The sequence below is a fragment of the Chiloscyllium plagiosum genome, chromosome 4, assembly GCF_004010195.1.
Source record: "Chiloscyllium plagiosum isolate BGI_BamShark_2017 chromosome 4, ASM401019v2, whole genome shotgun sequence".
Lineage (NCBI taxonomy): Eukaryota > Metazoa > Chordata > Chondrichthyes > Orectolobiformes > Hemiscylliidae > Chiloscyllium > Chiloscyllium plagiosum.
Window position 1 is genome coordinate 122,235,049 of NC_057713.1, and position 72,089 is coordinate 122,307,137.

The 72,089-nt window shown below is 41.4% G+C and overlaps 2 protein-coding genes across 3 annotated transcripts in view; both read left to right on the forward strand.

Annotated features, from left to right (window-relative positions):
* Positions 1-4,157, forward strand: part of tpd52 (tumor protein D52) — a 150,257-nt gene extending 146,100 nt beyond the window's left edge. For both annotated transcript variants that reach the window (XM_043689103.1, XM_043689102.1), the window contains one exon: positions 1-4,157. This exon is cut by the window's left edge and continues 64 nt beyond it. In XM_043689103.1, the coding sequence (XP_043545038.1) occupies positions 1-90 (90 nt within the window). In that variant the 3' untranslated portion in view covers positions 91-4,157.
* Positions 4,158-53,341: 49,184 nt separating this feature from the next.
* Positions 53,342-57,087, forward strand: hey1 (hes-related family bHLH transcription factor with YRPW motif 1). Its single transcript, XM_043689104.1, has 5 exons — positions 53,342-53,506; positions 53,935-54,010; positions 54,133-54,216; positions 54,463-54,544; positions 55,393-57,087. The coding sequence occupies exons 1-5, from the start codon at positions 53,421-53,423 to the stop codon at positions 55,974-55,976; spliced, it is 912 nt and encodes a 303-aa protein (XP_043545039.1). The 5' UTR covers positions 53,342-53,420; the 3' UTR covers positions 55,977-57,087.
* The last annotated feature ends 15,002 nt before the right edge of the window (positions 57,088-72,089 follow it).

The window sequence follows — 72,089 nt, forward strand, 5'->3', positions numbered from 1 at the left end:
CTTGGAGCCAAAACAGACACAACACTGCTAGAGGCAGAAGCTGCACTCCTGGGTTTGTTGGACGTTAAGGATACAAATCAAAGAGATTGAAAATCATAAGCAATGATGTGATTTTGGTTCTGTAAAGAATATGTATTCTTGCTTTACTATTTTATAAGAAATAAACTTTTGTAGGGTGAGCTTGTTTGTGTTAATCAATTCAAACATTGCACATTATTTTTATTGATACTGCTTCGAAACAGCAAATGTGAAAAAACTTTCCCTTCTCTTTTTCCTACTCACTCTGGAACAATCCCCTTGTTATCTACACACTGTTGTAACTTTCATTCAAACAAACTTACCAATTCTTATTGTCCCCCTAAATCACTGGTCTCCACAGAGGTCAGCTTTTCTAAGTTCCTGCATTCAAAGGCTGTTCATCTCCACAACAGCTAATAATACAAGTGCATTTTCTAACACTGCCACTGTTTAGAAATGTTCTTGGACATGCCATTAGACTGAGGTTAGCCCATTACCTGAAATGGTTTTGCTTTAATGAAAACACAAAATTCTGTAAATACCCGACATGTTTGACAGTCTGTGGAGAGATAAATATTATTAACATTTCAGATTGATGCTTTCATTTAATATCTCTGAAAAAATCTACAATGTTTAGGTTTGAGCAAATGTATTTCCATCTCTTAAATGATGCACTTAAACAGTTTATTCTTTGTCACTGAAGGGATTGATGGTAAAGTAACATATATCCAATAATCCAATGACAATTGGCAGGAATAATAACCAAACAGTCTTTTAATGTACAGTGTATCTACCAAAACTGTATCTAGAAACTGATGTTGGTACTGTATGTGAAATTGTCATTGACCTAGTCAATATGTTGGTAACTTATTCTATTTGCATTCTGTTGAGGTAGGTTGTATTGTTTGCTGTTGGATTATTATCACATATGACGTTACTGTCTGGTTTTGTGACATGGACTGTGTTTTCGAATACGTATTGGAAAATGCTAAGGATTTGACAAACGCTTCATTCCAAGAAATAGTTACACAATGAAAATTATAGTGGAAAAAATCTGCAGTGAGACCATCACTTTTTTTTTTCTTTTTTTTCTCCTTTATGTTTTGGAACTGTGAGCTGGAGTTGAAAATCAAACTTTGAATAGCAGTTTATTTCAAAAAAAGAGAATAAACAAATTGATGTTTGCAAATGGGAGCAGACCTGGAAAGATAATTACAGGGTCATTCTAAGATGTTGTTAGGATGTTGCATTGGTCAACCAAGAGAAGGCTAATGTAGATCAGCCAACCATAGAGAATGCAGAAAAACAAGAAACCATATATTGAACTGTTTTTGACTGGATCTTTGGTAGAAGGTGGTATGCTCAAGCTACTGAACTGTAACACTGTGCTTAAGATGTACCTGTAGTATTATATTCAACTAAAGAATTGATAAATGTTCTGAAAACAAAATCCCAGTTTATAAAAAAAAAAGTAAATATTCCTTAGATCCTGCTAAAGCTGTTTTCGTTGTCTGGTGATTTCAGAATTCAAGCAAGACCCAATTCCATGTAACACAATGCATTGTTTAAGGATTCCATAAAAACTGGGTGCTCATCATTGAAACGGTTTCCAAACTGGCAAATTACAACACTTATTCTCTTTTGATTTATCCTTTAACTGTATATGCCTGAGAGTGAGTCAGGGTTACGTGCAAAGAAGATTGGTTTTAAATCACAAACATTAATTAGATTATCTTATATAGGTTTATTCTACTAAAGTTACAGTATTAATAATAGTTACTTTTTGTTTAAGTTATAAACTTGGTGTCTGATAACTGTTGTCCTGAAAGTTTGGTTAACTTCAATGATAATGAGCATGATTTAGTTTGGCTATTTCTGCGTTGAATCATCTGTTATGAAGTTACAGGAAGATGCAAAGAAATATTTAATCAACTGAAGTGCAGATTGTTAGTTTTTACCACTTTAGCTACTGTTTTTATTTCAAATCAAAATTTCCTACTGATAATTAAAATCGACTCCATTTTAAAAAAAAACTTTTGAAAGATGGCACAAGTGATAACCCTGATTTGTGTGAGATCTCATGAAGTGCATTTTAAAGTGCCTGACAGACTTGTCAAAATATTTGCTTATAATTAGTCTTTGAGGGGAAAAAAAGCAGTACTTAACATTTTGCCCCAAAGCACTTTGTTACAAATTGACGTTTGGAAACTGAATTTTCTTTTAGAAATGCTAGTTCTTTCTCACCTCCATCTCACCTAAATTAATTATTCCAAAATGTGAGCTGTGTTGCAAAGTATCTCAGTCACTCTAAAGTCCCTCACCCATGGCCATTTCTCATACAGAAGTCTGCTATGTTAGCAAGCTATTTGACTTCATGGGCATCACAGTTAAATGTTATCTTATTCTGTTCAGTCGAAGCAGTAAAGGAATTTTTTGCATTCTATGCTGGCTAGAAAGCAGTCTTGTTTTATTTAATAATTTGAGTAGTTTAAAAAAATGAAAACAATTGTGATAGGAAGTCAGCGAGAGATATCAAATGTGTTGATGATTTAATCAAGAAGTGAACTTTAATATTTTTAATGAATGCTTAAGATTTATTATCAGCAGAAAAAGGCAAAAAAGACAAAATTATATAGACATTTTCAAGACCACTGGACATCACAAAAACCTTTGCAGCCATTGAAGTACATTTTGAGTCTTAGTCATGATTGTAATGTAGGAAGTGCAGAAATGTGGGATGAGTAGGTAATTTTTTTGTGATTTTAATTAATGGATAAATATTGACCAGGGCAGTGGGGCTAGCCCCTCTGTTCTTTGACATATTGCCCTGAAATACTTTAACTCCACCAAGTCAGGCAATTGAGACTTTAACTTTCTAACTGAAGGATGGCACCTGTGACAGTACAATATTTATTCCTGTTTGGAATGTCCACCTTGACTTCTGATTAGTTTAAAGTTAGGTTCCACATGTCATTGCTGTTAATAGTGAATTCAATTGACATGTTTTCTTTCCATAATCTTTGATTATTAAATTTTTTTTGGATACTGCAACATTTTTGAGTTCTTTATTGGGTTCCTAAATTGGAAAAATATTACACTTTGTTTTGAACATTTCACAGTTTTCATGGAAATTGATTAATTTACTTTAGCTATTGCACTGTATATAGTGCTATTTCTTAACTATAGTCATTATTTACTATCTTTCTTCATTACCACATCTATTTCCCCAAATTGTTTCTTTTGCATTAAATAGACATGGTGCTGTGTCAAATGCAGGATGAAATAAGTGGTAGGAAAAAATAAAGTGAGCTGTTAAAGAGCAGCAATTGTTTGGAATATTTCTCCCTTGCCCTTTGGTCTCTGGTCTGGAGCATCCATGCACACGCTAGATCACAGGGGAGCAGCAGTTTCATTTACCGATTCAACAACTTTGAAAAAAGTCCCTGTTCCTAATTAGTGTTGCAAGTTGTACAGATCAATGGTGGGTTAAACTGAGCTGCCCACTCAAGTGGTGGGCGTACCATTTCATAAAAGGAAGAGGTTCTTCTCTTTCATGGTGCTGGGTTCTTTCAGTTCAGCTACAGTGGGCTTGATTCTTGTGTGAAAAACAACTGCCACAATGCTTAAATCCTAACCTCCTCACCCCTGACGGCATGGGAAAGTGCACTCCTCAGCTGTTAGTTATATAAAGGCTGTTGCAGTCATGAGAAATGTTGATAAAAGAATGTAGTTTAACATCTCTCCTCCTACCCTCTCTGTCAGCTGGTCTAGCGAGCTGCTTAATTGGAAAAAATGCTTTTCTGGGTGTGTTTGCTGTGATTAACCATAGTGCAAAATTATTGTGGCTATTTATTGTTTTCAAAGAAAATAAGCAATTTGCTACATGCTTATCCTATCGTTTTTAAAAAATCTCGCTAAGTCCAGAATATTTTTTGGCAATCTTGATTCTTGTGACATGTTGATCTAAGATTTGTAATATGTGGTCTAAGTTGACTGTTTTAAACTTTGTCGAAACGTCTGTTTTCTGATTTTCTGAAGAGATCTGCTGAAGTGTAATGGTTTACAGTATAAATTTTGTTTTATTCCAGTCCTGTGTGACTATAAACAAAGTATATTAATAAAACAATTCTAGAAAACAATGGCTACAAAGACAACGGTTGCTGAAAGGTATTTGTTAATTTATTATATAAGGTTTTGAAACAGCAAGTTAATACAGAACTACTTTAAAAAGAGTGTGCAGGATTCATTGTACAGCTAATTTGAGAACACAGTGCTACAATAGAACGATGAGATTTTTCATCTACAGTACCTGTAAAGGATCCATCCACCAAGAGATAAAACGAATTTTAAAAACTATTTGGAGAAGTAATGGTTATAGAACACCAAATTTCTATTTTAATAGTCTTCCATTTGTGCAAGAAAGGGAAAGTTGGGCAGGTTAAGTTGTTCCAAAATTTGGGGGTTGCCATACAATGCATCTTGATTCCAGTAAAATTTCAATCTTAATTTTTAATGCTCAAATTTTCATGCTAGTCAGTTTCATACACATGGAAAAGCTTAGCTTCCCAAATGAGCAATGATATAATTGGAAGCCTTATAATTTTTAACTGCTCTCACTAACCCATCCAGCTGTGGTCTTGGAGCAGGATTCCAGTTAACCTGCTTGACCACCAATGTTCTATGACTTTCATCTGAAAAGGCTGTAACTTGTACTGCATTTTTAAAAGACTGGAGAGTTACACTTGAGACCTGATCAGAGTTCAAAGGTAGACTGTCGACTCAGTTGCACTGTTAAAACAGTTTGCAGCCATGTATAATCAAGCTACTTCTCCAGAAGGACAGAAATCATCTGGACAAACAGAAATGTGTTCCTGAAGGCTGTTGACATTGTATTTGAATTTACCTAAGGATATTCATGAACTACTTGATAATCTAAACAAGAGCCATGAATATTAATCCTATTAATACTTTCCCGCAATCGCCTCGGAAAGAATGATATGGAAGACCTAAATATTTTCAGAATGTTTTGTTTATATTGCTGTCCTTGTTTACTTCCTTCCTGAGCCCATTGTTAACCCAGCCAAAATCACGTAACCATTATATGGAAAGCTGACAATAATACTATCATATGACCAACTGTTGATTAAATGTGTGGTGTAATCAAAGTGATTTCCCATTCTCAAATTAAAATTGATTGCGACCTGATCTGAACTGATGAAAAATCAGCAAGTGTCCACCTGCAATTAAGCATATGGTGGGTGGTAGGTCTTAGCTTCATTTAACTGGGGAGAAACAGATGAACAGTCAATTATTAATCGGCAAATGCTGGGCTGGTGTGAGTTAATAACTTAGAATTATTCCAAAAACAAAATGTCATATTTATTCATCATAATTATATGGAGTGAGATGCCAAATGTTAAAATGAAGTAGCTGTTTAACATTATAACAGTTTCTTCTTTAGTATAATGGATAGCTCCAAGGATACATTTTAACGTAACACAACAACTAATGTGTTAAATATAATTTTAAAGTTTTAAAATGCATTGTACTAGTCAGATATTCCAAGTATTGGATAATAAGGTGCAATTCTACTAATCTGTTGTCACTAACTTAAAAAACTATACCAGTGCTCTTAATATTTTACTTTGGCCTGTGAGCTTAGGTACGTTGTACAGCACAGACTAATTAACTGAGCACCAATCATTTTAGCACAGGTTGAGTAATCAAGCCTGTGGCCCAACAGCATATTTTATGACAGTTACAGAGTGCAGGGTAAATAATCGAGCTGGAGGAGTCTGCAGCGTTCTGGCAGTTTCATTGCACAGTCAGTAATGGAGCTGGCAGGGCGGAATCAATTACTGGCCAGTCAAGATTTTCCCACAGGTTGGGGCTTGGGAAAAGACATTTACTGCTGCCTAGACAGCTGGCATGGAGTGTCCACTGGGAAAGTGGTGTGCTGAATGAGAGACGGACAGTTCCATGTGAGAAATCTGGTGGTAAATTGGTGACAGTTCATAAATTAAAGAACAAACAGCAAAGTGTGTATGTATTCTGCTTCAAACAGTGCCAGCTCTATTTATAGAACAATTAGAATCTCGACTTTTACTTTTCAGTGTTTCTTCTTTACACGTGCATCAAATTTTCCATCATAGAGTACATTTTAAATTTTTAAAACTCTATTTAGGCTTTATCTAACCAAGCCAATATAATTGTTTAATAAGAAATAAAGTTCTCCCGTGTAGTAACCAATCTTATTACCAGAATAGAAAGAATGATGAGCATTTGAGGCAAGAATAAAATTAAAACCAATTTTGGTGGGCAGGGAGGAGGGATTCTATGGTTTTGTAATTGTTTCCCTGTAAATACTGTGTTTTGGTTGCTTTATCTGACATAGAAAATCTAATCAACATAAAGAATGAAAAGAAAACTTAATCAAAGAACAGACAAGATAGTGATTAAATTGTCAAAGACACATTTTCTGGGGAAGCCTTGACGTTTGAGATATACCTCTATCTTTTAAAAAGCAAAATGGTTCTGTCCACCCATTCCAAACATTCACTTGTCGATGCAGAGAGTTAAATATTTTGTGGCCCTCTTAAAGCTTGGCAATCCTTTGGGCTGTTATATTTAATGAATTAAATGGACATGAGAAAATAACTAATGAATGATAGATAAAAGCAACATCAGAAGACATTGACCTTTTCATACAATTATGAATCAAAACAAGAGAAAGCCATCCAGCTAGTCACATTGATACTTATCCGTTCTGCTGGAGAAACTAAGCTAGCCCCACTCTCGCCCTTTTGCTGTAATCTTACAAGATTTTCAGGTGTTTATCCAATTCTTAATTGAAAGCCACAATTTAATCTACCTCAACCACACTGGCAGGCAGTGCATTCCAAATCTGAAAGATTAGCTGTCTTAGATTTTTCTTTCCTTCGTTACCTTTGGGTCTTTTGCTAATCAGTTTAAATTTGTGTCCTTTACTTCTTGATCGTTCCACAAATGGGAACCATTTTTTTTCTCTATCTGCTCTGTCTAAACTGCTCCTGATTTTAAATACCTCCATCAAGTCTCCTCTCAACCTTTGCTAAGGTCAAGAAGATTCATTTTTTTCCCCTCAAGCCCAGACCATAAATCTTCGTGCACCTATTCCAACATCTGGATATCCTAATATTGGGAGCTCACAATTTGACACAATGCTCTTGTTGAAGCCAAGTCAGTCTTCTGTAAAGGTTCTTCATAGTTTCCCTCATTTTGTATTCTATGCTGAAATGTATGGTGCTGGAAAAGTACAGCAGGTCAGGCAGCATCTGAGGAGCAAGAGAATCAATGTTCCGAGCATAAACCCTTCATTAGTGTTATTTGGAAAGTAAATGGGTTATCAGGTCTTTAACTGAGGTGAATTTAGAGTGGTATTAACCACTCCAGATTTCTCACTTCTCAGTACTGCAAAATTAGGGCAATTTGGTGCAAAGTAAAACCACCACTCACCAAAACTCAGTTACGCAAATGCATCCTTAATTTACCCATTTAATTTATTTGATTTGATTTATTGTCGTCATATGTACCCTATAACTCTGTGGGAAGGTGGGAAAGTGATTGCTCGGCTCCTTGCTGAGATATTTGTATCGTCGGTAGCCACGAGTGAGGTGCCGGAAGACTGGAGGTTGGCTAATGTGGCGCCACCATTTAAGGAAGGTGGTAAGGAAAAGGCAGGGAACTATAGACTGGTGAGCCTGATATCGGTAGTGGGCCGTTTGTTGGAGGGAATCCTGAGGGACAGGATGTACATGTAATTGGAAAGGCAAGGACTGATTAAGGTTAGTTAACATGGCTTTGTGTGTGGGAAATCATGTCTCACAAACTTGATGGAGTTTTTGAAGAAGTAACAAAGAGGATTGTGGGGACATGATATATATGGATTTCAGTAAGGCATTCGACAAGGTTCCTCTTGGGAGACTCATTAGCAAGATAGATCATAAGAAATAGAGATTTGGATATAGAACTGGATTGAAGGTAGAAGACAGTGGGTGGTAGTGGAGGGTTGCTTTTCAGACTGGAGGCCTGTGACCAGTGGTGTGCCACAAGGATTGATGCTGGGTCGACTGTTTTTCATCATTTATACAAATGATTTGGATGTGAATAGAGGAGGTATGGTTAATAAGTTTGCAGATGACACCAAAATTGGAGGTGTAGTGAAAAGCGGAGATTACCTCAGAATACAATGGGATCTTGATCAGATGGGTTAATGGGCTGAGGAATGGCAGATGAAGTTTAAATACGTGAGAAGTCCTACATTTTGGAAAGGCGAATTAGGCAGGACTTATCCACCTTTTTAGTAAGGTACTGGGGAGTGTTGCTAAGCAAATAGACCTTGGAGTGCAGGTTCATATTTCCTTGAAAGTGGCATCACAGGTAGATAGGATAGTGAAGAAAGTGTTTGGAATGCTTTCCTTTATTGGCCAGAGTATTGAGTGTAGGGAGGTCATGTTGCGGCTATACAGGACATTGGTTAGGCCACTATTGGAATACTATGTGCAATTCTGGTCTCCCTGCCAAGGGAAGGATGTTGTGAAATTTATGAAAAAATTTACAAGGATATTGCTAGGGTTGGAGGGTTTGAGCTATAGGCAGAGGCTGAATAGGCTGGTGCTATTTTCCCTCGACCATTGGAGGCTGTGGGGTGACCTTATAAAGGTTTATACAGTCATGGGCATGGATAGAGTAAATAGACAAGGTCTTTTCCCTGGGGTGGGGGAGTCCAAAACTAGGTGGGGGGGACACATAAGTTTAAGGTGAGAGGAGATAGATTTAACAGGGACTGAAGAAGCAACTTTTTCACACAGGGGTGGCGCGTGTATGGAATGAGCTGCCAGAGGAAGTGATGGAGGCTCGTACCATTACAACATTTAAAAAGCATTTGTGTAGGTAGGGTTTAGAAGGATTTAGGCCAAATGCTGGCAAATGGGAAAAGATTAATATAGGATATCTGGTCGGTATGGATGAGTTGGAATGAAGGGTCTGTTTCCGTTCTGTATATCTGTATGACTCTATGTACCTAAACACAGTGAAACGTTTTGTTTTGCAAGCAGTACAGGCAAATTATAACAAACAAGGGCATACAGATCACTGAGTGCTTAGACAGAGTGAGGCATACAAGGTTACAGCTGCACAGGAGAGGCACAAAAGCAAGATCAACATTAGATTTGAAATTAGAGAGGTGCATTCAGCAGTCTAATAACAGCCAGGAAGAAGCTGTTCTTGAACCTGTGTGTATTCAGGCTTCTGTATCTTCTGCCAGATGGAAGAGAGTATTACTGGGGTGGGTTGGGTCTTTGATGATGTTAGCAGTTGTTCTGCTGTAATATGAAGTGTAAAAGGAGTCCATGGGTGGAAGGTTGACTTCTGTGATGGTCTGGGCTGTGCACACAACTTTCTGTAGTTTCTTACGGTCCTGGACATCCCCCCTTTGTTTCTGCCTACCGATCCTCCAAGCTACCAACCGGATTCATCCCTTCCATCGACTAACCAGGTTGTATCCACTACTTGTGTTCACCTACCGCTACCTCGCCATTCTGTTATTCTCCACACCCTAACCCCACCCTCCCCCATAGCCCCATCCAGTCCTGAAGAAGGGTTATACCCAAAATGTTGACTTCTCCACCTCCTGTGCTGCCTGGATTGCTGTGTACTCCTAGCCTCCTGTTTGTCTGCTTCAGTTGCCATACCAAGCCCTTAGGCACCCAGATAGAATGTTTCGTATGGTGTATCTATAGAAGTTGGTGAGGGTCCTTGTGGACATCCCAAATTTCCTGAGCTGCCTGAGGAAGAAGAGGCATTGTTGTGCCTTCTTGACCATCGCATCAATGGAATCTATGGGAGATCTAGGACAGATTGTTGGTTATCGTCACTATTTTATTACAGAGTTGCAACCATATATTTGCAAAGCAGTGTGTAACTTTTTTTTTAGATTACTTAGTGTGGAAACAGGCCCTTCGGCCCAACAAGTCCACACCGACCCGCCGAAGCACAACCCACGCAGACCCATTCCCTTACATTTACCCCCTCACCTAACACTATGGGCAATTTAGCATGGCCAATTCACCTAACCTGCACACCACTGTGCCACCGATCTGAAGAGATTTACAATTGAAAATGTTAACGTCTTCTCAGTATTTTAATTAGTTTTGCAACCATTAGTACTCCAGCGCTCTTTTGATAAAACCTCTCCAGGGGATTCCAGAAACTTGATGCTGGTTGTTGAATTATTAAAAGAGTAACCATGTTCAGGATGTACTTCCTCTCACATGGTACTGGCGCAGCCATCTTTATCAGCACAGTTCCTGTATACTTTGTTTTTCCTGAACAATGGACAAATATAATTCCATTAACTTCAAAGGAAGTTAAACAACAAGAGATCAGTTTCACATCAGTGATACTAGGTATCGGAGACTTACAAACACAAGACTTGTGTGGGATATCTGTTACTCTTTGCTGTGTGAAGAAGTGAAATAAACATGATGATCAAAGATTTGTAAGGTAATTGTTCATTAGAAGCACATATAAAATCTTTGAATACCCTATACCTTGAATAGAAAGAAATAGAGCAATATAAAGCAAGATTTCAGACATAAGAGGTAAAATGCCTTTATTCCTGATGAAGGGCTTTTGCCCGAAACGTCGATTTCGCTGCTCCTTGGATGCTGCCTGAACTGCTGTGCTCTTTCAGCACCACTAATCCAGAAAGATTTCAGATATAGTTTATCAATGACTAAGTGCTTCACCAGAAGCGAGATGTTGGATAATAACCTGTAAAATGGATTCTTAGAAATTTGACTGATTAGCCAATTTGTTAAAACTCCCTTCTTGGTGTTTCAAGACACTACAATTATATTATTGGAAGATCTTGATTGTATTACATAGTTTTTCTGCTTATTAACTGGATGGAAATATATAGTATTGATTGTGTATGTTACAGACAAAAGTTGAACAAAATAATCTGTTCCTTTTTTGATTTATGTAAATCTTTCACTTTTCACCAAAATTAATTAACTTACAAGAAAGTTCAAATTCCTTTAGTACAATCATTTTTGTATTATTTATCACTTAATTCAAATTATTGTAGCATTCAGGTTTTTTAAACAAGGAATGTACTTTGAAGACTAAGTTGTACATATTTGCAAATTTTCTGAGATCAAATGTCTAGAATTTATTTCACACCAAGTCTTGCTCACCCATTACTTTCTGACCTGTGAACCTTGAGAACTTACATTTCTCCTGATACCCCAATCTACTGTAAAATTCCCATCCCTACTTATCTGTATAAAAAAAGCAAAAGAACAGTGGTTGCTGTAAATCATAAACAAAAGCAGATATTACTGGAAAAGCTCAGCAGGTCTGTGAAGGTTTCGGGTCAAGTGAAGGTCACTCATTCTGAAATGTTCGCTCTGATTTCTCTCCACAGATGCTGCCAGACCTGTTGATCTTTTCTAGTTATTTCTGTTTTTGTTCCTATTTATCAGTGTTAAATTGCTTCAAGCCAACAAACTCCGACTCACCCTTCCATTAGACTTATCAGGTAGCTGTTTCTTCTGCTATCCCCATCACCATGCCTGATAGCAATAAATACAACTACATTTGGTTTGGCTTAATTACAGGGCCATTCGGGAGCTAGTAGAGGTACATATGCTCACTCCAAAGGCCAGAGTAGTACTCCTTGCCTCCACCCACACACTGTCATTATTAGAATGTGTGGACCCAATGTATTATGAACATTAACTCCTTCAGAACCATTACCTTTTACAACAATTTATGCTTCTGTAAAACACTTTGAGCTATTTCTCTATGCTGGAAGTGCTGTAAAAATGCAAGCTATCGCTGCAATCAGTAATACAGTGGTAAATGTGTAATTTATTTTGGATAAGGTAGTTGTAACTGTGTTATATTTTATTAGATTTTCTATTTTCTTTATGCAAAAATGTGCATGTAATTAACTAGCAGTGTAAATGCAGCTAAAACTGACCGATTTACAGCATATATTTGAAAAGTCGTCTAAGGTTCCACCGATTGAAAGTCCTTATCATATTTAAATAAATTAGCAAGGTCGCGTCAACTCACATTGCCTTTGAGCTCTTTCTAACTTAAATCACATATTTGCAACCTTATCCAGTCACAAGGGGAAATGCCTGCAGATGACATGTAAAGTGCTGTGAGTATGCTTAAATCATGCTGGAACAATTATCTCCTTTCTTCCTAGCTACCTACTCCTCCTCCTCCTGTGTCCCAGACCCAGTACAGTACTGAGCAGTCCAGGTGATAAGAGATTTGGCACCTTGACACATCAAATGGCAGCAAGTTCCTATGGGAAGGGCAGAGGCAAAACACATCAACACAGGTCATCTGCTTGGCTCATTACAAAAAAAATAATATTGAGTACTGGAAATACACAAATCCTGTCGCATTCACATGTTCATTTGAAGGTTGAACAGGTAAGTGGCGGCCTTCCTGCAGGGATTGAGTCAGACATTTTCCAAACACGGTGACACTGGATCACGAATGAACAGAGCTTTCTAACCATGTGGGAGTGGAGGGGATAACAGAAATGTTACGACCAGCATCTTTTAAAATTTCAATTTGTGTTTGCCATATTATCCCAGAACCTTCTATTCTCCTTTAACTGTACTGTGCAATGAACAAATGGTAAGGCCCATCTTTTGAAAGCTGCATTTATTCCCATTTGCGCACTGGTTTCTAAAAAGAGACATTTTCAACCAGGAACTGGATCTTAAATTAGCACATGTGAATGATGTTGTTTACACCCAGAATCGCAAACAGGAAGGCACATGATCTTTCAATCAGAAAGTTAGTTCACCCTGTCATGGCTTGATCAAGATTGTCTGCCATTTTGCTCAGTGCTGATTGGTGGGATACTAATGGACAGTGTCTAGTTACATCTTCAAACTAGGAGTGTGATTGGTGAAAGCAACTGTCAATCATCTGTCGGCATCCAAAGGCAGATTCCCAGCTAACCCGCAGGTACTCGTGGGATTATTTTTACTGGAGGCAATTTGGGTAAATTCCTAGAAGTCAACCTCAGTGCCTCCTCCACTGGCCCTCTACGCTCTCTCTAATCTTTCCCATGCTGCCCTTGTCTCCTCCTATTCTCATATGTTTCAGGTTCTCCCTTTGCTGGCCTTTTCCATTCAATTCCTGATTGACCAATTAGAATGTTCTGACCGAATGCCCCTATGTTGAAGGGATTTTAATAATACAAATTGTTGTTTTTGTTGTGGGGTTGAAAGATGAAAACTCAATTGTAATTCCCTTATTGGGAAATACTTTTGTGAACATTGAGGGCCAGAACCTGCCCTTCTTTATGTCAAATGTTATATCGATCACAGCTTGCTGGTTTTCACTATCAAAGCTAGAATAGAATGGTTACTATCATCATACTCAGTATAAATCTTTGACTAAAGAATGGAAGCTATTGTCAGAAACATTATAAAGTGCAATCTTTCTGCATTTAGTATAAATATATGGCCTAGGAAATACAGGTTTGCATTTATTTAGTATCCAATCACTCAAAAAAAGTAGCAACATTCTCCATGTGGCTGATTTCCAATGACTATGTTGATAGTCGAAGATGCATGATCATGTACACATATTGTATACTGCACAATTTTCTTCATAAATATGTTTTTATAACTCATGTCTTTTCAGAAGGAATTAAATGATTTTCTTATTAGAAGAGATGTATAGGAATAGTAGGGAGTGACAGGGCACTCACAGACACTGCCATCAGCCACGATCAGCCAAATCTGGAATCATTCTGTCATTTATTTGTCTTCAATAGAAGAAGGAGGCCTTGATGGAAGCCTTTAATGGCTCAAGCAAGTTACAGTTGCACATTTACTTTGTACCTCCGGTGCGAGGCCTAGATGACAATTATTTATGTGTAAGCTTTAATGGCGAGACTGCTTAGCCAAAAGGCATTTCCTCACACAGCATCATGGTGGCTCAGTGGTCAGCACTGCTGCCTCACAGTGCCAGGGACCTGGGTTTTATTCCTCCTTTAAGTGACTGTCAATGTGGAGTTTGCACATTCTCCCCGTGTCTGTGTGGGTTTCCTCTGGGTGCTCATGGAGTCTTGGTGTTTGGGACTGGAAACATCTGCCTCGTTTTCATCCTCCAATTCAGGGACACTAACTGTTATTCCTTTGTTAGCCATCAGTTCCAAGCAGTTAACTGAGCATAGCTCAGCATCTATCTGGACCTAACTTGGTCTGTGCTATTCAGCTACTCACTGGATAGACACACGTGGGGATCAGTTAACTCAATTGGTGGTTAGTTATCAAATTAGATTAGATTAGATTACTTACAGTGTGGAAACAGGCCCTTCGGCCAAACAAGTCCACACTGACCCGCCGAAGCACAACCCACCCAGACCCATTCCCCGACATTTACTCCTGCACCTAACACTACGGGCAATTTAGTATGGCCAATTCACCTGACCTGCACATTTTTGGACTGTGGGAGGAAACTGGAGCACCCGGAGGAAACCCACGCAGACATGGGGAGAATGTGCAAACTCCACACAGTCAGGCGCCTGAGGCAGGAATTGAACCCGGGTCTCTGGCACTGTGAGACAGCAGTGCTAACCACTGTGCCACCGTGCTGCCCACAAATGATGCAGAGTGTTGCCAACCAGGTAGTTTCACTCCTCACTGGCTCTGATGATTTAGGGAGGCCCCATCTCCTTGCTGTGCCAATGCTTATGGAGTAAACTGCCAGTTTCTGATTAGTTGGCAACTCTCTTGCATGATGTCCCTCAAATTATGAGTAGCTGAGTTGTTTCTGTCTAAGGGAGAGAGTCATTTGTGGCTATGGTTAGGTGATGGTGATGGATAAACTCATTGTAGAGCGCCAATGCTGATGATATTGTGAATACTTTCAGTTTCTTAAATGGAACACGGCAACACCATGAAATAAATCAGTGGGACTTGGTACATGAAAACAGTCTTGTGAAAAGCAGATCATATCTGATTGACCTAATAACTAACAAACTTTGATAGAGATTCAATGATCATCATAGATGCAGATTTTCACTTAAACCCCCGGGATGTTGATTGCAATGCCATTAAATGTTAATAAGAGATGGTTGAATTAATTCTTGTTGGAGATGGTCATTGTGGGAGGTGAATACTACTTGCCTTTTGACAGCCCGATATTGTCCAGGTCTTACTGCATTCAGTCATTTATCAGTAACAGAGCAATTTCAAACACAAAAACAAATTAATTGCATAGATATAAAGCTGTCTCAAAGGTGACGTGCTGAGAGTTGTGATAGAAGAGATATTCTTGGATAGCAAGTTAGTTACCCATCTTCTGCTAAGGTCACCATTTTCAGTGCATCTTTGTAGTTGATGGCAGTTTATTCTTGGCACATGACAGGAAATGGGATTTTATATAATATTGCTGTCAGACATGCTCTGCATCAGAGACATGACAGGAAGTGAGTATTTATTGCATTAAAAAGGAACTACAGCTGTATAATCCAAGCCACCTGCAGTCTGACTGTGTTTCCCAGGCAGCAGACAGGACAGACCTCACTGTCACATCTGTTACATTAACGATACAGAGACAGGATAGACTAAAGTGGGACAATGCTATTTTAAGGCAGCACCGCCTAATCCTTTGGTAAATTATGTAATTGAGAAGCCTTTTTTGGTTTAAAATAGCCTCTAGAAAAATGAATGCAATTTTTTTTAAGGAACATGCTTCTAACAAAATAAAATATACTTTCATCAAGACAATTTTTCAATTTTGAGTCTTTTAAAAGTGTGTGACTTTTTCGCAATGGCTCTTGTTCTGTAGCCAGCAGATGGAACAGCACTCATCAGTGACCATCATGAAGGAAGCGGCCCACAACGATCCTGCAATCATTGCAACTGGTTTTGATCAATATCTGGACCTATTGCAGCAATAATATTAGCAAATGGATAAGCAGCTAATCACATTGAAGTATTTGCACACAGCAAACTAATAGGTTAGAGATCTTCACTTTTACTTTAAATTTAACTTGGAATATGCATATATTTCTGAACAAACATTGAATTTTTATTATCATTATGGATGAAATAACTTCGCGGAGGCTGGTATCCTGTCACCAAGTCATCCTTCATTTATGTGTGCACAGTACATGGACTCTGACTAGCCAGCTCAGAGCCTGTCCCTAGAGTGAAGAGAATCCCGAAGCCTACTGTTTACATCTGTCAGCCAGGTTCACTGATTCGCCCAGATTAGCAGCTCCAATCAGGGAATTCATACCACCTGGCCAACCTCGTTCCAATCACTACAAGAAAGAAACTTGATGTTCTGCAAATATCAAAGTTGGTTCTCGGGGTCAATGAGGGTTTTTTACATTAATTATGAAGTTAGAACTCTATTAGATCACACTTACACCTCATTCAACAATTTCTGCAAGGGTTTTTACACTGTGAGATGGACAGCCGATGAATGGAGATCTCTGACAATTAATATCAGACATTGATTTCTCTTTATGGGTGCCTCAACAGTCCATCCTCTGGACAGATATAGAATCACTGACAGCAACTTATAGATTTCTGCATCAGATGGACCTTAGAATGCTTACAAAGTAATCATTTGGCTTGCTACATGTTTTCATTAAGTGATATTTTGAGTGAATGGGCCATCCCCATCATTAGCAATGAAGAAGAACGATGGGTCAGTATCTCTAGTGATTTCAAAGTCCCTATTAATCAGGTACTGTGGGCTGAGCAGTTTCCTTTGCCTTTAATCAGTGGCGTATTTGCTGGATTAGTTAGAGTTAAAAAATGTGTTGCTGGAAAAGCGCAGCAGGTCAGGCAGCATCAAAAGAGCAGGAGAATCGACGTTTCGGGCATAAGCCCTTCTTCAGGAAGATTCCTGAAGAAGGGCTTTTGCCCGAAACGTTGATTCTCCTGCTCCTTTGATGCTGCCTGACCTGCTGCGCTTTTTCAGCAACACATTTTTAAGCTCTGATCTCCAGCATCTGCAGTCTTCACTTTCTCCTAGTGGATTAGTTAGAGGTCAGCTTTTCAGTAAAATTGACCTTTGTCAAGCATAATTTCAGAGGATTGTAAGTACTGAGTTACAGAAATACTTGAAGATTGTAACACAAAAGCACAATTCAAATCCAAGAAAATTTCATTAGGAATCAAGTTTGCACCTGTTATTCCGACAACTGACATAGAATAGGAAGGATTTAGACGGGCGAATGAGTTGGACTGAAAGATCAGTTTTCCATGCTGTATGACTCTATGACTCTATTTTCCATTACCTGAATCATGCACACATACAATTTCATTGGCAATGTGTTCTGCGATTAGTACATTTTACTGAACTGTAACTCAATTACATGTTCACAATATTATTTAGATGGAACTTTGTGGCGTGCAAAGATTCAAGGATTGGGATGAAGTTTTTAGTTCTCCAAAATTCCTTAGACTGAAGAATGGTTCTACCAAAATGGAAAAGAGCAAATGTGACTCTTTTCTTCAGGAAAGTGGGTGGTGGGGAGACAGGAAGCATGAAGCTACAGGCTACTTAGCTTAACATCTATCAAAGGGAAAATACTGGAATCTTCTATTGAGGATTGGGAAGCACATTTAGAAACTCTCAGTGACATTAGGCAGAGTCAACGTGGCTTTGTGAAATGAAAATTGTATATGACAAATTTATTAAAGTTTTTAGAAGCATTGATAAAATGATTAATAGAAGGAAGCATTTATTACTTTTGGGAGATGCAATAGCTTGGAGGTATCATCACTGGATTTTTAAACGAGGGACTCAGGTAATGTTCTAGGAACCCAGGTTCAAATTCCACTAAGGCAGATTGTGAAATTTGACTAACATAAAACTCTGGATTTAAGAGTCTAATGATGCCCATTGTTAATTGTCAAAAATCCCATCTGGTTCACTCATGTTGATTGAGTTTTTTTGAAGAAGTAATAAAGAGGATTGATGAGGGCAGAGCGGTAGATGTGATCTATATGGACTTCAGTAAGGCGTTCAACAAGGTTTCCCATGGGAGACTGGTTAGCCAAGGTTAGATCTCATGGAATACAGGGAGAACTAGCCATTTGAACTGGCTCAAAGGTAGAAGACAGAGAAGGTGGTGGAGAGTTGTTTTTCAGATTGGAGGCCTGTGACCAGTGGAGTCCCACAAGGATCGGTGCTAGGTCCACTACTTTTCGTCATTTATATAAATGATTTGGATGTGAGCATAAGAGGTACAGTTAGTAAGTTTGCAGATGACACCAAAATTGGAGGTATAGTGAACAGCGAAGAAGGTTACCTCAGATTACAACAGAATCTTGATCAGATAGGCCAATGGGCTGAGACATGGCAGATGGAGTTTAATTCAGATAAATGCGAGGTGCTGCATTTTGGGAAAGCAAATCTTAGCAGGACTTATAAACTTAATGGTAAGGTCCTAGGAAGTGTTACTGAACAAAGAGGCCTTGGAGTGCAGGTTCATAGCTCCTTGAAAGTAGAGTTGCAGGTAGATAGGATAGTGAAGAAGGTGTTTGGTATGTTTTCCTTTACTTGTCAGAGTATCCAGTACTGGAGTTGGGAGGTCATGTTACGGCTGTACAGGACATTGGTTAAGCCACTGTTGGAATATTGCATGTGATTCTGATCTTCTTCCTATTCGAACAATGTTGTGAAACTTGAAAGGGTTCAGAAAAGATTTACAAGGATGTTGCCAGTGTTGGAGGATTTGAGCTATAGGGAGAAGCTGAACAGGCTGGGGCTTTTTCCTTGGAGCGTCAGAGGTTGAGGGATGACCTTACAGAGGTTTACAAAATTATGAGGGGCATGGAGAGGATAAATAGACAAAATATTTTCCCTGGGGTCGGGGAGTGCAGAACTAGAGGGCATAGGTTTAGGGTGAGAGGGGAATTATATAAAAGAGACCTAAGGGACAACTTTTTCACACAGAGGGTGGTACGTGTATGGAATGAGCTGCCAGAGGAAGTGATGGAGGCTGGTACAATTGCAACATTTAAAAGACATTTGGATGGGTATATGAATAGGAAGAGTTTGGAGGGATATGGGCCGGGTGCTGGCAGGTGGGACTAGATTGGGTTGGGATATCTGGTCGGCATGGATGGGTTGGATCGAAGGGTCTGTTCCCATGCTGTACATCTCTATGATTCTATGACTATGTCCTTTAGGGAGGGAAACTGCCAACCTTACCAGGTCTGGCCTACATGTGACCCATAGCATTGACTATTAATTGCCCCAGCAAGACCATCATCCTGAACAAAAAAATTATAACCACTTAATCAAGATGAATCAACACATACCTCCCTCTATCAAAACAGATCTCCATTACATAATTCTTTTATGAGTCTGAGCATTTGTCTGAGAGTGAAATCAGTCATGAGTGTACAGCGTGACTCACTACTGCACCCTTGTCCCCTGCTAACAAGAAATGGAGATGCCAGGAACAGGTCCTGGAATCCAAGACATGAGTCTACCCTCACTTTTTCTGGGTCTTAGTCTTCAAAGTCCTAGGAAGACTTTAGGACTGTCTTTTGCTTTTTGTTTTTGTTTCCGAATATCTGGTTTTGTAAACGATAGATTGAAATTGGAAGTTTAAAGTAGAGCTAATTGGCTGGATACAAGGTGTATGTGATTCACACTGTCATGGAGTTTGGAAAGGTGACATTGACAGTTACCATTTCAAGATGAGTTCACAGGGTGTTTCCTTAAAATCTCACTGGATCTCACAGACAGTGTACAGACAGTGTACAAGGATTCAAACTAGAGCAGATGCATATAAAAACAAAAAAACTACAAATGAAAAAGTGAAATATTTTGGATGTTGGAAATCTTAATTATATCCACCAGGTCAGACAGCATTTGTGGATAGAAACAAATATAACATTTCAAATCAATGTCCTTTCATTAAAACAGGATGATTTTTATTTATTTTTATTTCTTTTGTAATAGAATATAACTACACTTCTTTGAGAAAGTATGATATGGAGGTGCTGGTGTTGGACTGGGGTGAGAATGAACCTGAAAGAACAACCACCTGATGAACGAGCAGCACTCCAAAAGCTAGTGTTTCCAAATAAACCTGTTGGACTATAACCTGGTGTTGTGTGATTTTTAGCATTGAGAAAGTAGGTTGAGTGGAACAGATACCCAGAGGCGCTATGTAATTTACTATAAGTTAACAGGTTTCACATAGAGTCTGGCTAATACCCATTGGGTATAATTCTTTAGTCACCCTCTGAACATTTCCAGTGTTCTTTTTATTGGAGAAGGTAATAGATACAAAATGATTAATCTCAGTGAAACTGAAACTTCGCTCACTTTGTTCAAGTCCCACCTGCTCCAGAGGTGTGTCAGAAGATGTTGATTAAAAATATTTATAACACAGCCACTGGGTGAAGTATGAGACAGTTAGGAAGTACTTGGAGTCTTCTCATAAAAACACACGTGTCATATCCACCTCTCATTAGTAATAATTAATATATTTAAGAGTTGCTGTAGCCTGTATATAGTTACTGAGATGCAATTAGCCTTTTCCAGTTACCTATGATAAGTACAACTCTTCTGTTTGTGCTTTGTGCTTCATTAAAGACGGCCAGCGAGCTGGAAGGAAAGATTGGTGACAACTCTGCCACAACCTCAAACGTTTGGGACACAGTCCTTCTCATCACTTTTATCGCCTTCCCTCCCAAAAGAGCCTTGAAACTTTTTGAAGTTTACTACATTCTAGGGTATTGAAGTGTGAAAGGTCAGGAGCAGGCATGTAGCCTTTGTACTGGTTTTAAGATAAAGGACTGAAATTTTCATTAATAATGTTTACTGTATTTTGAGTAAAATTAGTTTTAATTTGCTTCATTTATTTTCTCAATCCCAAAGAGATTTGGATTTGTGTTAGATTCAGGTTGCGTGTACTGAAGTGTGGGGTACAACAGTACAGTGAAAGTGTACAATGTCACCACACACAGAGCCATCCTAGGTACAATGTACCCCAGTACAAAATCTTAGTTGCAGAAGTAGAAAAATAAATAAATAAGTTTAAAAGTTCAGCACTACAATCTTCTTAATATAAATGTCAAAATATAAAGAAATAAAGTTAAAAAGTCAAACATTACAGTCTTTTCTTAAACCTGCAAATGCTCCAAGCTGGGCTTTCCCCAGGAGGCCTCACTCTCCCCTGCACTCGGCATGCTTTCACCCGCACTGGGATCATTGTTTTAAAGTTGTTTATTTGGTACTTTAACCATGGACTATGAGGGAGGAAATTAGTAGGTTGTTGAAGAGTGTAATTAACAGTTTACTGCCTCATTGTTTTTGTCCTGTTGTGGTTGAGCTATTTGAGTACATTAAAAGCTCAGTCGTGTCTGCAAATCACAAGCTGCCAGCAAAGACGCGAACTATGCTGCCTTTGCTCTGGCTATTTAGCCATGAGGTACTGTTTCACAGGATATTTCCCACAAACATTAATACTTGTGTGAGGTAAAGTAAGAAGAGTTTGATTCTTGTATGAGTTTAGTACGAATGTGAATTCGGACTAACATACAAGTAAATCCTAGTGCTGTTTGTGTGATATGTGAATCATCACTGAGAGTATCTATGGCAAGACGTTTACATTGTTTTGAAAAACTTACTCCCTCGAATAGCCACTTTCGGCAGTATCAGAGAAAATGAATAGTTTCTAGATGATTCTCCAAAGACATTTGTCATCAGAGAGGCAGCGCAGGAGTCCTGATGAAGGGTCCTGGCCAGAACATTGACTCTCCTGCTCCTCTGATGCTGCTTGACCTGCTGTGCTTTTTCCAGTTCCACATTTATCGACCAATACCATTCTGGGCATATGGATAATGTTGAAAGAAGAAGAAGATTCCTGAAGAAGGGCTCATGCCCAAAACGTCGATTCTCCTGCTCATTGGATGCTTCCTAACTTGCTGCGCTTTTCCAGCAACACATTTTCAGCAATGTTGAAAGAAGGAAAGGCAGCCGAGAAGGGCAGGACTTAAGATACTTCAATTGTCTGTTAGAAATTTAGGCTTGGACATGTATCCTTTTCATCCTTCAAGGCACAGAGTAACCATATTCATCAGCTAGAGGTTTTGTAAGGTTGCTGAGAGCAAGTAATTAACTGCTAAAGCCAACCTGTGGCCAGAATGTTTTGTTGAATTTTGGATAGCTTGCTGGCTTGGTTTTCCTCTCCTTGCATTTTCATTTTGCCTCGGATCTGTATTTGCTTTTGAAGGAGACAGCACCAATGTTTATTTGTGCCAGGTGCAGCAGTCCTGGGCAACCTTCAGTAACAACTGCGCCATGTGACGCCTTCAGCATTCCTCGTCTTCCTTTGAGAGTGCACCCCAGAATTCCATGCTTCATAGATTTACATTGGTGAGTGAGTGTCAGGCATTCTGACTACAACCAATGTATCTCAGTGGTGACAGATCTCAATATGGGAGCGGATGAATGAATTACCGGCTCTAAAGAGTACTTTCCTGTTTGATATCTTGTCTTGCCAGCTGATCTTCAGAAGCTTCTGAAGGGAGCTCAAGTGAAGATTGTTGAGCTTGGTGTAATGCACACATGGAGCAGTGGGAAGGACTACTGTTCTATAATCTTTTTGTTTTGCAGACAGTTTTGCTCTTCCTCATTCCTAATGTTTGAAGTCTGCCAAAGGCTACGGTTGCTTTGGCAACTTTTGCAAATGTCTCCTCATTAATCAAGACAGCTTGAGAGAGTGTGTTGCTGGAGTATGTAGTTGGAGACTTTGATCTTTGCGTGGAGTAGCCTGAAATGGAGCAGATACCCGTTTATGAAATATCTGATTTCGTGCCATGATCAGCATAATGAAAGATATTGGAAAGCATGATGGAGAAGAAACATGCTTAACAGGATTGTCATGAGTGTGCAGCCTTGTTTAACTCTGTTAATGACTGAAAATGGTCTGAAGATTCAACATGATCCAGCATGTGTGAGCATATCATCATGCAATTATTGAAACATTGTAATGGTTTCTCAGGGTGGCCAAGTTTCTCCATTACTTTCCAAAGGCCCTGACAATTGATTGATGGTTTCAAATGTCTGATCAGATCAGCTAATGTGGCCTGGAGGTAAGTATCATTTTCTATGCGTTAGTCCTGAAGCTAAATATCCAACTACAAACACATGATCAGTGGTTCCTCAACCTTAGCTGAAACTGTACTGACCCTTTGACATCCAAATCTGTTCATTACATAGCATTAAGTATTTCAGAAAGATTCTGGCAAAGATTTTACCAATAATTGAGAAAACTAAAATTCTTGTCCGATTGTCACACGTTTGGCAAGCTCTTGTCCACTTTGACAATAGAAAAACTTTGTATTCTTGCAGAATGGTTTCTTGCTCCCACACGTACTGAAAGAGTTCAGTTTGCCTCTTGAATAGGCATTAAGTTCCAGCTTTGAAGATATCAGCTGGGATTGTGTCAGATTCTGAAACCTTGCCACAAGATGGAATTTGGATTTCATTTATTGCTTCTGACAATGTAGGAAGGTAATGAAGAGACCAGTTGATGGTAATCTGTTGGTTGCTTCTCCTTGAATGAACGAAAGCTGGTTGAAAATATGGTGAAGGTATGCTGCCCACTTGTGAGCAGTCTTGACCTTGGCATTGATGACAATTGGTGATAAACTAATAGACTTCAGACAGATTTCAGAGCATCATAGGATCTCTTCCTTATTTAACATGATAAAGTCTATTCACTCTCTGATTCAACCAAGTGTTTTGCATCTCCCTGAGCTTGCACAGGATGACCTGTCATCATCTTGATGGGGTAACTGGTCTTTGAAATAAAATCTATACAAGCAATGGTTCTCCTCCTGTGGTTTCTGGGTTACGTCATTGTTTTCTCTAATTTTGTTGTTTAAATGATGTAGGGCTAAGGGCTTGTAGAGCCGTGCTGTACATCATATCCCGGGGTATTATGAAATTATCCTCAATCCAGTGCGTTCATTTTTGCTGCATACAGGTGACTCTTGACACCATCTCTTGAAGGAGAGATTGCTTTATGACTGCCTGTTTCATCCTTGAGACTTTGAGACTGTTTTTGAAGTTCCATGTCTGGAGAACATCACATCTGTCTATCATGAGGGTGGCATCATTTTAAGATGATTGGAGGAAGGTTTGAAGGGATGTCAGAGGTAGGTTCTCTACACAGAGAGAGGGGGATGCATGGAATTAACTGCCAGCAGTGATGGCCAGAGTCAGATACATGAGGGACATTTAAATGACTTTTGAATAAGCACATGGAAGATAGTACAATGAAGGGTTATATATGTTAGCCTGATCTTAGAGTCAGATAAAAGGCACAACATTGAGAGCTGTGCTATGTTTTACGTTCTAAGTGTAATGGGATAGATCTTTACAGTCATAAAGTCATAGAGAGGTACAGCATGGAAACAGACCCTTCGGTCCAACCCGTCCATGCCGACCAGATATCCCAACCCAATCTACTCCCACCTGCCAGCACCCAGCCCACATCCCTCCAAACACTTCCTATTCATATACCCATCCAGATGCCTTTTAAATGTTGCAATTGTATTAGCCGCTACCATTTCCTCTGGCAGCTCTTCCATACATGTACCATCCTCTGCGTGAAAAAATTGCCTCATAGGTCTCTTTTATATCTTTCCCCTCTCATTCTAAACCTATGTCCTCCAGTTCTGGACTTCCCCGCCCAGGGAAGAGACTTTGTCTATTTATCCTAACGATGCCCCTCATAATTTTATAAACCTCTATAAGGTCACCCCTCAGCCTCCGACGCTCCAGGGAAAACAGCCCTAGCCTTTTCAACCTCTTTCTATAGCGCAAATCCTCCAACCCTGGCAACATGCTTATAAATCTTTTCTGAACCCTTTCAAGTTTCACAACATCTTTCTGATAGGAAGGAGATCAGAATTGCAGGCAATATTCCAACAGTGGCCAAACCAATGTCCTGTACAGGCACAACATGACCTCCCAACTCCACTCAATACTCTGACCAATAAAGGAAATCGTTCCAAATGCCCTCTTCACTATTACGATGCTGGATAGTCAAACCTTCAGCAGCTCAGAGGCTTTCATTATATGTGCACCTTGCCTTCACTCTGCTGAGTGATGACATAAACGATTAGGTACCAGGACAGGCATTGGATGAATTCAGGATGTTTTGCCGTGATTAGGAAGGAAGAAAATTCTGATGAAGTAAACGCATGCATCTTCAGCAAGCAAAGACCAACAGCATTCCTGATGAAGGGCTCATGCTCAAAATGTCGATTCTCCTGCTCCTCGGATGCTGCCTGACCTGCTGTGCTTTCCCAACAGTGCAATCTTTGATTTTGATCTCCAGCATCTGCAGTTGTCACATTCTCCCAATGTTAAAACGGACAACCACTCTTCTTCGAATGATCCCTTCACCGCCTGCAATCTGCTCCAGTTCTGGTGTTGAAGTAATCAAGAATGATTAGCTTTCCTGACTTTAATGTGGGAACAATTAAGGCATGGAGGCTATCATAGAAATTATCCTTGACTTCATCCGGGGATACTCATGGTGGGAAATCTCCTGCCAGGACAAGTCTCAGCACCATCAGATAATTGTTAACACTCTTGGGCATGCAGGTCCGCTTACTGGGGCGGGGGAGTTGGTGGGGGCGGGGGGTCATGACAGCAAATCCTATGCTAGCTTTGTGTATGTCCTCTCTTCCATGGCTACTCCAAAAGAATGAGCAACCTGAAGAGATGCCTCCTTCAGAAACCCTCCTCAGGTGTTTCACTAAGGCCACAATCCAGACATTGCATTTCATCAGCTCTCCACCAACAACTGGAGTTCTTCTGTCAGGTCTGTTGAGGGTGCACCATGTCAAAGGGAACCTGTATCACATTTACTGCACTGAGACTAGCACACGGCCATGTTGATGGGGTCCTTGCTGCCCAGGAAGATGAAGTAAACGATATTTAGAGAACCTTATCAAGACCCCCTCTTCTACCAGGAAGGTGAACAGTGTTGTGCTGAAAAGGGATGCTAAGTCCATCAGGAAGCTGTTGAGTCCCACTTCTGCTTCTTTCCAGTAAAAGGTGACCCTGTGACCTGAGCTGCCTATATGAAGTTTTATGTTTATGACTCCCAATATATCTACAACTACTGTGTTGCTCACCCATTACCACTGACCTTGTTGCCAATAGATTCTTTGAAGCAGGCCATTTGACTCATCGAGTCCTCTCTAACCCCTGGACAGCATACCACCTAGACCCTCAGCCCCTACCCCACCCTAGGGTGGAAATCTCTGGATTACTTTGTGGGCCAGTCAGTTGATATAAAAAGAATAGTTAGGAAGGCCAATGCTGATCATGCTTGACTAGTCTAATTGAATTTATTGATAAAGTAATAACGATGATTGGTGAAGGGAATATTGCCTATATACATTTTAAGAAAGTATCTGGAAAAGTACCACAAAGCTGGCTAACAAAGTTTAAGGTTCGTAGCAATGAAGGGTAATTGTCAATTTGCATAAAAAGACCATCTCAAGGATAAGAAACAGTGAGTCATGGTAAATTCTGATTGGAAAGTTCAGTTCTGAAGGAGGGTCAGATCAGATTCCAAACATTTAACTCTGTTTATCTATTTGCAGTTGCTGCTCGCCTAGTGAGTTTCTCCAGCATTTTTTTATTTATTTTTATTTCAAATTTCCAATATCCACATTATTTTGCTTTTATTTGAGCCGAGGTGAAGGATTCGTTTACAGTTTGGAGGATGATAGACAGTAGTGTTCACCAATGGTCAGTGCTGGAACTACTGCTTTACTTGGATTATGTAGGACATACAGCACAGAAACAGACTATTTACCTAACCAGCCCAAGCTGCTGTTTTGTGCTCCACTCATTGACTATCTCCACTTCTACCTTCCTTGGCACCAAGATTCAGATCATTACAAAAGTCCTCCTTCTATCCCCTGCATTTCTTTCCCAAAGTCTTATATCTCTGTTCCCAGTCATTGTACAAGAAGCTAATGGAAATAGCTTTGCCTTGTCCAACTTAACAAATCTGATGTCAAATTGTATACCTCCCTACATCAAGCTCCACTCAAGCCTCCTCCTATCATTGAACCTAGCATCATAACCCTCTACTCCTTTCTTATTCATGTCTGTTAGTTTGCCCATCAATGTTCCAACTACTCCCTGTGGTAGTAAGATCCACACACTTTACTGGATTTCTTCACTGGATTTTTATATCGACCGTTTTATATTGATATTGGTGTCAAGAGTGTAGTGCTGAAAAAGCACAGCAGGTCAGGCAGCATCCAAGGAGCAGGAGAATTGACGTTTCAGGCATAAGCCCTTCACCGGAAATCCTGATAAAGGGCTTATGCCTGAAACATTGATTCTCCTGTTCGTCAGATGCTACCTGACCTGCTGTGCTTTTCCAGCAACACACTCTCAACTCTGATCTCTAGCACCTGCGGTCCTCACTTTCTCCCATTTTATACTGATGGTCTCATTCTTACTAATCTTGTGTGCAAATTCTCCAGTGCCTCTGTATCTTTTCAACAATGATGGGACCAAATCTTCACTTGAATATAAATGTGAATTCTAAGTATATTCCAATATTATAATCATGCTGTATTAAATATAGAGTAAAAAATCAAAACTCACCAACATTACCAAACTTGGAGTTGTGGTAGTCAGTGAAGGTGATAAATTGACTGCAACAGGAGATAGGCTAGCAGAATGGAAAGACAGAATGGATTTGATACAGAGAAGTGTGTTGTGATTCATGTCAATCAGTAGGTACTGCATTGGGATAGGCTTAATAGAATGATTTGAAAGTTAATGAAGGGACAGCATGATCCGGGGATCATATTCATAAAACATTGAAGGTGGCAGGGCAGTAAGGTGGTAGGGAGAGTAATTAACAAAGCAAATGGGCTTTGGAAGTGGAGGCACTGAGTACAATTAGAAGGAAGATATGATGAATCTTTATAAAGCTCTTCTCTGGTTACAACTAGAATGTGGCATTCATTTATAGATGTAGGGAGGTGTACAAAATGATATCAGATTTGTTAAGCTGGACAAGACAAAGCTATTTCCATTAGCTTCTTGTACAATGACTGGGAACACAGATATAAGACTTTGGGAAAGAAATGCAGGGGATGGAAGGAAGACTTTTGTAATGATCTGAATCTTGGTGCCAAGGATGGTAGAAGTGGAGATAGTCAATGATTTGATTTGAGGAAATGAGAGATTGAAAGAGTATTTGTGGGAACTGGACCTGCACAATGATTGACCGGAATTGGTTGAATTGTTCTACAGTTTGTCAGTATAGACATAATGGGTGGACTCTTCTGCTTAGCCAACTTGGAGGCAGAAAGTGTATTCAGTTTGGCAGGATGGTGGCACACCAGGTACCAGCCAGAATTAAGTTTTGGATAAGAATCCCATAGTCAACCCTCCTGCCCTGATGCCAATTAATGACCACTTAAGGGTCACTTTCCATCTGGTATTAATGCAGTTACAGGCAAGATGTACACAACAACTAAAAGCAGGGAACCAGTTTGTCACCTCCTGGGGGTGGGTCCCTTGATCGAGGGAATTAATGCCCATTGAAGGCTCTATTCATAGGGAAGAGGGACCATTAAACTCCATTGCCTTGCTCCTGTTTCCAACCCCTCTTGTCCCTAAACCCATTTTTCCAATGATCCCCAACTACACAAACATCCTCCCCCCTGCCCCCTCCCCAGGCTACCTTACCCACTTGTGGCTTGAGCTATTCCCCTGCAGCATTGCTGATCACAAGAGCTAATGGACAATAGCTCCTGGTAAGTGAGACACCCACCCTCAAGGTCTTGATTCCAAGTGCACTCAAATTGCTGTCCTCACCACTACCTGATTGGTTCAATAGGACACTTCGTTTTTGTTTTAGAAAGCAGCGTGGGTCCTTGCCATCTGTCCAACTGGCAGTCAAGATGCCTAATATCACTACAAGATTCTAAACCATGAACCAAGTGCCACAATGATTCCACGACTGTATGCAAGGCAGGCACGGGAAGGAAGTGTTCCTATCCTTGAGGCTTCAAAATTATTTCTGGAGCTATGGCATTGGCCTTCTCCTGAAACAGTGTCCTTTTGATGGGAGTAGTTAGAGTAGTGCAAGAGATGGAGAAAGTCTGTTACTAATGGAGGGAGAGAGAGATAGAGAGAGAGAAAGAGAGAGAGAGAGAGAGACTACAATTAATAAAACCATTGAAAATGATGCGAAAGGCCTAGATTAAATAAATGGAGAGAAATTCACTGTGGAGGAAGGGAAAGAGACAGCTTGCCAGTAGGAGTTAAAAGCAAAATTTATGAAGAGGCAAGGAGACTTAAGTAAACCAGAATAATGAAAAAGAGTTAATGTTCCAAAAATAGCATTAGTAGTAGCATAAGTAATATTGATATGAATACTGAAACTAGGCAAAAATCTGGGAATCTCTAATTCAAGGTAAAATTTATTGCTTACTTAGACATGCATAATTTTAACGAGGAGAAAAAGGGTGGATTTACTTTTCAAAGGGCAAGCCATGCTTGACAAAGAGTGTTTTGAAGAAGTGCCCAGGTATTAGAAATGGCTGACGATTTTCATAAGGTGCTTTAGAAGAGACTTATTAGAAAACTTCCCCAATTTAAATTTGGACAAAATTCCACAAACTGGGGCATGTTGTTTAAAATGCATCCTCCTATTTTTCTGGCACACCAGCATCCCCCTCCCTTTGTATTCCCAAGTGTTTGGTAGTTGTAGCATTTGAACTTGGTTTGTGGCAAGCACCCAAAAAGTCTGAGACATGGCTGATGATTTTGTGTGTAGTCAGATCGAAGTACAGCAGCTTATGGAGTTAAGCCCCGTATTAACATCCTGTTCAGATAGGAAGCTCCCAGCTGCTGACAAAACTGTATCTTTTAATAGGTGTTGCACTGAGGATGTTACAAAGTTCTAAGGTTGAGCTGCTAATGTGCAGAGCTTCAAATGAAAGAAGTGTTAGGTGTTTCAATTGAATTATACAAACACAACAATTAGAATATTGGGACTCCATCACCAAGGATTGGTGCACTTTATATCTAATATGCTTCATGAATCTCCTGGATGTTTGTGGGAATATGTATTGTTATTAACTCTGTTTCCTCAACTCCCATTCTCTATGATTGCACATTACTTACCTATGGCCAGTGTCACTCCATGATCTTGGCACTCCAATGTACATTCTCCTGGCAGCAGCAATGTCCTTCCCTGTGACACTGCTGAACACATGAGCTTCTGTTACATCTGTTTTAATTGTGCTGGGATATTTCTCAAAGATCTATAACTTTGTATAAATGCATCTCTTCCAACAAGGGGTGGCACGGTTAGCACTGCTGCCCCACAGTGCCAGGGACCCAGGTTCGATTCCAGCCTAGGGTGACTGTCTGTGTTGGCTTGTCCTAGGATGGGATGTGTTGTCCCAGTCGAAGTAATGTCCTTCCTTATCTGTATGTAAGGATACTAGTGAGAGAGGGTCATTTCATATTGTGACTAGTTGATGTTCATGTATCCTGGTGGTTAGTTTTCTGCCTGTTTGTTCAGTGTAGTATTTGTTACAGTTCTTGCACGGTATTTTGTAAATGACATTAGTTTTGCTTGTTGTCTGTTGTTCATTAGCTGCTGTTTTAATATGTTTGGTGGGTTTGTGGGCTACCATGATGCCAAGGGGTCTGAGTAGTCTGGCAGTCATTTCTGAGATGTCTTTGATATAGGGGAGAGTGGCTAGGGTTTCTGGACATGTTTTGTCTACTTGTTTGGGTTTGTTGCTGAGAAATCAGCAGACTGTATTCATTGGGTACCCATTCTTTTTGAATATAGGTGATTTTCCTCTGCTCTGTGTAGTTCCTCTGTGCTACAGTGTGTGGTAGCTCATTGAAATAATGTTCCGATGCAGCTTCGTTTGTGGATGTTGGGGTGATTGCTTCAGTAGTTCAATATTTGGTCTGTATGTGTTGTTTTCCTGAAGACGCTGGTTTGAAGTTCCTCATTGGCTGTTCGCTCTACGGTGACATCTAGGAATGGCAGTTTGTTCTTGTTTTCCTTCTCTTTAGTGAATTTTATGCCAGTAAGGGTATTATTGATGGTCTTGAAGGTTTCCTCTAATTTGTTCCGTCCATCCTAGGACAAGCCAAACAGAGACATGCACGAGAATTCTTAGTAGCATGGCCTTCCAACCGGAACTCTATCAACAAACACATTGACTTTGACCCCATTTACCACCACCTGAGAAAAAAAACAGGAAATGACATCACCACAGGAAATGACATACCAACCCAAAGAAACCCAAACATATAAATAGAAAGCTGGAATCATCAGCAGTGCTTCATCCAGAGGCTCACTGACGATCTTACTTAGTATGGTGATGAAACGTCTGAAAATGAACCTTCCGGCTCAGTGAGCAAACCTACATCCATTGCCCATAATATTCAGGGATGTGAAGCTTAGGTGCATTAGTTAGGAGAATGGATCTGGGTGGGTTTACTCTTCAGAGGGTCGGTGTGGACTTGTTGGCCTGAAGGGCCTGTTTCCACATTGTAGGAATTCTATGATTCTAAATGATGCTTCTTAAGTTTCAAAGCAATATTACTTAATGAACTTAAAAAAATTACATTTGCTTTATACTATATATTAATACAGTTTCCTCATTTCCCCTACCCCAACATTATCCAAGTCCTAAGCCTCCAGCTCGGCACTGCCCTCCCAAGCTGTCCAACGCCTTTCCCATCTATCCACTCTAACCTCCTCTCTGACCTATCACCTCCACCCTCACCTTCATCTACTTATCACATTCTCAGCTACCTTCCCTCTAGCCCAAAGCTCCTCAGATGCTGCCTGACCTGCTGTGCTTTTTAGCACCACACTCTTGACTATATATTAACAGCAGCATACACTGATTCAATATACTCATTAGAATTCAGAGATTTTATCAAACTGTCTGCTCAAACTGCATTTCATTTAAGAAAAGAAATTTTGCCCATATCCTAGCCTGAGTAGCAAGAGAGACATATAGCTAGATCTTCAGACCTCTAATAACTCACCACACAATTATTCAAATGTGAGTTTACAAAGGAAGACCTTACATTGAATCCTAAATAGAAACTGAAAGAACTGTGGATACTGGAAATCAGAAACAAAAACAGAAATTACTGGCATCTATGAAGAGAAAGCAGTGTTACTGTTTCAGGTCCTCGAACTTGATTCAGTTGTTCTTAGAGGGGTCAGTGCATAGATTGGGAATTCAGATTAATATTTCCCTTGTAACAAAATTGTATAACCAATATCATAATTCTTGCTTAGAACAAATATTAATCATAGTTTCCAATTGACTGAGTGGTGGCTCTCTGGCAAATAGTCCTTTGTCCATGCCGTACTTTCATAATCTGAACAAACTTTTATCTGGTTTATACTCTGTGAAGCTTCTTGGAATTTGTTTGTGTTAAAAATGCTTTATAAATGTCACGTTTAATTGTTGCAATCAGACTCCAGGCATGATCCCATCCTTTGTTGAAATTCCAGCCCCAAATTGCTAAGCTCTCAAGTGAGGAGGGATTAACTGACTCCCCTTCTTCATTCACCTGATTGCTTGGTTGGTCACACCAAGATTAATTTAGAAAGAATCCCCTCCCTTGTGCACACCTTTCTCCAAGATCCAAAGGAACTCATGTTTTAATAGGAATCAGTTTAATTAGGTCTTCTTGAAAGAACAAAAAGGAGAATTTATCAATGAATAAATGTTAAAAGAAATAGTGACACAACATACACAACAGAAACAAAAAGATACAGTAAAGAAAAAGACATAGATCAATCTCTGAATTCTTCATGATTAGAAGATCTTACAGTCATTAACGGCATCAGTAATATTGATGTTGGAAGTTGAACAGTCAATGTTAAGATTTTTGGTTTTACAGGCAGGTGGCATTTCTGTTGATCTGATTGTTTTCAACAGTGACTGAATTCAAATATTCAGAGTGCGAGAGAGTTGTTTTAGCTGCGATGTGAGAGTGTTAAAAATTGTTGCTCAAAATGATGTGGCTCTCACAGTACTCTAGTCCACATATTCGGATGTTGAGCCAATAATATACACAGACATTTGTAATCAATTTTCAACACAGGTTTTGCATTTTTGTGAAGGGTGAAATAGACAGAGGTAGCTTTCGGCTGAGATATACAATAGTCCTTCCTTTTGTTATCTTTTCTAGTTAAAGGAGAGTTAAATCTCTCTATTGGAAGTCGCCCCAACATTTTATAGATGCAAAATTCCACGGGCTTCACACAGGACTTTGCCAGACTGGTATTGAAACTATATAGTCTGCAGTTATTAATTTCCACAGTAGTCCTTTTATTCAAGAAAATATGAAATTAAATATAAACAATATATATAAATACTTTGGGGTTATGATCTGTAGCTGTAACACAATTCAGGTGACATTTCAGTGAGGAACACTTCATCGCAACTTAACTAATCCTAACCTTGTGAATGTTTGACTCCATCAATACAGATCATGTGGTCAACTTCTCGATTCTTCCTTGGTTTCAGAACTCTTTGAATTTGTAAAACAAACTACAAAGATGCAAATTCTTTTCTTCAATCTATTTCTCACTTGTAACTTTTTTTGTGCAGAACATTTGCCTTTTGAGCTATCAGGGAAATTAACAAAAATCTAAAATGAAGAGTATTGTAATGGTAATTTAATTGAATTTTACAAGATGTGCCATGTTTAGTTTTCCCAGGAGCTTTGCATTTGTTGAATATTCCATGCACCTTTTCCCTCCATCCAGATTCTCACATGCTGTCCTGATTCATGGTAGGGTATGATTCTATAAATCCTGATTGGCACCCAGTCTCTCATGTGAAACAGCCAAAGTTTGCCTGTTATCCAAAATCAAGACTTCACAGTGAAGTCAGTCCTGTCCTTGTGTTCACAAATGTTCTAATTAAGATTTCTGAACAGCAATGAAGATCAAAAGCTATTTATTTTTCGTCCATCCAAGATTCGCTGTAAAGATTCTACATCCTGACCTGAATTGAGCCAACTCAGTGGAGGCCAGTTATTACATTTACAAACAGTGTCAAATCAACAGTTTCAAATCAAAGGCTGTGTTAATACATTGGAATGGTCCTTTAAGAAATTATACCTTCAGAATAATAAAAAAAGCTGGAAATGATGTTGACATCTAAGATGCCAGATCTGTTGACACCATTACACAAATGTGAAATACACTGCATGACAATTTTTCTTGGTCAGAGCAGTTGATGATGGCGGAATGTTTTGGCAATGTCACATATTTTGTACTTCTGCTAAAGAACAATGAAGTTGAAAAGGTAAAGGAAATAATGGTGATTTTTATTTTAAAACATGAGGCTGAGTGTAGTACTGTCTTTCTGAAAGATGTTTTTTTGTCTGTGACCTGTATGCACTTTTGGCATTAAGACTCCCCATGAAAGTCTACCAAAGCAAAATGGAAACCCTTTCCAGTCCTTTCCTTTCAATTTCCAGTATTTGTTTAGGAAAAGGACGTCAACATTTCATGGGACAAACAGTAGTGCAAACTGTCAAATATTCGCTTCCAATGATGAAATATTGAAACCAGAAAGCATTCATTAATTTCAAAAATGATACGGTGAACATATATAATTCAGTTGGAAATCAATTTTGTGTAAAGTTTCACACTTAATAAAATGTTTTACTGATCATTAAAATAAGATTTTATTGAGACTATTTAAGATATTAGAGGAATAATTTAAGGACTCTGGTATGGATCTTTCAGTATTTGTGAGAAATCAGAAAGAATTAAAATGACTCTGGATGAATTATACTGGTGTCTAACAATAAATGGCATTTTACTTTTAATAGACAATTCCAAGTCCTGCTACCATAGAGTCATAGAGCCATAGAGATGTACAGCATGGAAACAGACCCTTTGGTCCAACCTAGTTCTGGACTCCCCGACCCCAGGGAAAAGACTTTGCCTATTTATCCTATCCATGCTCCTCATAATTTTGTAAACCTCTATAAGGTCACCCCTCAGCCTCTGGCGCTCGAGGGAAAACAGCTCCAGACTGTTCAGCCTCTCTTTATAGCTCAAATCCTCCAACCCTGGCAACATCCTTGTAAATCTTTTCTGAACCCTTTCAACTTTCACAACATCTTTCCGATAGGAAGGAGACCAGAATCGCACACAGTATTCCAACCGTGGCCTAACCAATGTCCTGAACAGCTTCTTGCCAATGTGTAATATTCCATCTGTTAAACCTTCATCCACACTTTGCCACAAATGTTATATCTTCATATCCATGGAGTCTTTCTCGCTGGAATATATCATTGTTGAGTGTTAAGAATTATCTCCTTAAATATGCCCCTTGAGGGGCAACCTTTTTATACAGAGATGGTTCACGTGTGAAATTAACTTCCAGAGGAAGTGGTGGGTGTGGGTACACTTATAATGTTGAAAAGACATTTGGAGAAGTACATAAATGAGAAATGTTTGGAGGGATTTGGGCCAAGCGCAGGCAGGTGGGACACGATGTGCTTCAAATTATGCTAAGCATGGATTTGTTGGACCAATGAGACTGTTTCTGTGCTGTATGACTATGACTCTATGACTCTAAATGTTTGTCACTGCATCTCTACTGTCGTATTCCTCAACTCAATTTCTCAGTTCACTTTAGCTCGGTCAGTCTTCAGAACTCAATTCTGAATACTGGACCTGAAATGTTAACTCTGTTTTATCTCCACAGATGCTGCCAGACCTATTGAGTTTTCCCAGCAATTTTGTTTCCCACTAGTGATTTCCTACTTTTGTTATTTCTACCCAGAATGATTCTACATCTTAATCTTTAAAACTAAGTTAACTAACGCTGTTGTACTCTATGAAATGCCATCCTTAATTATTTATCCCTTCCTCTCCACTTTTTTCCTATTTCCCTATCCTTTTGAAACCCTTAAACATTCAGCTTTCAGCTATTGACATCTTACAACCATGCCTCTGTAACGCTATCAGATCATAAATATTTGTTTCTATTTAAGCTGTCAATTCACTTACTTTGGTACACTAAATTCATTTCAGCCTTAAGTTCTTTCATTTCTACTATTTTCTCATCTAATTATCCTCATCTGTTGGCGCACTCTTAGGTTTGTATGTTTAGTCCCTTCTTTTACTTAGTGACCTTGCTTTTCCATCTTGTCCACTGTCTTCAATTTATCCAACCTTTTCTCACTTGATCACCCAGCCCCACTATTTAATTTAAAGGCCTCTTTATCGCCATAGTTATATAATTTGTCAGAACACTGATCCTACTCAGATAAAGACTGCCCCAAAACTATAACTTGCAATTTCCCTAGCACTGATGCCAGTCACCTATGAATTGATACCCATTTCTCCCACTCCTCCCATTTTCCATTCTATTCTCTCACTTGCTCACGCGCTCTCTCTCTCCCACACCCTCTCATTCTCCTTTGTGTCGTCTGCAGATTATGACTCCATTCACTCACTGGCTCTCACTGTGAATCTGTTCTTTCTCTCGTTCCCTCTCACACTGTTTTATGGCTCCACTACCTTTATAGAATCATAAAGTGTTCTGACCCCTTTATCCATGGACTCAGAGGGGAGGAATGCAGTGATTGTAGCAAGGTCAACCAGCTAGACATCATAGAATATGAGTTCCCTGATTGGAGCTGTTAATCTGGTCCAATCAGGGAGCCCTGGTTGAAAGATATAAAAAGGTCAAGTGCTAGGGATACTAATGCTTTGGTGCCTGTCTCCTTTATGAAATTGTACTATAGTCAAGGACTATTCATATGTAAATAAAGGGTGATTTGGTAATGGGATACTGGCCTCTGTAGAGCTATTTCACTTCAAATGTCTTTCAATATCTTTGGCTGTTTGACACTGTTATTTTATTGTGATGTTATTTGTAAAGAGCTAGGAACAAATTGATACATTAATATACATCCCAGAAAGCCACATTCATTGTCATATGTGATTGACAATGTATCAGTCTATGTCCACTAGTTGCCTGGAGAGCTGCAAGAAGTAGACTTGATAAATTGCTAGCATTTTTCAGTCTAAAGTGCTTATTTTCAACTAAGGGGAACCAGAACACATAACAGACCCCATTCGTGGAGTCATGCACTGTCCATCTTTTTCCATTATCTGCAGTACTTTACTTTTGTCCAAATTAAATCTCTTGCCTGTCATTTTTCACCCAGTTATACATTTTGTTGCATTCATTTTTATAATTCCTAAACTGTATCCTCAGACTCAACTGGCTCCTATTTTTTCTATTAATCTGTTACTTTGAATAATTTCTATTGAGCTCAGAATTTAAATTCTTAATGTTACTTAGTACAATATGGATCCGACATTTGTAAAACATGAAAATCAGGAAACATATCAGCTATTCTATTCTGTGAGCTTGACTGTATAGAAATATATTTTTAAAGTTCTCTTGGAGACTTCAAATCCCTTTGGAGAACAGATTAAAATCTGCAGGAAACAGTTGCTATTATTTCAATAATAAATCTAGGTTTGCAATGAATTAGGATTAATGCTACAAATTTGTTTCTTGCTTTCTTGAATGCAAATCTTCACACAGTAGCGTTGTGATTACTGAAGTGGACTAGCTACCTACATGTGTTCAGTTTCCATAGGGGCAAGTTGTGAAATTTGACTAAAATTAACCTAGAAATTTGTGGACTGAAACCTTTGGAAACTAGAAGGTTATTGTAAAAACTCTAATTCAGTAATGTCCTACAGGGAATGCAACCGCCCATATCTACATAGTTTACACGACACACTGTGACTTCAAAGTTTGTAGTGCACTTGGAGCAGTTAGTGATGGACAGTAAATGCTCCCTTTCCAGCTCCTTCAAATCCTGCCAACAATCATGTAAAGTTGCGACTGACTTCAGCAGGAATGTGTGGTGCTGCTTTAGTTGAGAAGGATGAAGGGAAACAGCTTTCAACTGCTTTGTTTTAGCAGACTGACTTTTCCCTATTTTATTTTTGAATGACTTTAACAGGATTGCTAATCTAATTCTGTGAGGACACCCGTATCCTGGCCAGATAAGAGCCTGAGTTCATTACAAGAAGTGATGTGAATGATAACGAAAAGAAGTAGCAAGGAGTTGCAAGGCCAAGCGTGGGAAAGCCGGAGATCTCCTCCTGTCTCAAGCCAAACACAAACAAAAATACACACACAGGAAAACAACAAAGCAAAGAGCGAGCTCAGGCCTGCCGCCCTGAGAAAGACTAAAGCTCCATTTGTGATGGTGATCAGAAGCAGTTGACCATCGAGTTCAGCCATTTTCACTCCATTAAATAAGAAAAGGCTTTCTGTTTGTTGAGTCTCCGCTGTGTTTTGACAGAAAATATGTTTGGGGAGTGCAGGTCGAGCAGGTCATGCGACTCTTGCAAAACGAGACAATAACAACGGCCCCTGCGACATCTCGCAACCAGATGCCCCATGCTGTCCAGGCAAGCAGCTTTCCTTATATTTACGATCTCCTGTCTCCATGACAAACCAAAGTGACTCGACCTCAGCCCATTGTTCAGCATGAAGTGGACACTTTATCCAGCAGGGATCACGGGATTCTGGGCAGTAATGGATACTCACTGGAGAGGATTAAACACATTCATTGCAGATGTATAAGCTGTCAAAGCCTGCAGTCTTCAAAGAGGAAAAAGCAGCCACCGTAGTCCAAGAGAATTGAAACTGATCTTGGGCAAAAAAAATGAGTCCCCGTTTAAACGATTATCTGGTGCTGTTTAATTGGTAGTGTTTTGCAGGAATGTCAGTCAGGTAGATTTTGGTGAGTTTTTGATCTTTTTAAAACAACTGCAGTGTTCCTTGAGGTATAAGAGATAGAATACTGTTATTGGCAATAAAACATAAAACACATGCAAAAAATCAGAACGTGTGCTCCTGCACAATGCACAACAGTCAGTCAAGAAGAACATATAACAGGCAGGCCTACTTTCCTTGGTATTGTGCAAAATCAATTTGGCATTGAACACTTTACACTTCGTAAAATGTTATTACTATAGGCCGATAAAACATTACTATCTGTCTGCTTTAAAAGGCTAGTGGATTTTGCATTCGGATTTGGATATAATACTGAAATTCTTCATGGCTCTTTTTAGCTATTGGGTCATCCAAGTCGAACACTGTTTGAACAATAATCTGACCTGGACAGCAGAGAACCAGTATTTTCTTGGCAGAAGAACTTGGGGCAGGAAAGAATAGAAACCAGATGATAAGAATAGGGTGGGGGTGGCGACATGGGAGTTCAAAATCACTCATTATATGTCTTTATGAAATTTCATTCTAATTGTATTTTTTATACTCAATCTTAAAACTATTTCTTCTGTCCTTCCCCCACTCCATTACTGTTCTTCAAATGACATGGATTATATCCTTAGCATATGCTTCTAACAACCTGGTTGGTCCTCCAGTGCTTTTCCATGTATGATTCATTCTAGTCTGTGAGCGTTTTCCAGATTTGACTATAAAATATTGAAGTTGCACTTTACCTAATACACTTGTAACTCTTGTTAAGATACCAGTTAAACGCTGTTAAATTATTCCTCATGATTCAGAGTTGAGCATGTTGTCCAATGCAAATTTAGTATTCAGACACCAATAGGATGATAAATACAATGGATTTATCAAACCTGATTTCTTGCAGACCTAAGGCACAAAACCAGGCCTCTATGGATGTTCTGTGAGTTCTGACCCAGAGGGCTGTTCCCTGATATTTTGTGTACCTTTTCATTGTGAGTTATAGGAGAAAGTGAGGACTGCAGATGCTGGAGATCAGAGCTGAAAATGTGGTGCTGGAAAAGTGCAGCAGGTCAGGCAGCATCCTCATGCCCGAAACGTCGATTCTCCTGCATTGTGAGTTATATCACATCATGCCCAGAAAGAATACTGAAGTGATATCCTTCTCACTGACCCTCTAGATTTTCCCCACTGCCCACCTTAATTGTTTAACTGTTAAGCAGTTTAAACTACAAAAGGAACAGGGTGCCCTGGACAAAATTAAACAATTAATTGACAGTGCTTGGTTGTTTCCATTGTTCAGATCAATGACCTGATACTTGCACCTGGCCTGGGACACAGCCAACCTGTCTACTTTAGTTTCTAGCTCTATTATTTGGGCTAATGATTAGTGAAAGGACAAATTCAATCTCTGATAATCATATTGAGTAATGATTAACTGTAGGAATCAAGCAAATTCTAACCCATTTGTGGAAATACTGAATATTAATCGCATCAGCATCTCTGGCATCAGGGTTCCGGACTTCACTATGAAAGTCACCATGTGACAAAAATACTTCTTTGGATGTAAACTGCTTTGCACATCCTAAGGTCAACTTGGAGACTCTCATAGCACTTGTATCAAACAAAGCAGGTTCCATGTTCACCAGGAGTATTTCCCAGTAATAGATGCAGACCGTCTTTAAATTGTGCCATGGGGTATTGTTTTCTGGGCCCTGTTAATGTGAACTGATAATGAAAACTATAGATAGTACTGGTCTCTTCCTTATTTTCTTTGCAGCATGTGCAGTATGAGGACAAATTCCTCCACTTAAGGAGCCAACGTTTTCAGACAAAGGCAGAATATAGATTTAGAGCCCGAAAACAGACCCCTCATCCTACCCTAATGTTCCTTGCTTCTTTTGTATGAAGCTCTTCACATGGTAGTGGTTATGGTACATGGTTAGTAACTCAAAGGTCATGACTTTCAAACCCACCACGGCAAGTAATTTCATATAATTTTACATTTAAAAAAATCTCATTTTAGCACTAAAGACTGTGAAAATCACATAAACTTTTTAAATTTCATGCTGGTGGAGTGGAAGCTCTTTCAGTCAGCAAACATTCCTGGTTGATCTGGGAGGTGCCTGGATTGCCTTGTGGCTGCATTTGATGTGGAAAGGTGATCTTGGGAAACAACATCTACATTAAGTATTTATGAGCTGCTAAGCAGGAGATCCTGGAAATGGCTCTAGCAGACCCTTGTAAGGAACTGTAAACGGTGGGGCATGATGGATAACTTTCATGGATGAGCTGAAAATGTGTTGCTGGAAAAGCGCACCAGGTCAGGCAGCATCCAGGGAACAGGAGAATCGACGTTTCGGGCATAAGCCCTTCTTCAGGTTTCCTGAAGAAGGGCTTATGCCCGAAACGTCGATTCTCCTGTTCTCTGGATGCTGCCTGACCTGGTGCGCTTTTCCAGCAACACATTTTCAGCTCTGATCTCCAGCATTTGCAGACCTCAATTTCTCCTCAACTTTCATGGACACTGTGATCTGGAGCTGGTTTTTCTCTAAGAGACTATAGATACCTGTCACTATCTCCTGATGTGCCTCGAGCCTTCAGACATATGATGGAGATTCAGTTTTTGGCGGCTGTTACAATGATGAGATTTACAAGAAAGTTATTACTGAAACGATCTCTCCAAAGCTTCCGCATCCTTCCTGTAGCGTGGTGACCAGAATTGAATGCAATAAATTAAATTCAAACCCCACCCTTTAGAATTGAATTCAAATTCCACACAACTGCTTCTAGAGAATGGCAGTAATTTCTGAGCTTCCCATGAATAATCAATTTCTTTTACCAAGAGTATTTTTTTTAACCATGATCATGTCACCTATTCTGCAATCTGCTTGAAAGAAGGGTTTGATTTTTTCTTTATTCATTCACACGTTGAGGGCGTTGCTGGGTAGGCCAGCATTTATTGCCCATCCATAACTACTAAAGTGTAATTAAGAGTCAGCCACATTGTTTTGGGCCAGGAGTCACATGTAGGCCAGACCAAGTAAAGATGGCAGTTTCCTTCCCTAAAGGGCATTATTGAACCAAATGGGTTTTTCCCTGACAATGGACTCATGGTTTTACCATTTAAAAAAACCCTGCTATGCCCCTTATAACTTTATAGACTTGCATCTGGTGTTCCCTTAGCCTCTGCTGCTCCAGAGAAAACAACCCTAGTCAGTCCAGCGTCTCCTGATAACTCATACCCTCTGATCCAGGCAGCATCCTGATAAACCTCTTCTTCAATCTCTCCAAAGCCTCCGCATCCTTCCTGTAGCGTGGTGACCAGGATTGAATGCAATAAATTGAATTCAAATCCCACCCTTTAGAATTGAATTCAAATTCCACTCGACTGCTTCTAGAGAATGGCAGTAATTTCTGAGCTTCCCATGAGTAATCAATCTCTGTTACCAAGAGTATTTTTTTAACCATGAGTTACCAATAGCTGAGTCTCCCAAAAGTCCCAGAAAAGTGTTGTTGGTATCAAGTTGCAAATAGTTATGCTGTGATCTGTCCTTTTTTACTTCTTAGATGAAAGGGAATTAGAACAGAGAGTTAACATTTCTACCCAGGGACAAGGTTGATGTGTTTCACCTTCCCATGGGGAAGATAGCAGAAACAAACAACTTTTGAGATCAGGTTACAGGCTTCCCTTTTACAGATTCTGGGAGATTTATTCAGGCATATCCAGAGGAAGCATGGAACAGGCTGTACTACCGGCTGGGTGTTGAAGAAGCTCTCGTGCGCAGACCTTGAGTATTGACAAAGTTCATTTCATAATATATCATGGGGAAAACAGAGGCCATTTAAGAATGGACCGGAACTCTTTATCGAGCTCTCGTGCATTCTCTCAGTTTCCTTTGAACACTTAGTTCAGCGAATTTACAGAAAACTGGTCTCTCTCTCTCTCTCTCTCTCTGTCACACACACACACACACACACACACACAGATGTATCAATGCTGGTCTTTTTACAAGGTTCCTATACCCTTGAGTTTTTTTCCAGTGAGGGGGTAATTGGCCAGGCTCCAACTAGGCTGGGTTTGAAAGGTTTATTGTGGCCCTCTTTATTTAGCCGTAACAGATAATGCCTCTGGCCTAAGGCTTTCATATCTTAAAATAAAGCCGGTATAATTGAAGGGGAGTGGCCAGCTGGCAGTGTGGCTAGCCTTCTTTTAGATTAGAGGTCTTGATTCAGTTCAGCAGCAGTGTGTATGAAGAAAGTCCGCTGGGGCAAGTCCAGCTGGGTACTCTCTCTCTCTCAGTTCAAGCCTGTAAGCCCTTGTTTGTTTCATTGTTACTCTTAGGGGTCTGTTTCTGGGGTTTGTTGCAAGTATCTTTGGAACAGCATTATTAGGTCAGGATAGTCTGTCGGGATTTTGGATTGGATAAGTTACCCAGTATTCTGTTTTCTTTGTGCTTCATTCTGTAATTTTGTAAAAAAATTCTATTTGTTTAAAACTCGGCAGTCGGACCAGCTAATTCATTCTGGGAATATCCACTGTACATTTCCTTAAAACAAATATCAAGGTCACAGTCTGCTTAAAAATGTTTTGAGGGGTCGGGCCTGGTCCATAACACACACGTATGAACAGTTTCCAACTTTCTTCCTATCTCAATTTTTAGCTTTTTGTTTATTCCTTGCTTGTAAAGGTAATGAGACATTCACATTCCAGAAGAGTTAAAATTAGGGAGTTTAACTTCATAACCCTTGGCTGTGACTTTCTCTCTAAGTGTGAATCAAAATACATCTCAGCTGTTCCAGTTGTTCCCAGGTTTTCATTCCCTCATCTTCCTTACATTTGTTTTGGCTGCTGATGGCGATCTTTATTGGCTTTTTGCAACTTCTTCCAATTTATCTAAACACTGGAGCATGTCTTTTGTGACCCCAAGAGTGGTCGCCGTGCCCATCCTCAATGTCTGTCCTCTAGTAATCAATTTTTTCCAACTTAAATTGGAAGGCCAGTTGCCGTGGGACCACCCGTATGGATCAGAGTTGAAGGGAGTAATATATCTACTATCACCAGTCTCTTTCCAGACAATATCGGCCGGTGACCCTGGCGGAACCAGGGAATCATCTGCCTTAATTGTTGCATTTCACATGTTTACCATGGGGCTTCTGTGCTCTCTTCAAGGGGACAAATGGACATGGGCCATTCTTCTCAGTGGGACATGATTTATTTGCCCCCAGGGATGGCCCTTCTTTCTTAATTTTCGAAGTCCTCGACTCCATTGTCACTTCTTCAGTTCAGTAGGATGGATCTACAAAATGTGGAAAAACAAACAACAAACATTGACAAACACTGGCGGCATTGTCAATTCCTCAAGGTCTCCTTAATTTTTACTTTTGTACAGCAGTGGACTTTCCTGTCCCATTCTTGCTTCAGCATCTTTCCATAACTTGGGATCAGCCTGTTAACTCGGGTCAGGATCTTTTATAATTTTAGGTTCACGCAAGATCCCGTAAACAAGGGATCCTGTCGACTACGCCAGATTGTTGAAGAAAATCTCAGACACAGACCTTGAGTATTGACAAAGTTTGTTTCATGATATATCATGGGGAAGACATTTAAGAATGGACTCGAAGTCTTTACTGAGCTCTCTCTCTCTCTCTCTCAAGAGTCACAAACAAAATGCTTAAGCTGATAGTTAATTACAAAAGACAGTCACAGCCCAGTAGCATACAGTTACAGAGTGGGCAACAGTAAAGCAGGCTGCCGCGTTTAACAATCCTCTCTTATAGAAAGAAGACTAAGCTATGTAACTGCAAGGTCACGCGGTTACACAGTCAGGAACGGAAATTCTTGTAGAATGATTTCAGTGCAGCCCAGTAGGGCACAAAATGGCTTTCGGTTTCAGGGCAGCCCACAAAATGGCTTCCATACTGGGGATTTAAGGTATTCTCAGCAAACTGAGAAAATTGCTTGCAAATGGTCATTCAAACTTACTATCCAGTGAGATGAGAATACAGAAACCCAGTGGAGGTTGTGATCAACTGTGAACTATTTCCTATAAGGACTACAGTTCTGTGGAGGGTGTGATGGATGATAAGTATAGAAATGCAACATTACTTGCTGCAATTTAAAGTCTAGTTTGTATACAAAAAACGTTTAGTCTCTTTTTAGTCATTTGTTAAAGTAAAAAAGTTAAACGTTATCTTGTTGTGTCATTCTTTCAGCAAGTAACTGAAAGTTTATATCTTGTTTTAAAAGTTAATGATTTTTGCAGTGATACTAAAAAAAAAACTCAGTTCTGTGAGTAAAGCCAATTTGAGAGATGAATCTCTCTGTTCCTTCCTTCTCTGCTGTTCAGCTATGGGTCTCTGAATAACGGTGAGCTGGTGTTGGTACCAGTCAAACTGGTTCTCAACTGAGGTCCAACCAAATGCAGCCATATTATCACCAAGCTAATGTTAATTAGGAAATCCCCAAAGTAAGAAAGTAACCTGTCAGCAAAACTACTGTGGACAACCCCTTTGCCATTAGTAAGAAAATGTCTGAGTGCTGTGCATTTATTACTGTATTTTCTTTGAGATTGATTAATTCCCCTCTCAAATGCTACTTTTGTTTTCACCAGTGCATTTCTGGAAGCCCACAAAGTCTATGGACATGCTGTTAACATTTAGAAGTGAGTTGAACTATGGCTCTGGTTGAGCTATTAACTGATGTTAATCAGAAATCTGTCTCCCTTGAAGGGATGCATCGGAAAGTAACCAGCTTCCTGATCTGCTGCCATTTTTTCGGGTTTTAATCTCTGTCTACATCCAAATACACACACTGCTCCAAACTAAAATATCCCATGCCAACTCTGTTTCTCACTTGACTATCATTGGTTATTACTGGATTGGAAGTGGCATTTTGTTGGGGTCAGATCAGCAGGTTCTGGTGAGTCACGTAAGTGGATTGGGGCCAGAATCAAGAGGCCGGCTGTGGAGGATGTTGCACGTGTACCTTGCCTTTAAGAGAATCCACCTTTCAGGACTGTTTGTGCTGTTGTTACACAATGTTACAAGTCTGCCTGCTTGTGTCTGCAAGTTATACACACAGAAATCAGTTGATTTGCTGCAATGTCTGCTTCATAACTTGTAATGTGTGTTTTAAATAAATTAACCAACAGAGTTAATTAGTAGCTGATGAGCAATTTGGGTAATGAATTCCAAGATTCACAACCTTTTGAAATAAGTCATTCCTCCTTATCCTTTGTAAATTTAACTTTAGCCTAAGCTATGACCTCTAGTTCTGGATTGCCCCACAAGGGGAAACATTCTATATCTTCTTTGTCAATCCACTATTGCACCGTATATGCCTCAATTACATCTTTGCTCATCCTTCTAAACTCTAACAAGCATAGGTTAAAGATGCTCAATCTCTCTTTGCGGAAGACAAGTCTTTCATTTTGGAATTAATCTAATGAACCTTCTCTGAACTGTACGTAAAGCTGATGAGGTTTTTCTGACAATGCTTGATAAGTGTGGCCATTGGATGTTGTAGTCAGAGGTCTGCTCAATGCTGAGTTGAATACTTTGCTCTTGTGTCAGTGAAAACGAATGGACTTGCAGATGTAGGATTGTTAAAGGTTGTCCAAAATGTGATCAGAAGGACATTGGCTTAGAATGTGGAGCGGAATCAACAGGTTGGATATTCAGTATCCGAGACAGCAGGTAATTTACCACATTGGTGGTTTCTGCTGAAAGAGACTCAAATTTTGTCATTGTTGCCAGTATCTGCTTGAGTTTGATTGCATTGCTTATCTATGTTTCTTTACTGTTTGAGGTACTCCCCAAACTAACTTATACACAAGTTCTTAAATTTGTATTTCATTTGCTGTATGCATCCTAGGAACAGTCACGTGTACTGACTAAATTGATCATGTAACTATTCCCTTTGTCAATTCATTCTGACTGTAGATTCTGGGGGAATAGTATCAGAGAATGGGTGTGAGCCAGTTGTATGTGTGTTTCTTAAACTATTCTGGGAAGATTCCTCTTAACACAGCCACTCCCCATTCGAGTCAGGACAATTGTTACTGGAAACATACCCAAAAACATATATAGAGACTATTATACCACAAGAAAGGCCTGTCTGAACTTGCAGCCAGAACCCATAATTATTCCCATGACAGGAATAGTCCTCTATTGAATAATACTATCGTGCTGCAATTGCCTTGCAATTGTGAAGCAACTGTCTATGGTTCAGCCTCTGGGAGTCAGTGACATTCCCCTTATGTTATTCAGCATGAAATGGATCACATGGCTTGGAAACTCATTACCTTCTACTTAATCTGGAATCAAGGTGTTATGCTCGAAGAATGCCTCACTTATACTAAGGGAAGGGAAGTAAGGTATTTTGTGACAATTTGCATGGTGTTTAACCTCTCTCCACAGTGGGAAAATCCTGAATCCTTCCAATTTGTTAACTTCAGGTAAATATATAACATTTCCAAATTTTATATTGCCGACTCATCACACAGCACATTGGTGACTTTTTAACCCAGTCAGCTAATTGACTTTTTATGTAAAGTTAGGAAAAATCTCAGAGCTTTTATTATCTCTCTAGATTCTGTAATCTGCAGGATGCTATTGATAGAAAGTATGTGGTGATACAGGCCATAAACAAATAATACCCTTCTCGAATTGAAATTCTGGTTTGTGTTCATAAATACCAAGTCATGCTTGTCACTGCTTAACGTTATAACCTATGGTGGTATCTCAGAAGATAACATGGACATTGAAGATTCCTGGAAGAAGTTAAGAAATGTCACATAATAGCATCTGAGATATTTGGATTTGTTATATGGAAGCATCAAGATTGATTTGATAAGAATGAGCAAGATACAGCCAACCTATTAGATGATGTGAAACTTGAAAGGGTTCAGAAAAGATTTATAAGGATGTTGCCAGGGTTGGAGGATTTGAGCTATAGGGAGAGGCTGAACAAGCTTGTGGGCGGCACGGTGGCACAGTGGTTAGCACTGCTGCCTCACAGCGCCAGAGACCCGGGTTCAATTCCCGACTCAGGCGGCTGACTGTGTGGAGTTTGCACATTCTCCCCGTGTCTGTGTGGGTTTCCTCCGGGTGCTCCGGTTTCCTCCCACAGTCCAAAGATGTGCCGGTCAGGTGAATTGGCCATGCTAAATTGCCCGTAGTGTTAGGTTAAAGGGGTAAATGTAGGGGTATGGGTGGGTTGCGCTTCGGCGGGTCGGTGTGGACTTGTTGGGCCGAAGGGCCTGTTTCCACACTGTAAGTAATCTAATCTAAAGCTAAGGCTTTTTTCTCTGGAGCGTCGGAGGCTGAGGGGTGACCTTATAGAGGTATACAAAATTATGAGGGGCATGGATAGGATAAATAGACAAAGTCTTTTCCCTGGGGTTGGGGAGTCCAGAACTAGAGGGCATGGGCTTAGGGTGAGAGGGGAAAGAGGCTGGTACAATTGCAACATTTAAGAGGCATTTGGATGGGTATGTGAATAGGAAGGGTTTAGGCGGATATGGACTGGGTGCTGGCAGGTGGGACTAGATTGGGTTGGGATATCTGGTCAGCATGGACAGCTTGGACCAAAGGGTCTGTTTCCATGCTGTATACATCTCTATGACTCTATGTGCTTGTTGCTCACAGATCCTATATTTCTGATAATAACAACTACAAGCAAAGCCAGATACTATCAGAAATAACACATGCTGCAGGCCAATCTAAGAGAGATGAAAAACCAATACTTGGCAAACAAAGTTGTGGAATTTCAGAAAGCTGCAGTTAAACATGTCCTGAAGGCTATCTGTCCATCTACAGCCCCAAAATAAATTGTACAACTCTTGTCCTCTTAGCAGATAGCAACCAGCTCCTAATGAATGGACAAGAGGCCCTCTCTCATTGGGCAGAATACTCTAGCTTTCACCTCCCATACTGTATAATCACTTCTATAGCGTTACATTTTGGACGAGCTTGTCCACAATCCATCTCAAACTGAAGTCACCAAAGGCATAAAGCAACTGTTTATGGTTCAATCTCTGGGAGTCAGTGACATTCCCCTTATGTTATTCAGCATGAAATGGATCACATGGTTTGGAAACTCACTACCTTCTACTTAATCTGGAATCAAGGTGTTATGCTCCAAGAATGCCTCACTTATACTAAGGGAAGGGAAGTAAGGTCTTTTGTGACAATTTGCATGGTGTTTAACCTCTCTCCACAGTGGGAAAATTCTTGCCGGTGCTATTCTCAGCAGGACTGATATTCATCTGATAGATTATGTACTTAGAAACCCAGTGTGGCTTTCATGTTGGGCAAGAAATGGTCAGCATGGTCTTTGTGTTAAATTCAAAGAAAAGTCCGCAAACAGAACAAGACTCTCTAGATGCCTGTCTACCTGACCAAGGACATCTGTAAACCATAAGGGGCAAAGGTGCTGTACAAACATGGCTGCCCTAAAATGATGGTCAGCATTATCATTCATTTCATGATGGAATCGCGTTCGGTATAATGCTGAGTTGTGCCTACTAGATGTCTTTCCTATCACCCAAATCATCAAACAAGGTTTCCTAAGCCCTTCAGCTTATTTCCAACTGTATGCACTCAAAGATCATGATGTAGCTAAACACATTCACCCAGGACATTTGCCAATCTCTTTCATCTGCAAACCTGCAAAGACTCAAGCCTTGCACAAAGATCACTGAGTAAACCTGCATTTGCTGACAACTGTACTCTCATAGCACAAACTTTGGAGGACATCAGCTGCTTTGAAACCACTTTGTCGAATTCTCAGAATACTTTGCCTTAAGTCTGAACAACCTGTTCCTGGCCACAAGCTCCAAGAACTTGGCCATAATGATGGTCATAATGAACAATAACCCCTCAGCTCAGTTCAGGAAGTTCTGTTATTTTATGAGGAGAAAGTGAGGTCTGCAGATGCTGGAGATCAAAGTTGAAACTTTATTGCTGGAACAGCACAGCAGGTCAGGCAGCATCCAGGGAACAGGAGATTCGACATTTCGGGCACAGGCCCTTCTTCAGGAATGAGCAGAGAGTGTTCAGCAGGAGAAGATAAAAGGTAGGGAGGAGGGACTTGGAGGAGGGGCGTTGGAAATGTGATAGGTGGAAAGAGGTCAAGGTGAGGGTGATAGGTCGGAGTAGGATGGAGGCGGAGAGGTCAAGAAAAAGACTGCAGGTCAGGAAGGCGGTGCCGGACTAATGGGGACAGGACCGTGTCGAGGTATGCCGAGATGAGTTCGGTTGGGCAGGAGCAGGCTGAGACAACCAACCCAACCACCCTGTAGCACAGCATTTAAACTCCCCCTCCCACTCCACCGAGGATATGCAGGTCATTGGACTCATCCACCGCCAAACCACAACAACCCGACGCACCTTCCCTTGCAACCCCAGGAGGTGCAACATTTGCGCCCACACCTCCCCCCTCACTTCTCTCCAAGGCCCCAAAGGAAACTTCCATATCCGCCACAGATTCACCTGCACCTCCACCCACATCATCTACTGCATCCGCTGCAGCCGGTGTGGCCTCCTCTATATTGGGGAAACAGGCCGCCTACTTGCGGAGCGATTCAGAGAGCACCTCTGGGCCACCCGGACGAATCAACCCAACCAACCTGTAGCACAGCATTTCAACTCCCCCTCCCACTCCACCGAGGATATGCAGGTCATTGGACTCATCCACCGCCAAACCACAACAACCCGTTCCAGCAATAAAGTTTCAACTGTTATTTTATGAGCTTCATTTTCAACAAGACCACATTGGATAATGAAATCATCTATCGTTAGGTAAAAGCAGGCTCAGCATTCTGCATCTTCACCCACAAGCTTTGTGGGTGAAGCGATCGCCTAGTGGTATTATCACTAGGGTGTTCATCCAGAGTCCCAGGTAATGATCTGGGAACCCAAGTTCAAATTAAGCCATTGGTGAAATTTGAATTCAATAAAAATCTAGAATTATGAGTCTAATGATAACTGTGCAGTGGAGGAAGTGTCAGTGTTGGATTGGGGTGGGGGCTGAAAATGTGTTGCCCCTGGAAAAGCGCAGCAGGTCAGGCAGCATCCAAGGAGCAGGAGAATCGACGTTTCGGGCATGAGCCCTTCTTCAGGAATGGACAAAGTTAAAAATCACACAACACCAGACTTTAGTCCAACAGATTTGTTTGGAAGCACTAGCTTTCAGATCACTGCTCCTTCATCCATGACCAGGAAGCCATTGTGGATTGTTTGAAAAACCCATCTGGTTCACTAATAGCCTTTAGGAAGGAAACTGCCATCTTTAACTGGTCTGGACTAATGTGACTCCAGACCCACAGCAATGTGGTTGACTCTTAACTACTCTTAAGAATGGGCAATAAATGCTACCCTAGCCAGCAATGCCCTCACCCCATGAATGAATAAAACAAAACACTTGCAAGGTAAGAATATTGCTACTCAGAATCAGTAACCTTTGTGTATGAACAACATGTATGTAGGTAGATATAAAACAAAGAACCGTGGATATTGGAAATCTGAAACAAAAAGAGAAATTACTGGAGAAACTCAGCCGATCTGGCAGTATCCATAGTGGGATGCAAAGTTAATGTTTCGAGTCCAGTGGCCCTTCTTCATCTTCATATATGGATAACTTCAAGACAGTTTCCAACTAATATCCCTTCCTTCACCAGTACAGTGCCAAAGGCTATCCTTCAGGCCTTGACTGATATTGCTGAACTCGATGCAATAGGAATCCACCGTTGGTGCATTGAGAGGTTGGATCTGTATTTTAACAGCCAATGCTACATTTGATACTTCAGTCCAGGGGAAAGGCTGTATTTTCAGAGTTTGACCTCTGATGCATGTCCTTATTTATTAAATCTGAAAATATTACAACTCCTCATTACATCTGGCATGTGCGTAGATGTGAACTAAATAAACAAGGGTGGGTGATGAAAATAACCCTTCCTTTGCATTGAGCAGCACAACCCTTTGGGCTTTTAGGGGGGGTTTCGAGTTGCACGGTGTTGATGCATCTTTTCTGTCTGGATCAGTGGTGCTGGAAGAGCACAGCAATTCAGGCAGCATCCGAGGACAGGCAAAATCGACGTTTCGGGCAAAAGCCCTTCCTGATGAAGGGCTTTTGCCCGAAACGTCGATTTTGCCTGTCCTCGGATGCTGCCTGAATTGCTGTGCTCTTCCAGCACCACTGATCCAGAATCTGGTTTCCAGCATCTGCAGTCATTGTTTTTACCTCGCATCTTTTCTGTCAGCTACCTGACAAAGGAGCAGCGCTCCGAAAGCTTGCACTTCCAAATAAACCTGTTGGAGTGTAACCTGGTGTTCAAAGTTAAAAATCACACAACACCCAGGTTATAGTCCAACAGGTTTAATTGGAAGCACTAGCTTTCGGAGCGCCGCTCCTTCATCGGGTGACAACCACCTGGTGGGCTCTCCTAAAGCTAGTGCTTCCAATTAAACCTGTTGGACTATAACCTGGTGTTGTGTGATTTTTAACGTTGTCCAACACCGGCACATCATTCGATGGGGGTGAGCAAAGTTAAAAATCAGACAACACCAGTATGACTCTAGTATATGGCCAGTTGTGAGACGAGAACGCAGCGCCTCACGCCCGCAATACAGCGACGTGCTGTACCGTTCCCACTGAATATCCTTCACCATCAAGAGTAAGTGGTGTGGGGGTGGTGGAGGCGGCTCGGGTTTTAGTTCCTCTCTCTCTGCTTTAGCGGCGCGGCTTGTCTGCAGACAACAGTGTGTGTGTGAGTGTGTGTGAGTGAGTGACCTCAGTGTGTGCATGGTGTGGGGGTGGTGGAGGCGGCTCGGGTTTTAGTTCCTCTCTCTCTGCTTTAGCGGCGCGGCTTGTCTGCAGACAACAGTGTGTGTGAGTGAGTGACCTCAGTGTGTGCAGACAGACAGGACACAATGCACTGAGGCTGGGGGAAGGCGCGGGCAGGGACTGCGCTCCCTGGAAGCGGTTACACAAATGCAGCAGGAACTGGCCCCCTCTTGCAGCGGCTCATGTCTCCGTTCACACGGCGCCGCCGCAGACCCGCAGTCGCCCACCTTCCACCCCCACTCCCCCCCCGCGCGAGCCAATTGCTACTTGGCACCCGCGCCGCCGCCACTTTCCCACGCTCCCCACCAGCTGCGCGTGCACGGAGAGGGGATGTGGGGGGGGAGGAGGAGAAGGAAGAGGAGGGCCTGCACTCCCCCCTCCACGCGGCCAGCGGCGGCGCTGTGCCGTCAATCAGGGCCCCGGATCGCGCGCGCGCTCTCGCTCGCTCGCTCGCGTGCGTGTCCCCCCCCCCCCCCCCTGCCAATCAGCGCCCCTAGTGGCCGGGGGCGGGGAGGACAGGCCCCCGGAGCTGGGTAAGCGCGGTACCGTGGGAAAGCCAGTCAGTGTAGCGCAGGCAGCCGAGCGGGCAGCAAGTGCGGGCCGGGAGCTCCATTCACTCACATGTTACACCGCGACTAACCCGAGAGCGCAGCATGAAGAGAACTCACGAGGACAGCTCGTCCGACAGCGAACTGGACGAGCCGATCGAGGTGGAGAAGGAGAGCGCCGATGAAAATGGGTAAACTCACTGCTGGTGGATTTTCACTGTTTTGCGAATGTGAAACTCTGCAGATTGGGATACCCCCTGGAGCTGATAGATGCAAATGCATTCAAATAATGATAGTTCCACCGCCGCACGTTTAATTCCGGGACTTGCATTTTATTACACAAGCCTGGGGTTTAAAAACTGAAATTGCTGGAAAAGCCCAGCGGGTCTGGCAGCATTGTGTGATGAGTAATCAGAGTTAACCTTTCGGGTCGAGTGACCCTTGCTCAGAGCAGTTCAGACGCTGCTAGACCCGCTGAGCTTTCCAACAACCTCTGTGTTTGTTTCTGATTTACAGCATCCGCAGTCCTTTCGGGTTTTATACACATGCAGTAAACTTTCTGTAGCACTTTCCGTTTTGTACTTGGCTTCTGATTCCGATTTGATCGATTGGATTCCAGGAACTTCAGCACAGTCACAGGCTCCATGTCCCCCAGTACATCCTCCCAGGTCCTGGCTAGGAAAAGGAGGCGAGGGGTAAGTTCGATACAGCCCTGCTGAGAAATGTTTTGTTTCGTTGCGTGTAGCCTAAGCGAAAATTGTTTACCTTCGTTTTGTCTGGCTGATCGCTCAGAGGAAATCTATTTCGTTTTAAACAGATCATCGAGAAGCGTCGCCGGGACCGTATTAACAACAGCTTGTCAGAACTGCGCAGACTGGTTCCCAGTGCTTATGAAAAACAAGTATGAAACAAAACGTCCTCAATTAAAACATGATTTGAACGTTGATAAGATAGGCTTGCTTTGTTAAAAGAAGTTCAAGTATTTTCTAGAGTCAAGTAAAGTTAAATTGCAATGAAGCTAACTCTATTCTATCAGAATGTAAAGCACATATTGTGTCGTGCCGGGACACAATTGACTAGGAAGTTGGTTGAGAAAGGTCGGTTTCAACACAGGTCTTTCATTGTGACTCGTTGTTGCTGTTGGCAGGGCTCCGCCAAACTGGAAAAGGCAGAAATTTTGCAAATGACTGTTGATCACTTGAAGATGCTGCATGCAGCCGGTGGCAAAGGTAACATTTTGTTGGCATTTCTAGAATAGGTGTCTTGAAAGTATCATTGGTTGGGATATACCTTATAAAAGTTAGGAGATACTGAAAGAGTGTAGGACCACTCCTCTCACCCCATTATTGAAAGGTTTTAATTTTGAAATTGAAGTGTTAGGTGGTCTAAAGAAGAATCTAAAAACGTTAACTGTGTTTCTCTTTCTACAGATGATGCAAGACCTGCTGAGTTTCTGCAGCAATATCTGCGTTTGTTTAAGTTGAATCTTAAGTTTGTCCATCATAGCATTTCAGCTGTGCAAAACTCCGAGAACACCACCATCCAAAGCCATATGTCAAATCTATCAAAGATTCCTCAATGTGGTTTCTCACCTTTGTGCAGTTTAGCTGTTGTGGAAACATTAATTGGTTTTACATTCTGTAAAATATAGCCATGAACGTCCACTGAGTATGATGACGAAGACTATTTTTAGATTGAGAAGATGCGAATGTTTGAAGTTTAATTTTCTGTAATTAGACAAAGATAAATAAACCTCAGATCTAGAGATTTATCTTTGTGAGCTATCTCCATCACTGTAAGATGCCTTTAAAATCTTTCTGTTTGATCATGCCATCCTGCTAGCTGGGCTTTTGGTTCTGTGCCAGTTTTTATGTATTTACTCATGTGAACACTTGCTACATTAAAGGCACTAAGTAAGTGCAGCTTGTTGTTGTAAGATGCTGCACAGGAGATTCCTTTTATCAGAACACCATTTTTATAATGTAGAACTTCAAAGGTTGCCTTCATTGACTTCACAGTTGCTACAATATTTGTAACTTGCAAAATAAATTTATTTTAATTTTATTTAATTTGGTAGGTTATTTTGATGCTCAGGCACTAGCTATGGATTACCGCAGCCTGGGATTTCGAGAATGCTTGGCTGAAATGGCTCGGTACTTGAGTATTATCGAAGGCCTGGAGAACAGTGATCCTCTCTGTGTGCGTTTGGTCTCTCACCTCAATAACTATGCATCTCAGAGGGAAGCTGCAAGTACTGCACCCCCTAACATTGGACACCTCTCCTGGGGTACTGGCTTCAGCCAGCACCCACATCATCATTTGCACCCGCTCCTCCTGCCACAGGCTGCCCATAATAGCAATAGTACTGCTGCCTCGACAGAGCCACACCATCAGAACAGGATTGGAACATCCTCGCACACAGATACCTCTCCACTTAGAATGGCTCCTAATTGCAGTGTTGGTCCAGTCATCCCAGTGGTCACCTCCTCCACCAAACTGTCCCCACCTTTATTCTCAATGTCATCCTTGTCTGCATTCCCTCTGTCTTTTAGCACTTTCCCCTTGATTTCTCCCAGCAGCTTCAGCTCATCCACTCAGACTCCAATAAGCAACATTGCCAAGCCGTACAGACCTTGGGGGACAGAGATCGGCGCTTTCTAAAGACTCTTTTCCAGGATTGTCATGCCTCATGAATTCTTAGCTTAAACTTGATGGAGCTGAGGTATTACCAGCATAGTTGCCATGGAATATTCAGGATGTGCTTCCATTCTCTGCAGACTAATAATGTACAACAGCAAATCAATCCAAAATTCTTGTGAATGCGGCAACATAAATGGCCTCTTTGGCTCACAATATGTTAAATAATATTCTTATGTGAGCAGTCTGACCCTTTCATTCCTGAGGTAGTCAGTATTCAGATAAAAATGTTTAGAAGTTGATTTTATTAGTGTGACTAGTCAAAACAGGCAGTATGCCAGTTTTCTTCAAGGTTCCAGAGATCATTTCAGACGTTTTATCAGTTTTCTTGGAGCTTTGCATATAAAAGTTATTCATTTTTTAAGAGATGTCTAATATAAAATTGGATTAAATTTATTTGTCTTAAATGAATTAAGTTCTTATTCTTTATTTCAAAAAAGGATTAAGCAGTGATGTGCTTAAAAGGCTGCATTTTTAAATTAAGGCAGGTTGTGTTTAGGTATGGTAAAGTTTCCTGTTACAAAGGCCTGTGTAAGTGTGGCATTGTACACAGCCTGAGATTAGGCAATTAAATTTTTCATGTCTTTGTTATTTGGTTAGCCACATATTGCCTGAAACTATTAATTTACTACCTTTCAACTGTTTCAAATGGAACAGATTTATTGTTAATCACCAATGGCACTATCCATCTATTTATTTTATGCCAACATCTGTACATGACTATCTACAAGGTCAACATTACATGCCTTACACTCAACAAAAAATGTAAAAATAACAAGGTCAACATGTAGAGATCAATACACTGGTGTCCAGAATTATTAAAAATGCCTAAATAATGTAAATATCTTTCTCAGTGATATTTTATATTTTTAATGTTGCTGATTGGAGCGATGACAAATCAGATTTCCAGCTTTTTTTTCAGCGAATGTTAGATGCTAAAGGGTTTTCAATGCTGAAACTGTTAATTTTTGCAAGATAATAGCAGGTGCAGTGTTCAATTACTGTATATTGGTTTGTGCTGACTTTACTAAACAGGAGAAGTAATAAACTACAAGTGCAATTGAGCATAATTCAATTATATGTGTCTTTTCTGAGAACTGTTGCTGTTTGTGATTTGCAATTATGTACAATATTAAAGTGTACAGACTGGTTATTTAATGGTGATCTTCAGCTGGTGAGTTCTGCTGCAACTGTAATTTTAAAAAAATGTGGACAAAGGAACAGCTTGTAATTGTTTTAAACGCTTTAACTCACCTTTCCAGCAATCCTTTGCTCCTCCCTCGCACCTCTCGGTAAATGGATTCTCTCTATCTTAATGATCTTATAGCCCTACAGAAATAAATTGCATTGATTTAACTGCTATTTTTCCCATAGCACTAAGGAGTAAGTTCATACCGATGACAGAGTTGATATAAATTAGTTTGCGTGCATAACAACATTTGGCAGTCAACAGCACACAGCTCTGCAGATTCAATGACTTTCCTGACCAGGATTAAAATTCAGTATGGCATCTTCTGAGGGACAGAATATGTAAGGTGTGTCACCCACAACTGAGAGTTTTGCATGTGTGGGTGAACATCTGTTGACATATTACTTTGAGATTTTTATCAGTGGATGAGTATCCTATCTGTGTGGAACCTTTGCTCATGCTGGAGATGAACCTCTTCGGTATATTTCCATTTGAACATGAGAGGCAGGTACCACAATCTCTGCTATCTGATGCTAGACAGTCGGTGAAGACTTCTTGTTAGAACCGGGGGCAGGGGTAAGGTAGTTAGCTGCAAAAACATTTTTTTTTAAAAATTATATTTGTAGGGCATTAAGAGGGGCTGAATAGGCTATGTTCCAAGAGGTAAAAGGCCAGGGTAGACCATGACTGCATTGATGTTGTTATCATAGATCTTAGGGCCCCAATGTCTGGTGGTCAATATTGACAAGCGGGAATAATTATTGCCAGAGATGACATTATCCTTAATCTAATTGACCATTGCCAGTCCTGTAGGGTTGGGCATATGTTGACTACCTGGATTTAACTCCTGAAGGGTTAGAGACTATGGGAACATGCTTCTGATAATTGAATCATAGACAGAATTACCATAGAACTCCTACAGCATGGTTACAGGCCATTTGGCCCAGCAATCCATACTGACCCTCTGAAGAGTATCCCACCCAGACCCATTCCCCTACATTTCCTCTGAGTAACGTACCAAACCTACACATCCCTGAACACTATGAGCAATTTAGCCATGGCCAATTCACCTAACCTGCACATCTTTGGACTGTGGGAGGAAACCAGAGCACCCAGAGGAAACCTGCACAGACACAGGGCGAATGTGCAAACTCCGCACAGACAGTCATCCAAGACTGGAATTGAACTCAGGTGCTGTGATACAGCAGTGCTAACCATTGAGCCAGTATTCCTGCCTGATAGACACTTATGACATTTGGAATGGGTCTGACATACGAGAGGTAAGAGTTTTTTTGTGCAGCACTTGAAAGTGTCTGTATTAATTTTTAACTTAGAAGAGAAACCTTTTGCAATCTCAGGCTGGGGAGGTGGCCGAATAGAGATCTGTAAAGTTATAACAGTTTCTGTTAGATTGAATACAGAGAGAATGTTCCCATTGCAAGAGCTCTAACATTGACCTGTTCAGCAATGATCCACCTCATGAGAAAGCAGAGAGGAATAACTGATATAGTCACCAAAGAAATTCAAAAGGGAATTTGGAAGAAACCTTTTTACTCAAAAGTGGTGAGAGAGTGGAACATATTACCATTAGGAGTGGTTGAAAGGAATATTATAATATAGTCCTATATGATAATTGCATTAAAGGTGAATCTGGACAAGCATCTGCAGGAGAAGGGAAGCGAGCATTACAATGGTAGATTTAGATGGAAGAATATAGGTGGAGGCTTGACTGGTGTGTGAACAGTGATGTGGGCAGGCTGGGCTAACTGATCTGCTGTGTATTCATGGAAAGAAAGATCATGGAAAGATATTGGAGAATGTTTGTTCGAAGTTGAGCTCTCAAGGAATCACAGAGGCAATGGTTACATTGGAAACCCATTTCATTCAACATTATTTCATGAATTAGCTGCATTTTGAATCCAGTCGTCTTGTTTCCTGATGTCAGGTTTCCCCATCTACACAGATGACATTCAGCTGTATCTCCACTGTTTCTACAAATCTACAAATCAGGAACAAGTTATCAGCCTCTCCAGCCTGCTCCACCATTCAATAAGACCATGACCGATCTGATTGTAACCTCAAATCCACATTCCTGCCTACCTCCAAAAACCTGTCACTCCATTGTCTAACAAAAATCTATCTAACTTGGCCTTGAAAATCTTCAAAGACTTTGCTTCCATCATCTTTTCAGGGAGAAAATTCCAAAGACTGAAGACTCTTCCAGAGGGAAAAATTAGTCAAATCTCTGTTTTAAATGGACAACTACGACTTTTAAACAGTGATCCCCAGTTCTAAATAAGAGGAAATTTAAGTTCATAAAGAAAGGAACAGAATAAGGCCATTCGGTCCATTGAGTCTGCCCCACCATTCGATCATGGCTGATATGCCCCTCACCCCCACCTTCCTGCCTTCTCTCCACATCCCTTCAACCCATTACCAATTAAAAATCTGTCTAACTCCTCCTTAAATTTACTCACTCTCCCAGCATCCACTGCACTTTGGGGTAGCAAGTTCCACAGATTCACAACCCTTTGGCAGAAGTAGTTTCTCTTCACCTTTGTTTTAAATTTGTTTCCCCTTATCCTAAAACTATGACCTCTTATCCTAGAATGCCCCATAAGAGGAAACATCTGCTCCACATCTAATTTTATCCACACCTTTCACCATCTTGACTACCCCAATTTGATCTCCCCTCATTCTTCTAAATTCCAGAGAGTAGAGGCCTAAACTGTTCAAGCTCTCTCGGATCAATCTAGTGTACCTCCTCTAAACTGCCTTCAATGTCTCTACATCTTTCCTTAAATAAGGAGACCAAAACTGTTCACAATACTCCAGGTGCGGTCTCACCATTGCCTTGTAGAGTTACAACAATACTTCCTTACCTTTATATTCTATTCTTTTAGCTATAAAAGCCAACTTCCTTTCACATCTATCCTGTCAAGATCGCTCAGGAATTGAATTGAATTTATTGTTACATGTACCGAGGCACAGTGAAAAGCTTGTCGTGCAAGCAATACAGACAGATCACATAGTTAAATAGCATAGATAGTAAATAATAGGTAAACAGCAGCAAAAACAAAAACGCAGCTACAGGCGAATGTTAAGAGTTTTTGAGTTCATTCAGTATTCTAATAACAGTAGGGTAGAAACTGTAGCAAAACCGGCTGGAGCATGTGTTCAGGTTTCTGTACCTTCTCCCTGATGGTAGAGGTTGTAGAAAAGCATTGCCGGGGTGGGTGGATCTTTGAGAATGCTGGCGGCCTTTCCTTGACAGCGGGTCTGGTAGATGGATTCTATAGATGGGAGGTTGGTCTTTGTGATTGTCTGAGCCGAGTTCACCACTCTGTGTAACCATCTCTGAACTTGAATGGTACAGGTGCCATTCCAAGTAGTGATACATCCGGACAGAATGCTCTCGATGGTGCACCTATAAAAGTTGGCAAGGGTATTCACCATCATGCCAAATTTCCCCAGCTGCCTGAGGAAGAAGAGACATTGTTGGGCCTTTGTAACCAGTGCGTCCACATGAAGAATCCAAAAATGCTTGTTGTGGATGAGCACTCCCAGGAGCTTGACACACTCCACTCGTTCCACCTCTGTGCTGTTAATGTGTAGGGGGGGGGGGGGGCATGAGTAACATCCCCTCGAAAGTCAATAATGAGTTCCTTGGTTTTGCTGGCATTGAGAGCTAGGTTGTTCTCGGTGCACCATTTTTCCAGGTCTTTCACCTCCCGTCTGAAGTCTGTTTCATTGCCATCTGAGATTTGACCAACTTTTTATATTTCAATTAATGCTCTAGGGTATAGATGCTATAGGAAGGATAGTGGGGCAAGGGGGGGGGGGAGTGGCTTTTGATTAAGGATAACATTACAGCTACATTTTGTACTTAGGATATTCTTGGGAATAGGTCCAGGGAAGTTATTTGAGTGGAACTGAGAAATAAGGGATGATCACCTTATTGGGATTGTACCATAGACCCCCTCCTCAATAGTCAGCAGGAAATTGAGAAACAAATTTGTAAGGAGATCTTAGTTATCTATAAGAATAATAGAGTGGTTATGGTAGGGGATTTTAATTTTCCAAACATAGATTGGGACTGCCATAATATTAAAGGTTTGGATGGAGAAGAATTTAAGTGTGTACAAGAAAGTTTTCTGATTCAGTATGTGGATGTACCTACTAGAGAAGGTGCAAAACTTGACCTATCTTGGGAAGTAAGGCAGGGCAGGTGACTGAGGTGTCAGTGGGGGAGCACTTTGGGGTCAGCGACCATAATTCTATTAGTTTTAAAACAGTGATGGAAAAAGATAGACCAGATCTAAAAGTTGAAGTTCTGCATTGGAGGAAGTCAATTTTGATGGTATTAGGCAAGAACTTTCAGACGTTGATTGGGGGTGGATGTTCGCAGATAAAGGGATGGCTGGAAAATGGGAAGCCTTCAATGAGATAATGAGAGTCCAGGGACAATATGTTCCTGTTAGGGGGAAGGTCAAGGCTGGTAGGTATAGGGAATTCTGGATGACTAGAGAAATTGAAGTTTTGGTCAAGAAAAAGAAGGAAGTATATGTCAGATATAGATTGCAGAGATTGAGTTAATCCTTAAAAGAATATAAAGTCAGTAGGAGTATACTTAAGAGGGAAATCAGGAGAGAAAAAGCAGACATGAGATAGCTTTGGCAAATAAGGTTAAGGAGAATCCAAAGGGATTTTATAAATGCCTTAAGGACAAGGGGTAACTAGGGAGAGAAAATGGCCCTTTAAAGATGAAGAAGGCAGCCTTTGTGTGGAGCTGCAGGAGATGGGGGAGATACTAAATGGGTATGTTGAATCAGTGTTTACTGTGGAGAAGGACATGGAAGATATAGAATGTGGTGAAATAGATGGTGACATGTTGAAAAATGTCCATATTACAGATGGGCTGAAAAATGGCAGATGAAGTTCAATCTGGAGAAATGTGAGGTAATGCAGTTTCATTAGATTCCCTACAGTGCGAAAATAGGCCCTTCGGCCCAACAAGTCCACACAGACCCTCTGAAGAGTAACCCACCCAGCCTCATTCCCCTCCTCCCGACTGATGCACCTATCACTATGGGCAATTTAGCTTGGCCAATTCACCTGACTCGCACATGTTTGGACTGTGGGAGGAAACTGGAGCACCTGGAGGAAACTCACACATAACACGGGGAGAATGTGCAAACTCCATGCAGAAAGTTGCCCAACTCTGGAATTGAACCCAGGTCCATGGTGCTGCGAGGCCGCAGTGCTAACCACTGAGCCATCGTGCAGGGTAGGGCTTATCTCATTAACGGTAGGGCCTTGGCTAGTGTTGTAGGGGTGCAGGTACATTATTCTTTGAAGTTTACATCACACGTAGACAGGGTGGTTAAAAAGAGACTTTCCTTCATTGCTTAGTCCTATAAATATAGGAGTTGGGAAATAATGTTGAGGTTGTACAGGACATTGGTGAGGCCTCTTCTGGAATACTGTGTCTAGTTCTGGTTGCCCAGATATAGGAAGGATATTGTCAAACTGGAGAGGGTTCAGAAGAAATCTACCGGGATGTTGCTGGGTATGGCATCTCCTCCACTTCCCGCACCTCTGTCCTTGAACCCCACCCCATCCCAACGCAACAAAGACACAAACCCCCACACCCTCCCCCCCCGGTCCTGACCTTCCATCCCACCATCTTCTGCGTACATTACATCATTCTCCGCTACCTCTGCCACCTACAAACAGACTCCACCATTAGGAATAGATTTCCCTCCCCACCCCTAACAGTGTTCCAGAGAGACCATTCCCTCCGCGACTCCCTTGTCAGATCCATGCCCCCCCACCAGCCTACATCCCACTCCCAGCACCTTCTATGGAACTGCAAGATGTATAAAACCTGTGCCCACACCTCGCCCCTCACTTCCATCCAAGGCCCCAAAGGATCCTTCCACATCGAACAGACATTTATCTGCACTTCCACAGGATGCCAACTTGCAGATCATTGCAGAGGACATCTCTGGGACACCCGCACCAACTAACCCCACTGCCTGTGGCTGAACACTTTAACTTCCCCTCCCACTCTACCAAGGAAATGCAGGTCCTGGGCCTCCTCTATCACCACACCCTTACCACCCGACACCTGGAGGAAGAACATCTCATCTTCCGCCTTGAGACCCTGCAACCACACGGGATTAATGTGGATTTCACCATTTTCCCATTTCCCCTCCCTAACCTTATCCCAATCCCAACTTTGCAACTCGGCACGACCATCTCACCTTCCCTGCTGCCTCACCCCAGCCCCAGCCCCAGCCCCCTCCCATTTATCTCTCAGCCCTCCGGCCCACAAGCCTCATTCCTGATGAAGGGCTTATGCCTGAAATGTAGATTCACCAGCTCCTCGGATGCTGCCTGACCTGCTTTGCTTTCCCAGCAACACACTCTCGACTCTACCTGCTGCAGGAAAGATATTACATAAAAGGTAGAATTCCTACAGTGTGGAAACAGGCCATTGAGTCCACACCAACCCTCTGAGTAGCATCCCACCTAGACCCCCACCCTATCCCTGTAATCCCTCATTCCCTATAGTTAACCCACCTAGCCTGCATATCCCTAGGCACTATGGGCAATTTAGCATGGCCAATTCACCGAACCTGCATACATTTAGACTGTGGGAGCAAACTGGAGCACCCGGAGGAAACCCGCACAGATATGGGGAGAATGTGTAAATTCCACACGGTCACCCAAGGGTGAAATTGAACCTGAGTCCCTGATACTGTGAGGCAGCAGTGCCAATCACTGAGCCACCATTCCACCATGGTGTGAAACTTGAAAAACTTCGAAAAGATTTACAAGGATGTTGCCAGGGTTGGAGGGTTTGAGCTATAGGGAGAGGCTGAATAGGCTGGGGCTGTTTGCCCTGGTCTTTTCCCCAGAGTGGGGGAGTCCAGAACTAGAGGGCATAAGCATAGGGAGAGAAGAAAAAGATTTAAAAGGAACCTGAGGGGCAATGTTTCCACACAGAGGGTGGTGTGTGAATGGAATGAGTTGCCAGATGAAGTGGTGGAGACTGGTACAATTACAGCATTTAAAAGGCATCTGGGTGAGTACATGAATAGGAAGGGTTTGGAGGGATATGGGCCAAATTCATCTTGGACATCTGGTTGGCCTGGATGAGTTGGCATGGACGAGTTAGCCAAAAGGTCTGTGTTCATGCTGTACATCTCTATGACTATGACTTACTAAATTTAAACCCCAGAGAATATTGACATCGACTGACTGACAGGTCTGACATCTGGTACTGGAGGAGCAGAATTTCCCAACTAAAGATTGAGAAGACCAAAGCCATTCCATTCACTAGGCACTCAACCTGTTTCTGTGTCATTGCCTGGTAACGAGAAGCTAAATGTTAGTGTATCCCTCCAGGGATTGATTGGGAAGGTAAGTGCACTGAAAACATAGTCAAACAGGTTTAGCATCAAACTGTAATCCCTTCCGATGTATGCAAATGGCAGGTGGCAAGAGTGGGAGAGATTTCTGGTGAGCTGTGTGATGGAAGGAACATTGAGTCATCATCCACAGCTCCAGACTACAACGTAATACTTGCCATGTCAACTCAAACTCGCCACATGAACTGCAGCACACCACCACCGCTGTTAGTGCACTTACTACACAAGGTAGTATGTGCCCTCTGGTGGCCAAATCGAGAATATACTTGCATTTTGCAATAGACTTCAATGGAGAGAAAAGTTAAACCTGCGACTGTATACAAGAATAATTCACGTGGAATTGCTTAGAATATGCAGCACAGAAACAGGCAATTCATCATAAGTAGTCTGAACTAGTGTTTATGCTCTACACAAGTCTCCTCCCATTATATCTACCTCATCTCAACAATAATGTGTTACCATTACTTAAGAAAGGCTGCAAGGAAAAGCTGGAGAACTATTGAGTCTTGCAACAGTGGTGGGTACATTATTGGATGAAATTCTGAGATTCCTATGTCTGCTTCAGTGGCCTTTTGTTGTGGTCAGTGGGAAGACATGTGACCTTCTCTCTGACACCCTATCCATTAGCGCTTTGAAAACATTTACAACGTTAAAAGGCATCTGGATGGGTACATGAATAGGAAGGGTTTAGAAGGATATGGGCCAAGTGCTGGCAAATGGGACTAGATTAAGTTAGGACATCTGGTCGGCATGGACGAGTTGGACCGAAGGGTGTGTTTCCATGCTGTATATCTCTATGACTGTGACTCTAAACGGGGAGCTGACTTATTTTTTTCTGGGACATGAGTAAGAGAGGTACCCCTCTGTGAGGACCTCTTCTGGCTTCCAACCAAGCTTTAATTATAAGTTTTGGAAGCCAGCAGCTGCCAGTGGTAATGAGTATTACATTTCATTGAGTAATGTGCCCAACATCTTGTGTAAATAATGCAATGAGGAATAATGCTCTGAAACCCTCTCAACACCTATCTTTAATTTCAAATGGGAAGATCCTGGTCAATATGTATTTTGGATCCTGGTTGTAGCCATCTGCCTGGCTCAGTCAAAATGTTTCTCCTTTCTCTTCAATCTTTCCCAGCAGCTGCATTTGTTCCAGGTCGTATCCAGGAGACGGTTCAAGTCCCACCTGCTCCAGAGGTGACCCTGAGCAAGACTGGTTAGAAAGTATCTTCCTTGCACTTCCACCACAGCATTAATGTCCTCTCCAGAGGCCTGAACGTGCCCAGCTCCCTGAATCCCGCCATAACCAGCGCAGAGAGTCATAGACTCTTACATCACAGAAACAGACCCTTCAGTTCAACTCGTCCATGCCAACCAGGTTCTTTTCTTTTTAGTTTTGCTCTTTTTTTAATTTCCTTTCTCAGTGGCAGCGGTCCCTCGGAATGATTGCAGTGGGGGAGCGTTCCCCTTCCTGGGGGTTGTCAGTGGGAGAGTATTCCCCAGCCTGGGGTTTGGCAGTGGGGGACCGTTCCCCAGCCTGGGGTTTGGCAGTGGGGGACTGTTCCCCATCCTGGGGGTTGTCAGTGGGAGAGTATTCTCCTTCCTGGGGTTTGGCAGTGGGGGAGCGTTCCCCTTCCCAGAAGTTGGCAGTGGGGGAGCATTCCCCTTCCTGGGGTTTGGCAGGGGGGGAGCATTCCCCTTCCTGGGGTTTGGCAGTGGGGGAGCATTCCCCTTCCTGGGGTTTGGCAGGGGGATAGCATTCCCCTTCCTGGGGTTTGGCAGTGGGAGAATATAATCCTTCCCAGAGTGTTGGCAGTGAGGGGGGCCATTCCCCTTCCTGGGAGGTTGGCAGTAGGGGAGCCTTCCCCTTTCCCAGAGGTTGGCAGTAGGGAGTGTTCCACTTCCCGGGGGGTTGGCAGTTGGAGAGCGCTCCCTTTCCCAGAGTGTTGGCAGTGGGGAACATTCCCTTTCCTGGGGGTCCCTTGCTCCCTGGAAGTGCGTGGACCCGTAGCAGTGATAATGTCGATGGAGGTGAGATGGTGCTGAAGGCTGATGGTTTGGTTCAAGCGGCAGCTGCTTGGCTCTAAGCCAGGCCAGGCACCGGTGTCAGGGAGGGGAGGTGTTCCAGCCGCAGTATTGTCCTGGGGACACATGAGTGTTCAGGGATTGAGGGATGGACCTTGTTTTACTGGCAGTGAGGACTCATAATGGAGGCAGGACAGTGATCTGGACGTTTTCTCTTGGCTGATCTTTTTAGTTCTGCTTCTGTTTTTAATCCTGTCTTTTTTACACTAAGATGGCGCTGGAGAATGGCGGCTTTGTACCGTTTTCACTGCCAATGTCAATGTAAATGTTAATCTAAATTAAATCTAAGTTTCCCAAAGTAAACTAGTTCCATTTGCTTGCATTTCATATACCTGTCCAAATGTCTTTTGCATGTTATAACTGCACCTGCATCTACCACTCCACATATGTATCAGCCTCTGTGTGAAGTTACCCTCATGTCCCTCTTAAATCTCACCTTAAAACCTCTAGTTTTAAACTCCCCTACCTGAAAGAAATGATTTGTCATTCACCTTATCTGTGTCCCTCATGATTTTACAAATCTCCAATAGGTCATCCCTCAACATGCCATACTCCAGTGAAAAATGTCCCAACCTATCCAGCCTCCCTTTATAACTCAAACCCTCCATTTCCAGTAAAACGTTTCTTCACCCTCTCCAGTTTACTGGCATCTTTCCTCTAACAGGGTGACCAGAATTGTACACAGTACTCCGAAAGTAGCCTCCTGTACAATAGCAGCATAATGCCCCAACTCCTATACTCAGTGGTCTGAGTAGTGAAGGCAAATGGGCCGAATGCTTTCTTTACCACCCTGCATTTCCAGGAACTATGTATGTGCACCCCAAGGTCTCTCTGTTTGATAACACTTCGCTGGGCCCCATCATTAATTGTACAAATCCTGCCCTTGTTTGTTTTATGCAATACCTCAATTTGCATAAGTTGAACATATCTTCAGTACCTTTTAACTCTGTCAGCCAGGAATAAGTACCGTTCCTTTGCTCCAAGTTGCATTGTTTACCCGTGATGCTGCATTTAATGATTTGCTCACCTGTGTGCTTAGAATACTGTATTCTGTTCACTTTTTTTCTCTTTTTAAGATACAGGTAATGTTTCCGTTTTTTTTTCGACCATGGTGTTCCATCTCACATGTATCAATATTAAAGTTCATCTATCAACTAACAGGCTAGTTTGCGCATTTTTAAACACTATTGTGTTGCATTCTTCTTCCCTTGGCAGCCATACGTACAAGTTTGATAAATCTGCAAACTTTGACTCTCAGTTACTTGTATCTAAGAGCAGATAATTGATTTAAACTACGAATGACTGGTCCCTGCATTGATTCTTGTGGAACACTAGTTTCCACTGTGCTCAAATCTGAAGAACTACTCCTGACCACTATTCACTGTACCAGCGAATTTAATAACCATCCCAGTATTCCACATCACCTTAATTTTGCCTTGAGCCTGCTGTGAGTTACCAGATCCATATCCTTTCCAAAGCTCATGTCATAAAGTCATAGAGTCATACAACATGGAAACAGACCCTTCGGTCCAACTAGTCTATGCCGACCGAATGTGACATCTGTGCATTCCCCAAATTTACTTCCTGATACCTCTTCAAATAATTTCAATAAGTTAATTTAAATGACTTAGCGATCCAGAATCCATGTGCCCTCTTCTTTGCTTATTTTGTCTTTAGACTCTGCTCTGTCCTTTCTTCTTGTACAGATTCCAGTATTGTTCCTACTGTGCACAGTGAGTTGACTCATCCATTGTTCCCAGGTATTGTTCAATTTCACATTTGGTACTTTGGATAAAAAGTGAACTGTACCTGAGAATTCTGGCACAACATCCACTTAAATGGAACTTGTGTACATCTATAAACAAGTGACCATCTCCTCCCTGATGTTTTTGTGTTTGGGTGAGTGTACCATCTCAAGTGTGGTGCTGGAAAAGCACAGTCAGTCAGTCAGCATCCCAGGGGCCGGAGAGTTGATGTTTCAAGCATAAGCTGTTCATTCCTGATGAAGAGCTTATGCTAAATGTTGACTGTCCTGCTCCTTGGTTGCTGCCTGACCTGCTGTGCTTTTCCAGCATCTGCAGTCCTCACTTTCTCCTATAGCCTTGCTTACGTTTGCTCACTTGAAATTATTTCATTCCTTTCTATCTCAACTCCATTAATATTATTTTTAAGATCATTCCCTGGTCAAATGTCATTTCTTATCTGCTTTAGTAAAAATTGAAGTGAGGTGGTTATCCACATTCTAGTAAGTTCATTCATTAGCACACACATAGCTTTGGGATCTTTCAGCAGCTTTTCAGTGTTCGTGAGATAAGAGGGCAAGTAGGCAGGTTGACATGGTGACAAGGTGGTTAGGGTTATTGGGTTGAAAGGTCGAGTTAGGTCAGATTGATGAGGAGCTGGAGAGTTGGCATGTATGGGATGGTCTAAGGGGACTAGGGTGTTGGCTTTGATGCTCTGGGGTTGGGTTGGTTATAGGGTTGGGGGGGGTTGGGATAGTTGGTGAGGTTTGGAGGCTTGGGGTGGGGTTGGCATTGGGATGCTAGATAAATAGTTATCCAGGAATTAGGACTGTTTCCTTATCTATCTAGCGTTCACTGGGTAACTTGACATGTAAGCCCTGATGTCTCTGCCTGTAGCTCAGTTTTGGAGATGTTTTCAGAGGGTTCTGGATTTAGGATAATTACCCATCAGAAGTCTAAATGTGTTAAGAGTTGCCTGCAGCTGGTATTTGGATGCGATAGTGATACAGTCATCAACCTTTCTTCTAATACTTTCCTGTGGGTCCTGCTCATGTTAAATGCTTAAGGATTAATGGCAGAAGAGAAACACAACCTTGAGTAACAAGAAAGAGTTTATTATACAATGGTCTGGATATTTTGATGGCCAGATAATTGGTGGAGCTCTGCAGACTGCAGTTGTGGTTGGGACCCTGTGGGATCCCAGAAGCAGTGAACTGGAACCCTCTGAAAGAATCAATTGCAAGGTAGAGAATTTGGAAAGATCCACTTCACTTGTTCCCAGGAATGTTGAGATGATTAAAAAAAGAACTAGTCTCACTCCTGGTTAATAATTAAGCTCACTCCACCAACTCACCGGCCTCACAGCCTCTCCGGTACCCCAGGCATGATTCTCAAATGAAGCTCCAGCATTAATGTTGACCCCTCGAGGACTACTTTCTAAGGTTAGCCCCTTCGTATTAACACAAAACTTTCTCTGGGAGTTTGCTTTTTTTGGGATAGCAGGGTTTAAAAATCAGCAGCAATTTAAAGGGATGTCTGTTATTTTACTCAGTAAAGAAAGAATGCCCTGAAAACCGGTCGGAAGGCAATGGAATTGCTACTGCACAAAGTGAGGCAGCATGTTAGCTAGGACACCCTGCTGCTTCTCTGCTTTCTGATGGGAGTCTGTATGGTAGAATAACAAACGGTGTCATGTCAGGAGCAGGATTAGACCTTCCTCAATAAGTCAAGGCTCAGATTAATGACGGTTAAGAAAAGTGAGGTTTGATCTCCAGGAGCCACGTTGCAGGCAGTAATTGAAGGGAAATAGCAGAAATAGCCAGCAAATTTACAAGAAAATCATGACATAATGCTACCTGTGTGGTATCTTTACCACTTTTCATATCACTTTGCAAACTGGCATTGCTAACCAGGTTTGAATGCTGCCTGGGATAGACAAGGAGACAGAGCTCAGGCCACCACTCAACAAAGTGGAGCCTAGTGCTGTCTCCGTGTTGTTATTTACATTCAATGTGACAAGCAAGTGGTGCACAGTGTGTGCGCACTGCTCTCTGGACAAGGCTGACCACCAGAGGGAATTCTGATTCATCAGTTAGTCGGTGTGGACTTGTTGGGCTGAAGGGCCTGTTTCCATACTGTAGGGAATCTAATCATTTACTGAGGTCATCTAATACCCAGCCCACCTAACCCTGTGCAGTCAGGAAAGGAAGATAGACCGGGGAAAGAAAGTTAAGCATAATACAGATTGGATAAACAAGGCAGCAGTGTGGATCATTTTCATCTGCAATGAGTGTGCTTTCAGCATAAAACAGAGCTTTAATGGTGGTAGTGGGAATACCCTAATCTCTGACTTATTCCTCACTAAGGTCCTGGCAGGAAAAGGTTGTGATCTTGAAATTGCCTTCACTCAGGCATCATACCTTTGGAGTGTATCAGCTTGGACACTGCTATTGTGGTCGTTGATTCCACATTTAGCTGCTAAAGGAGTAAGCAATATTTGGAGATGGAGCCCAGAGGGAGAGAAACATAGATAGGCAAAGGGATGGTAATGGTAAGCCAGGGAGAAAGAAAAGTTGATGATGAGGTCTGTAAATAAGTGAAGATGGTGAGCTGTGCTGAAAGCAATCCAAGTGATGACAAGGTAAGGGCATGGACCAAGGTGTTCAGGTTCCAAAATAATTGAACTTGATGTTGAGTCCTAGAGGCTACGAGCTCTATAAGTGGAAAATGAGGTGCTGTTCTTCTAGTTTGTGATGAGGTTTGCTGGAGCACTGCAGCCGACCTGAGACAGAGATGTTGGCCAGGGAACATGGGGGTGTGGAAAGGGCAGGCAATGGAACCTAGGGGCCATGTTTGTGGACAAAATGTTGTTCTGCAAAGTGGCTGCCCAGTCTGCACTTTGTCTCCCCAATGTAGAGGAGAGCACATTGTGAGCAGTGAATACAGTTGAGCAGACTGAGTGTAGAGGAAGTCACTGGAACCCGACAACTGGACATTCTGAAAGTACCAGAAAGCATCAGAAGGGTTGTAGATGTAAGTGATGAGGGACTGGATGAGGGGAGAAAAACATTAACGCAAGGCAGGAAGAAATGTGTTTGGTGGGGCAGGGACAGGCAGGAAAAATGGGTTTGCCTGGGCAATCCTTTTGTGGAATTTGGGAAGAAAGTTGAACCAGCCTTACAGGGGATTCTGAGCTTGGAGGCGATGTGGAGATGAAGTTAGTGGAGACAAGCGCAAGATGTTCGATGATGAAGTCATAATCCAGGAGGAGATGGGAGAAAGGTTTCGAGTGCTGGCACTCAGCCTCTGCAATTAGAGGTAAGTATGCCAGACAACAACAGTCTCATCCTTGCCACCCTTCACTTCTGTTACTTCTTTGCATTGAAATCCTGTAATTGCCAGTGCCCAGTGGTATCCATGCTTAGAATATGGAATCAGCAAGAAATCTGCTGCGTGATACCATCATGCTATTTTCATTTTTGACAAAGTTTCATTTTGGTTTTACACATTTCTGGAGACAGACATGCTCCTGTTCCTCCAGGAAACTTGCATTGCCAGGTGTTGTGGAGAGGAGGAAAATTTGAGATTCCATCCTTACACCGATATTGATCTGATACCTGAATGGGAA

Bases quoted from the DNA above. Each gene is read 5' to 3' on its own strand.
- hey1 (XM_043689104.1), top strand. From the start codon at position 53,421: ATGAAGAGAACTCACGAGGACAGCTCGTCCGACAGCGAACTGGACGAG. The intron at 54,011-54,132 runs GTAAGTTCGATA...CGTTTTAAACAG, and splicing joins CTAGGAAAAGGAGGCGAGGG to ATCATCGAGAAGCGTCGCCG. The intron at 54,217-54,462 runs GTATGAAACAAA...TGCTGTTGGCAG, and splicing joins CCAGTGCTTATGAAAAACAA to GGCTCCGCCAAACTGGAAAA.